General features: G+C 37.5%; 2 protein-coding genes across 3 annotated transcripts; one reads left to right on the top strand and one right to left on the bottom strand.

The window, feature by feature from the left end:
• Positions 1-5,487: 5,487 nt before the first annotated feature.
• On the top strand, positions 5,488-52,659 carry GFM1 (G elongation factor mitochondrial 1). Its single transcript, XM_054481502.2, has 18 exons — positions 5,488-5,753; positions 6,661-6,813; positions 7,197-7,329; positions 7,773-7,977; positions 10,059-10,175; positions 13,103-13,253; positions 14,317-14,474; positions 15,540-15,624; positions 19,886-20,023; positions 21,840-21,941; positions 23,585-23,641; positions 26,277-26,414; positions 27,244-27,326; positions 42,021-42,183; positions 44,546-44,690; positions 50,251-50,411; positions 51,227-51,280; positions 51,427-52,659. Exons 1-18 carry the CDS (start codon positions 5,673-5,675, stop codon positions 51,556-51,558), a joined length of 2,256 nt encoding a protein of 751 aa, XP_054337477.1. The 5' UTR covers positions 5,488-5,672; the 3' UTR covers positions 51,559-52,659.
• LXN (latexin) lies at positions 27,354-33,653 on the bottom strand. 2 transcript variants are annotated; one of them, XM_054481503.2, is made up of 6 exons: positions 33,305-33,653; positions 31,896-31,958; positions 30,365-30,542; positions 29,929-30,065; positions 27,951-28,013; positions 27,354-27,684 (listed from the first exon to the last, which is right to left on the bottom strand). In XM_054481503.2, exons 1-6 carry the CDS (start codon positions 33,431-33,433, stop codon positions 27,586-27,588), a joined length of 669 nt encoding a protein of 222 aa, XP_054337478.1. In that variant the 5' UTR covers positions 33,434-33,653; the 3' UTR covers positions 27,354-27,585. The 2 variants fall into 2 exon arrangements, with proteins under 2 accessions (XP_054337478.1, XP_054337479.1); XM_054481504.2 differs by lacking the exon at positions 27,951-28,013.
• Positions 52,660-56,795: the final 4,136 nt, after the last annotated feature.

The raw sequence follows: 56,795 nt of genomic DNA on the forward strand, positions 1-56,795 counted from the left end.
AGGACGTTGGAAATGAAAGCAGGCTTTTCAGTGCTTTTTAGGCAATCTCAGGATATTCTGCCTTGACTTTAATCCAGAATGTATGGATATATGAAGTTGTCTCAAACATACTTTTAAGGCCACCGTTGTTTGTGATCTCAAACCTTTGCTCCTCTTCTAACAAGGACAAAGTTGATTCACAAACAATTTATTCACAAATGTATCAGGGGAACCAGCCCCCAATATTTCAACGTAGGTTCTTTGTATTTTCCCTAAGTGTTGGCCAATCTGAGAAATAAAAAGAAAGAGTATAAAGAGAGAAATTTTACAGCTGGGCCTCTGGGGGTGTCATCACATATTGGTAGGACTGTGATGGTGACCTTGAGCCACAAAACCAGCAAGTTTTTATTAGGGATTTTAAAAGGGAAGGGGGTGTATGAACAGGGAGTAGGTCACAGGGATCGCATGCTTCAAAGGGCCATAAAGATCACAAGGCAAGGCAAAATTAGAATTACTGATGAGATTCTATGTCCCGCTGTGCACACATTGTCTTGATAAACATCTTAACAGAAAACGGGGTTCGAGAGCAGACAACCAGTCTGACTAGAATTTACCAGGCTGGAATTTCCCAATCCTAGTAAGCCTAAGGGTACTGCAGGAGACCAGGGTGTGTTTCAGTCCTTATCTCAACTGCATAAGACAGACACTCCCAGAGCAGCTGTCTATAGACCTACCCCCAGGAATGCATTCCTTTCCTAGGGTTTCAATTATTAATATTCCTTGCTGGGAAAAGAATTCAGTGATATTTCTTCTACTCACACGTCTGTCTATAGGCTGTCTGCAAGAAGAAAAATATGGCCTGTTCTGCCTGACCCCTCAGGCAGTGAAACCTTATTGTTATCTTTCCTTGTTCCCTGAAAATCACTGTTATTCTGTTCTTTTCAGGGTGCACTGATTTCATATTGTTCAAACACACGTTTTAGAAATAATTCATACAGTTAACGCAATCATCACAGGGTCCTGAGGTGACATACATCCTCAGCTTATGAAGATGACTGGATTAAAAGATTAAAGTCAGACAGGCATAAAAAATTATAAAAGTATTAATTTTGGGAACTGATAAATGTCCATGAAATCTTCACAATTTATGTTCTTCTGCCTTGGCTCCAGCCGGTTCCTCTGTTCAGGGGGACCATAACACAAATGGGTCACAGATCCATTACTTCCCAGTTCACGGGTCTTTTGTGGTTGGGAAGTAATGCTCAAACTCTTTTGAAAGCTAAGATAGGTGATCATGCACTAGCTGGGAGAGAGAAGGCCCTGGCTTAGTCTCTTTCAAAATCTCTGCTAATGTTCTAAACATGTTAAAAATCCCAGTGTTAACTCATCACCCCCATAATTCCAGTTTGGTTTTGAATGCAGCCACTTTATCTGCCAACTTGAATGCAGTTGTCATTCTCCCCTGAAGTGACAGATGAGTTCACTGAGCAGGTTAAATATGTCATATGACTGAGCAAGTTTTGTGACCCATTCTGTGTCACTGAAATGTGCTGCCAGTGGTGACTGTTTTTCTAAAAGAAATCTGTGGAATGACTCTCATAACTCAGAAACTGGCCAGTGATCCACCTTCAAAAAGCCATCTCATTTCTGTGTATAAGAAGGTGTGTGTGCTCTGTGTGCATCTCCTCACAGAGCTGTGTTAACAGACGTGAGTTAAGGGCACGTACTTTAATGTGGTTGATAATTTTAATCACATCCTGCAAAACGTTAAGTTCATTTGATACTTTTCGGCTAGCTAGCATTTCTCTGTGGATGACTCAGTGTGTAGACTCATGTTCAGAAGTAACTTCTTTGACCCGAGTAGTGAAACCAGAAAGCCATCCAGTCACGGCAGCTGCTCTGTCGGTGCATACACTGACACAAAATAACCAATTCAGTTTTGCTATGTGATCATTCAAAGACTTGACTAGTTCTGCCACTGTGGTGTTGGCTGGCAACAAAAGTGTACATAACATATCCTCATGCACATCCTCCTGAAAAATCACTCAAAAACAAGCATTGTTGCCTTGTTGTCAACCTCGGTAAATTCGTCAACCTGAATTTTGTACCAGAGTGACCTATTAATCCTTTCTTTTCTTTTTTTTTTCTTTTTCTTTTCTTTTCTTTTTTTGAGATGGAGTCTTGCTCTGTCTTCCAGGCTGGAGTCAGTGGCACAACCTCGGCTCACTGCAACCTCCACCTCCTGGGTTCAAGTGATTCTCCTGCCTCAGCCTCCTGACTAGCTGGGATTACAGACGCATGCCAGCATGCCTGGCAAATTTTTGTATTTTTAGTAGAGATGGGGTTTTACCATGTTGGTCAGGCTGGTCTTGAGCTCCTGACCTTGTGATGCACCTGCCTTGGCTTCGCAAAGTGCTAGGATTATAGGCACGAGCCACTGCGCCCAGCTCCATTAATCCTTTCTAACAATTGTGCCTCAATATCCTCTGCTATTTCATCATTTCCTGTAATTATAGTGCTAGCCCAAATAGGCACACGTGCCACCTTTTGAACTGCAGCATCTCCTAAAAGTTCAGGACAAATGTCCTTAGCAGCAGGCAGGTTCAATTCTTCTCCAATAGTAAAGGGCGTCTTAGCTTTAGCAATGCTGTTAGCCACTAAGAATGATGCTGTCAGTGCAGACATATTTGATGCAAGTGGCGGCCTTCAATAATGGCTTCTGTTCTTCGTGTTCATGTTTTTTCTTTTGAAAAACTCCAAAGGCTTCTCTTTTAATGTAAGGTGCTTGGTCTCCATGTGGCAAAGCAGTTTTGAAGGTTTTCATGGGTTTGTTGGATAGCTGCTTGCCACATATTATACAAAGCAGGCTTGGAGAATGTGAATCACCTGTTGCAGTGAACCTGCAATTTAAGTAGGACTCTAGGTATTTTCTTTCACATGCAGCTTTCCTTTTATTGGCAGTCTTAGAGTTTTTCATTGTCTCATCATTGGGTCTTTCCCCATTTTCAAAGAAGCTCTCCAGTGACATTTATTTTTTACTCATTTTGGCTAGAGTTAGCTTGTGGGCTTACCAAAACTGTGACTGAGACAAGTGCTCAGTGTGGGAAGGAAGTGCAGACAGAAGTGGTAAATAAAATAATGGGCTGGCCATGCAAGACTTTAAAGCCTGCCATCAGATGCAGCTGTACAATTGAAATACATCAACTCACTTGCCACTATAAAGCTTGCCACAAGTGCAGCTTTTGTTACTTGCCACTCACTGATAGGGTTTTGTTATGAATCCGCAAGCGATTGATTTATTATGGTCTCTGTGCAGTCAAACCTCCTTGCTAACGTTCATCTGTATTTGCAGCTGTTCCCCAGCACTAGCAGCCCCACCTTAGCTCCACCTCAGGTCATCAGGCATTAGATTCTCATAAGGAGTGTGTAACCTAGACCCCTTGAATGCATAGTTCACAAGAGGGTTCACACTCCCATGAGAATCTAATGCCACTGCTGATCTGACAGGAGGCAGAGCTCAGGTGGTAATACAAGTGATAAGGAGAGGGTGTAAATACAGATGAAGCTTCACTCGCTCGCCCACTGCTTAACTTACCTCCTACTGTGTGGCCTGGTTCCTAACAGGCCATGGACTGATACTGGTGTCTGGCCCAGAGGTTGGGGACCCCTGTGTTAGAACATGTAGATGCTGAGTACTTGTGCCAACCACAGGTCCACCTTTGCATACTTGACCTTACCAATATTTTATGAATATATATGTACAGCTCCCATGTTACCAGTGAAGGGTCTTGACTATGAGTCATACAGGTTCTTGGCATTTGAACAAAGAATTGGACAAAACACATAAGCAAAGCAATGAAGGAATGGAGCAATGAAGGCACAGATGTGTTAAAACAAAAGTACACTCCACAGCTCAAGAGCACCTGTTACAGAATTTTCTGGGATTTAAATACCTTCTAGAGCGTTCCCATTGGTTACTTGGTTACACCCTATGTAAATGAAGGAGTGGCCCACAACCAGCCTGCTTGGTTGCAGGAGGTGACCAATCAGAGGCTGAAGTGAAGTTACAAAGTTACACATGAGGACTTGGCCTGCTACCAGTCTGATTATTTGCCAGAGGGGACCAGTCAGAGGTACTTTCCATTTTTTCATCTGCAATGCAGTGCATTGGAAGTAGCCTCCGATCCTTTTGTTACTTGGGCATGGAGAGGTGGGGTTTTCCTTTTGATTCAGCTCTAGGAAGTCAGCAGGGCCTTCGGTTCCCTGCCTGCAGACCCTGTTCTCCTGCCTCACCCATAAAGGGAATTCCCTAGCGACACTAAAGGCTGTCTGTTTCTCTTCTGAGCAGCCCACTCTGCCTCTCAGAGTGTACTTTCGGTTTACAATAAACTTTTTCGCCTACTCTTACTTTGTACTTGCTTTCAAATTCCTTTGTGTGGTGAAGTCAAGCACCTGAACCGGCCCACTGACAACAGCAAGGATAGAAGCAGTGAGATCGGTTACAAGGCTATTATTACAATAGTTCCCTCCAGAAATGGCAGTACTGAGAGGTGGGGAGAAGTTCTGGATTTTTTTTTTTTTTTTTTTTTTGAGACTCGCTCTGTCACTCGGGATGGAGTGCAGTGGCGTGATCTCGGCTCACTGCAAGCTCCGCCTCCCGGGTTCACGCCATTCTCCTGCCTCAGCCTCCCAAGTAGCTGGGACTACAGGTGCCCGCCACCAGGCCCGGCTAATTTTTTTGTATTTTTAGTAGAGACGGGGTTTCACCGTGTTAGCCAGGATGGTTTCCATCTCATGACCTCGTGATCCGCCCGCCTCAGCCCCCGAAAGTGCTGGGACTACAGGTGTGAGCCACCGCGCCCGGCCCTGGATTTTTTTTTGAAAGTAGAGCTTACAGGATATGCTGACTGATTAGACCGGAGATGTCACAGCATGGTGTCAAAGCGACTAATATTTTTGGCTAGAGTCACTAAAGTTTACATTTATGAGATGGAGAAGACTGTAGAAGGTTTGGGGAAGAAGATCCGAAGCTCAGTTTTGGACCTGTTAAGTTCAACATGCCTCTTAACACATCCAAGCAGAATGGTCAAGGATGCAGTCTTCCATATGGAATGGACATGAAACGTCTGACATCAAACAAAAACAGAGAACATTTTGAAATGAGGAAAAGTATTTGTAATTGTAATTGATAGTTCATTCACTATAATTTGTCCACGTTCTTTTTCAGGCCATGTCATATATATACATATTAATATTTGTAATAGACAATTTTGCTTTTTTTCTACTTAAATTCTGTTATATACATTTCTCCACATTGCTTTATAGGCCTAAAAACCAAGTTTAAAGGCTGTATCTTCATACAGAGGTAATATTTAAAAAAGAAGACGAAGACCAAAGGACTCCCTTCCCCCACCCATACACCTGTGTCGTCTTACTGGGAGCAAACACTTAGCTCCGCAAAGCGATTGCACTTTCTCTTCCAGTCGGCAGACGGCGCGCGAGCAGCGTAGGCACTGCTCCGCCTCCAGTCCAGTTGCTCTGCTTTCTTTTCCTCTCTTTTTCCTCGTGTCCTTTGCCCCGGAAGTGCTCTTACAACATTGGCTGCGGGCGTGACTTTGACCGCTTCCCCGTGCGTTACCGGCAGCTGAACCCACCCGGAGCCACGGGAGTTTGACGCGTGCTCTGTGCTTGCCATGAGACTCCTGGGAGCCGCAGCCGTCGCGGCTCTGGGGCGCGGAAGGGCCCCCGCCTCCCTAGGTTGGCAGAGGAAGCAGGTACCGGAGCACAGAGAGGCTGAATCGGGACCATTCCCGGAACCTTGTGATCCCTTCTGGGCAATGGAAGGCCGTGACACCCCCTGAGTCCTCCTGACTGACAGCTCCGAATACTGGCGGTCGCTCGTCAGTGCTGAAAAGCACCTCGGTGCCTGCACATTAGCTCGTTAACTCGTTTGTTTTGCTCTCTGGTATCCCTGGGGTTTAATCAACTAAAAGTGCCTGTCACTCAGATATTTTGATATTTTATCCACCTTTTCTAAGGTGTTTTTTTTTTGGCCTCTCTTTTCCCATGAATAATTGTGCATTTTGGATGTGCAGTCCTACAGGGAAAGGTTTATATTGTATCTTCATTCCATTTACTAGGGATCCCCATCCCCTGCCACCAGAGTAAAGTTAAAACAAACTTCATGAATTGTTTTTGTTTCGAGGGAATTGGAAATCTTTGGGGGCTGTCTTGGAGCTATTAGCATCACTGCATAGAGCATATAAGTTCTCAAACATATTTGTTATCTGTGAACTACAATAAAGGAGAAAGAGAAAAAAATTAAGTTAAATTTAAGCTAAAATTTGTATTTTCTATTAAAGTAGTTTTTGGAGCTGTCTTTGTGATTTTATCTGCCCCAGTGTGTATTTTTAAATCTGTAGTAAAAAGTATCTCCCATTTTAATTAAATTTAATTTATTCATTAATCAATTTAAAAGAATATGTCTTTTCTGTCTTGTTTTGAAGTCTGTCCTCTGATTACAAGAGTTCCAGGCTTAAACGTTTCCCCTGGTGCCTTTCTCAAGCTATCTCATATCCAGTGAGATTTCTTGCAGGAATAATGTCCACCATAATCCTTTTAATAGTCTGTTGTTCTCTCTTATAAAAGGTGCATAGAATTGAGCTCTCGTATTTTTTTCAGGTTAATTGGAAGGCCTGCCGATGGTCTTCATCAGGGGTGATTCCTAATGAAAAAATACGAAATATTGGAATCTCAGCTCACATTGATTCTGGGAAAACTACATTAACAGAACGAGTCCTTTACTACACTGGCAGAATTGCAAAGATGCATGAGGTATATATTCATGGTTGATTCCTGATTAATTAGAACCTGATTTTAATTGTTTTGTTGCTATTGTTTAATAAAGCTTATAAACCTGAAAGATTAAAACAATGGTAACAGCGGACTTTTGACAGTTAGGCTTATCTGAAAGTTGGTTAAGTAAAGTATCTGTGTTCTGGTTTTCTTTTTATTTTTTGTAGACGAGGTCTCACTTTGTTGCTCAGGCTGGTCTCAAACTCCTGGGCTCAAATTATCCTCCTGCCTTAGTCTCCCACAGTGCTGGGATTACAGGCATGAGCCACTGCACCTGGCAACTGTTTGCATTTCAGTTAAGATTTGTTTCTTTCTTGGAATGCAGGGACAGAGAAAGTCTGAATTGCTGTGCTTGTGTTTAGGTGAAAGGTAAAGATGGAGTTGGTGCTGTCATGGATTCCATGGAACTAGAGAGACAAAGAGGAATCACTATTCAGTCAGCAGCCACTTACACCATGTGGAAAGATGTCAATATTAACATTATAGATACTCCTGGTGAGTTGGATTCTCGGTTTTATTGCAGCTTCTTTTGGCAAAAGCACGTTTGGTTCTTTCTCTTGCTATGACCCAATTAGTTTTTGAGTGTCAAATACTCAAAAGTATAACACTGAATTCCTATTAAAGAAGACTAACTTAGGACCTAGAGCACTTCATCCTTATGTAGTTTTGAAAATTTGTGCAAGTAAATTGTGAGTAGGCAGATTCTTGCCTTTTACATATTCTAGCTGATTCTAAAGGTGCCTGTGCCCTAGTATTTTCTTGAAGTGATCTTGCCAGGCCCTGCACCTAAGGGTTGGTGAATAGTATTGGTGAGCTCAGGAATCTACATTCTAATTAGAAGACTTATGTGATGAGCAGAGATACAAAAACTTCTAATAGTGCATATATTAAAAATTCAGATTGCTCTTTAAGACCCTCTCATACTTCATCTTATTCAGGGCATGTGGACTTCACAATAGAAGTTGAAAGGGCCCTGAGAGTGTTGGATGGTGCAGTCCTTGTTCTCTGTGCTGTTGGAGGGGTACAGTGCCAGACCATGACTGTCAATCGTCAGATGAAGCGCTACAACGTTCCGTTTCTAACTTTTATTAACAAATTGGACCGAATGGGCTCCAACCCAGCCAGGGCTCTGCAGCAAATGAGGTAATTAGCCTTAGCATGAACAAAGAGGATGTGATGATCTAGACAGCAAACCTTATATCCAAAAAGATGATTAATTCACTGTCATTAAACTTTATTCTTAAATTTAGTTTTTTAAATGTATTTATGTGAGTTACTTAGTAAGTGGAACACTGATTTTAGTAAATTGGCTTGTGGTATGATCTCATCAACTACCTTCTCTGTAAAATGGGGACAATATTACTTAAATTCTAAGGAGGTTGAAGATGAATTCAGAAAACAGTCTGACCGTTTATACTGTTTTGCTATTATTAGAGAAGTTATAATCTAGATTCTAAAAATACCTTGTGTTTTATTTGGACAAAAGATCATCTTTGGTTTTGATTTTTCCTTGAAGCATTTTAATTAATGCCCTTAAGTAGTTTGCCATAGAGATGAGATTTTCTTGTTTTCAGATGGAAACATATTTTCTAGGACAACAGTAACACTTCCTTTCTGTACCAGATAGAACCAGTAGTATTTATAGCATTTTAAATTTTATACAATACTATATATTTCACAAAGCCTTTAAAAAGAGTCAGAATTTCACTTTTCACCTTTTGTAGATGTGCACGTGTAGCTGTAGAGCTCATACTTATGTTTCACATGGCATAGTTGATGGATATGTAGGTGTAAAGTTTATGGTAGTGGACAGGCTGAGAATGGTGTATCTGATGACAAAAAATCTGATGGAAGTGATATATTTGATATGAAAGTGGACATTTTCTTAGTTGGGTGTTTATAACTTTTTTTTGGTAAAATGTTTTTAGTTTTTGTCCTTATTTTACTTGTGCTTGGCAATAGATGGTCTTTTTCCCCCAAATCTTCTTCTGAATTCCAAGGAAACACTGTTTTAGCATTTATTTGATTACTTTGGTTCATTCTTTTCTCCACTCCCATTTATTTGTTTTCCATTTTGTAACTTCTATAAAGCAGATAAAAATCTGGAACTTCTAGATCTGACCTTCATGTCTTATCTTTTCTATGGTACTTATTCTTTCTGTCTCCTTATTTTGGATTGGGCTTATGAGAGAATTCTTGGGGTTGATCTTCTGGCTCACTAATTTGATACTCATTTGTGTCTCTTCAGTTATTTAGCTTGCCTTAAAACTTTTTTTTTCAGCAATTATGTACTTAATTTTCATAAACTTTCTCTTTCATTGCAACGTTTTTATCAGTAGAGGTAATCGTTTCTCAAATCTTTACATTTTATTTTCTTTCCTCTAGTAACTCTCTTCTTGGAGGTAAGTGCTATTAAGTTCACATTTCTCTTTCAAGCTTTTGGTTTCCTTCAAATATTTGGTGATTCTTAGATCTTTAACCATAGTTATAGATGGGAGTCTAGAGTCTAGACTAAACAGTGATAGCTAGAGCATATTCTTTTCCAGTGAGGATTCTTGCCAGTGAATGCAGTTTCTATTCAGTTTTGAGCCTGGGCCGGGTGTGGTGGCTCACGCCTATAATCCCAGCACTTTGGGAGGCCGAGGCGGGTGGATCACCAGGTTAGGATTTCAAGACCAGCCTGGCCAACATAGTGAAACCCCGTCTTTACTAAAAATACAAAAAATTAGCCAGGCGTGGTGGCGGGCGCCTGTAATCCCAGCTACTCGGGAGGCTGAGGCAGGAGAATTGCTTGAACCCGGGAGGCGGAGGTTGCAGTGAGCGGAAATCACACAATCACACTCCAGCCTTGGCGACAGAGCGAGACTCTGTCTCAAAAAAAAAAAGAGGTGGGCTTAGCTATCCTACTATTTAATTTCGTGGCTAGCCCCCCATTATCTGTTCTTCCCCCTTCTGCTTTTGATCCAGTGTATCTGGGGATCTGATGGTAAAACAGTTATTCTGGAGTTCTTTTTGTTACTTAAATGGGGTTGTGGCTTCCTGAGCTCCTTGAGCTATGTTGTCAGTCTGTTCCCAGCTGCTTTATATTTTCTGTTCTGACCTGATGATAACACCCTTCTCAGTTCTCCAGTGTCTGCCACTGATTTTTTAAAATATTCATTTTGTCATTTCAAAGGGATTAGGGGAGAAGAAAAAAGGTAAACAAGTGTATTTTTATTTTTCAGGTCTAAACTAAATCATAATGCAGCGTTTATGCAGATACCCATTGGTTTGGAGGGTGATTTTAAAGGTATTATAGATCTTATTGAGGAACGAGCCATCTATTTTGATGGAGACTTTGGGTAAGTGCTAAAAATACATTATTAAAATTTTAAATTTTAAAAAGCATTAAAAAGAAGGAAAGGATAAGTTCATCAAACCCAGAGTAACTATCTTTTTGAAATGCGACTGCAAGAATACTCTGAGATGGTTTTGTTTTAATGCCTTTAATCCTAGTTGCTCCCCATTTTATTTAGTATTTATTCTGTGAGAGACTCTGTTACTTTTTGGGTAATACACCCATATCACATTATGGCATGCATGGTGTGGTGGAAGGAGGCCTTCAGTTTGGGTTAGTAAATTTGGGTTAGTAAATGTATTGTATCTTTTTGCACTTGTTGATTTATTCATTCATTCTGTGGACTTTTACAGAGCAGCTGCCAGGTCTGGGGTATTGTGATAAAAATTAGGAAGAAAATAGGGATCATAAATATTTGCTCTTCCTGCTTTATAATTACATGGACAAAAAAGATTAATAAATTAAAACAGTTAAAATTGTACAAATGTGGTTTGGGAAATGCAAAAAATAAATTGGTAACTTTTTGATGTGGTATTTGGTCCATCAGCTTTTGAGTGACCTTTACCTACAAAGTACTGTAATTGCCTGGTGGTTATCAAACCTTAGCATTCATAACAGTCCCCTGGAGACTTTGTTAAAAGACATAGTCCTGGCTCTACCTCCAGAGATTCTGATCAGTAGATTGGGGTGGGGCCCGTAGTTTGCATTTCTGGAAGGTTTCCAGTTGATGCTGCTCTTACAGGTCTGCAGACCACACTTTGAGTGACACTGATCTAGACAATGTGAGGAGTCATAAATGATCCTTTGTTCTGAGGACTGACCTCTGTAGCCTGGTAGCTTCTCCACAGGCACTTCCTGAGGGATTTCCTTCCTCTGCTATGGAATCGGGATTGCAGGTCTGGCAGGTGGGCGAATGGCATTGTGACCAGTGAACTATAGAATTTATCTTCCTCAGCCATCTTGTAAGCAGGAAAAGGATGGAGTCTGTCCAGTGGATAAGGTGTTTCTCTCACTTTTTATGTAACAACTGAGTAATGACAACAAAGTTTACCTACCACTCCTTAGGATATAAGGCCCAATAAGGCAGAGTTTTTCTTTTTATTTTTTCCTACTTTATTCACTGCTATGTCCCAGCCCCTAGGACAACTAGTTACAACTAGGCAGTTGTAACTGCCTAGTACATAATAGGGACTCAAAACTATTTGTAAATGAATGAATAAATCCACTTTCCCAGAATTACCAAGGCACATATTTCTGTTGTCAGAAGTAGAGACTCTTAAACTTTGTTGTACATCAGAACCACAGATGCAGCTTCTTAATGTACATGTACCCTTTTCCAGCCCTAGTTTACTGTATGTATATTTGGAAAGGAATCCACAGATGATTCTGACATGTGAAAGGCTAAGAAGCAGGGAGCTTGCCAGGAAGGTTGAAATTAAGATCTGAAAGTTGTGGGGAGTCTTAGAATATTAAGTGTTACTTTTTGTTGGAAATGGCTTCTTCTGTCTTTATTAAAGTTAGGAATGTGTTTTCTGAAAAGCTTATTTTTTGATATTAATTTCCATTTTTAAAGAAATAACTTGAGGCCAGGCGCAGTGGCTCACGCCTGTAATCCCAGCAATTCGGGAGGCCGAGTTGGGCGGATCACGAGGTCAGGAGATCGCGACCATCCTGGCTAACACGGTGAAACCTGTCTCCATTAAAAATACAAAAAATTAGCCGGGCGTGGTGGTGGGCCTGTAGTTCCAGCTACTCGGGAGGCTGAGGCAGGAGAATCTCTTGAACCTGGGAGGCGGAGCTTGCAAGTGAGCCGAGATGGCACCACTGCACTCCAGCCTGGGCGACAGAGCGAGACTCCATCTCAAAAAAAAAAAAAAAAAAAAAAGAAATACCTTGAAAAATTTTCAGACTGCTTTTAAATATCATGTCAAGTATATCCATTTTGGCTTTGAACATTTTATTTGTAATTTTACCTGTTCAACCTCTGGAGGAATGGAGAACTGATGTCACAGTTTGAAGAGTCTGTCATATTTAGTCACCCTTTTTTTAAACTACAAATTGGGATATTCTTTGTTAAAAAGTGTATGATCAGGTGTGTTATTAATGGAAAGGAATAGAGTAAGGTCTTCCTAGTACTGCTTACTAGAGATTGTTATGTCGTGATTAATAAGAATATGATTAATAGAATTTCAAAGAACTCAGATGGGCTCCAGACGGGTTGACTTTGAATCTTACCTCTTCTGTTTACTAGTAGGACAGCCTTGGGCAAATTACTTTGCCTGTGTAAGTTAGTTTCCTGATCTGAAAACGCAGATAATAGAAGCTACTTCATATGTGAAGATCAAATAAATAACTTGTCAGATATTTAGTTTAGCGCTTACTGCATTATAAGTATTCAGTAAATGGATGCTGTTATTACTTTGCATGCTTGCCAGTTTTAAAATAATTAGAATACAGTAAAAACTATACTGAAGAGTTTAAACTTTGATTTAGTTGATACTTTGTCAAGTCATTGTTTTGAACTTGTATTTTACTGTATATTGAGTAAGGATAAACCAGGTTGCATTAAATTGGGAAGATTTCGTATTATATATTTTATCATTATCTTCTGTAAAACTTGATATGCAGAAAAGTAGAATGTGATGTCTATTATAAAACCAGAGATTTTTTTTTCTCATTATAGTGGACTGTTTTAGCTCTTCCAGCTAGTAGTACAACCTTGACCTTAAACTTGCCTGTTTCAGTTTATTTATCTACTATTCTGTGTACATTTTAAAGGTATACATTAGTCTTATTTGCCATTTGAATGCAAATGTATCAGAGCTGTTTCTTACCTAAAAAAATGTTTTAACCATTAATCATGTATTTTTCATTAGTCCTTCATATATCAAGTTGAATATCCTTAAAGCATCAAAATATTTGTTTTCTTAGTCAGATTGTTCAATATGGTGAGATTCCAGCTGAATTAAGGGCGGCGGCCGCTGACCACCGACAGGAGCTAATTGAATGTGTTGCCAATTCAGATGAACAGCTTGGTGAGATGTTTCTGGAAGAAAAAATCCCCTCGATTTCTGATTTAAAGGCAAGTGCTTTCAAAATAAGTCTTATATTAACAACAAAAAGAAGTTGTTTGTTTTTTGTAGTGAGGGGAGATGATGCTTTTATGTATGGGCTTTGTTAATGAAATCTCAGTACATTTATTTAACATAATTGGCTTCCTCAAAAACTGCTTGACATGGTATATTACTTTTTTTTAAGTGAGTTACATAATAACTTCAAATGAGAAAAATTATTGAGGACCCTTAAATTATTGGGGACCTGATTTTAGTCTCTATTAGAGCCAGCACTCCAAAGAGTGTCAGTTCATTTTATTCATTTGTTGGTTGTGGCCACAGCACTATTGTTGGCCTCTTCCAGCTGCTAGAGCTAAAGCTCCACTACCTATTCTCTAAGGCCTGCTCAGCCAGCAGAACACATTGATGGTGTTTGCACTAAGGGTTGGGGCAGGACCTGGATGCTACTGTCATGACCTATAATTTATGAGAGATTTGTACTGTTTGGTTTCCTGTGTGTATGTTCTTTACAAAAAGAAAAAGATAAGTTAAATGTTTCTTAATAGAGCATATATTCATATGATTTAAATATTTAAAAGGTATACAAAGGTAAACAGTAAACACCCTTTTATTTTTTTCTTCCATCTGCCCAGTTCTCTTCCCCGTCCCTGAAACAGGTTACCAGTTAATAGCTTCTGGTGTACCTTTCCATAGGCTTTTGGTTTTGCATATATATTACTTTTTCCTCTATTTTACACAATTGTAGCATACTGTTTGCAGTGTTCTATTAGTGTGTCTGTTTTCTATGTGTATATGTATTTTTTTAAGCAAATTGAAAATTAGTGAGAATTAGTGATTCCAAGAGTGTTGAAAGCAGTTGTATAGTACATCACTTCCCAGCCCCGAAGAAGAAAGTGATTTTTTTCTTTGTATTTTGACCTTAAGTTCATTGGGGACCTGATTTTGGTCTCTATTAGAGTCAGCACTCCAAAGAGTAGAGTATCAGTTCATTTTATTCGTTTGTTTGTAATTGAATTGAAGCACAACGTGTAATTTTAACATTAACTACCATTAAATTGTTTTCTTTTGTAGCTAGCAATTCGAAGAGCTACTCTGAAAAGATCATTTACTCCTGTATTTTTGGGAAGCGCCTTGAAGAACAAAGGAGTTCAGCCTCTTTTAGATGCTGTTTTAGAATACCTCCCAAATCCATCTGAAGTCCAGAACTATGCTATTCTCAATAAGGAGGAGTAAGTCTTTAAAATTGAATCTTAGTTTATGCAGAAATACTTTCGTATTTATGCACTGTGAAGGAATTTAAGGATAGTTCTTCTAGTTACGTCTGTGATTTTTTTTTTCATAATTTACAAACACGGTTTTTATTTGGGTAACAATTTTGACATATAGAAAAATATTTATTATACCAGTTCCTATATCATATTCTGTTTTGAGTTAAAAGTATGATTGTTTTACTGTCTCCCAAGGTTTACATCATTAGAAAATTTTCTCATTTGGGACTAGCTGTTTTCAGACATGCTGTTAAAAAAAAAAAGCTTTAAGAAACAAACCTTTGCCAGGCGCAGTGGCTCACGCTTGTAATCCCAGCACTTTGGGAGGCTGAGGCGGGCGGATCACTTGAGGTCGGGAGTTTGAGACAAGCCTGACCAACATGGAGAAACCCCGCCTCTACTAAAAAGACAAAAATTAGCCGGGCATGGTGGTATGTGCCTATAATCCCAGCTACCCAGGAGGCTGAGGCAGGAGAATCGCTGGAACCCGGGGGGCAGAGGCTACAGTGAGCCAGGATTGCACCACTGCACTCCAGCCTGCCTGGACGACAGAGCAAGACTCCAAAAAAAAGAAACAAACTTAAAAAAAAAAACTCATTGCTTTTGTTTCTTTTCTTTCCCTATGAGACCATTTCTGTGTTTTTTAGTCTACTATTGTCTTATCACTATGTAGTAAATAAGCTAAGCTCTAAAGACCTTTTTTTGTTTTTTGAGACAAAGTCTTCCTTGGTTGTCTAGGCTGGAGTGCAGTGGTGCAGTAATAGCTCACCACAGCCTCAAACTCCTGAGCTCAAGTGATCCTCTCACTTCGGTTTCCCAAAGTGTGGGGATTATAGGCATGAGCCACTGTGCCCAGCTGAGAACTTATTTCTGTTGATCTCTTTCAGTGAAATTTTACTTATGTGTGACACCAGTAATATGCCACACACGTGCTTTTTCTCAGATAATACTTCCTGTTGAAATAAATTGATGTAAAAGAAATATCAAATATTACATCTCATAGATTTATATTTCTTTTATTTTAAGTGACTCAAAAGAGAAAACCAAAATCCTAATGAACTCCAATAGAGACAATTCCCACCCATTTGTAGGCTTGGCTTTTAAACTGGAGGTAAGTTGCTTTCTAATGTATTTAACTGCTATCTGTAGAATGTTTTTACTTCTAGGCTTTATTCCTGTTACAGGATGACTCTGACCTTCATGAAAGATTTGGAAAATAGGAAAAGTAGAAAGAGCAGGTAGAGAATTTCCAAAGCTCTGACATGATAGTTCTTTTGTTATTAGGTGCATTTCTTTCTAGTCTCTTCTCTTTGCCTGAAGAGTGTAAATTTTTACCTAAATCATACTACCTGTATAGTTTTGTCTTGCTCTTTTTATTTAATGTCACAGTAGATAATGGTCCATGTTTCTATAAATAGTTTAAGCATTTTAAGTAGTAGCATAACAGTGCATCAAGTAGATATACCAAAATTTGCTTAAAATTTCCTAATTGTTAGATGTTTATATTGTTTCCAGGTTTTTACTGTTATAAATAACATTGGGTCCATTTCTAGAAATATGTCCTAAGGAACCAATGAAGGGTAGCAGATTAATGTTAGCTTCAGCTCACCTTATAAAACCAAATGCCCAGCCAGTTGCGGTGGTTCACACCTGTTATCCAGCACTTTGGGAGGCCAAGGCGGGCAGATCAGAAGGTCAGGAGTAGGAGGCCGAGGTGGGTAGATCACAAGGTCAGGAGTTCAAGACCAGCCTAGCCAACATGGCAAAACCCTGTCTATACTAAAAATACAAAAATTAGCCGAGTGTGGTGGTGGACACCTGTAATCCCAGCTACTCAGGAGGCTGAGGCAGGAGAATTGCTTGAACCCGGGAGGCGGAGGTTGCAGTGAGCCGAGATCGCACCACTGCACTCCAGCCTGGGTGACAGAGCAAGACTCCATCTCGGGAAAAAAAAAAAAAGAAAATGCCCAGTAATTACAATTTGATAAATAAACTGAGGTACATTCTTATAGTACAACATCATTCAGACTTTAAAAAATTATGTCGAAATGCCTATTTTTGACACGAAAAGATGTTTGTGATTTAAAAAGAAACAAACTTACTTATTTTAGAATATTTTAAAGAAAAGTTATGAAGATAGTCCAGAGAATTCCTGTATATCCTGCACCCAGTTTCCTCTATTGTTAATACACACTGTCACAACTAATTGGCCAATACTGATATATTATTATTAACTAAAATCCGTACTTCATTTGAATTTCTTTAGTTTTTGTCTAGGTCCTTTTTCCGTCTCACTAGACAGAAGGAACACAGAAGGTCTATCCAGAGGACCACATTATATTTGATTGTATGTCTCCTTACGCTCTCCTAGGCTGTAATAGTTTTTTAGACTTTCCTTGTTTCTCACGAGATTGGCATTTTTGAGAAGTATTGGTCAGCTCTTTTGAGAGTGTCCCTCAATTTGGGTTTATTATTTGATGCTTTTCACATGATTAGATTGGAGTCATGTGTTTTTAGGAGGACTACCATCGAGGTGAAGTGTTATTCTTGTCACATCATATCCAAGGTACAGACTTGCAGCATGATTTATCATTGTTTTTGTTTTTATTTATTTTTTTTTTGAGATGGAATTTCGCTCTTGTTGCCCAGCTGGAATGCAATGGCACAATCTCGGCTCACTGCAACCTCCGCCTCCCAGGTTCAAGCGAGTCTCCTGCCTCAGCCTCCCGAGTAGCTGGGATTACAGGCATGCATCACCACGCCCGGCTAATTTTGTATTTTTAGTAGAGATGTGGTTTCTCCCTGTTGGTCAGGCCAGTCTCGAACTCCCGACCTCAGGTGATCCGCACGTCTCAGCCTCCCAAAGTGCTGGGATTACAGGCATGAGCCACCGCGCCGGGCTGATTCATCATTGTTAGTGCTAACCTCAGTCACCACACCTGGCTGAGATAGTGTTTGACAGGTTTCTCTGCTATAAAGTTACTGTACTCTTTTTATTCTTCTTTTCATAGTGTACTTTTTAAAAGGAAGTCACTTGGCTCAGCCAACACTTAAGGGTTGGGGAATTATGTTCCACCCCCTTGAGGGGGCACTATCTACATAAGTTATTTGGAATTCTTCTGAAAGGGAGATTTATCTTTCTTCCCTGCTTGTTTATTTGGACAATCACTTATTTAGTGTCAGTATGGACTCGTGTATATGTATTTTGAACTTTGAGTTATAATCATGACTGTGACTTTGAGTATGTCATTTGTTGTTCAGATTGGCTGAGTTTGGCGATTGGGAACTCTCAGTTGGCTCCTGTGTTCCTTTAACATCTTCCAGTGTTTTGCCTTTTTGAATACTTCCTTACTTGCCGGCACTACAAGATGCCCCTGGCTTATCTTGTATATTCCATGCCCTAACCCTAGAATCAGCCATTTTCCAAGGAGCACTGGTTCCTTTTTAAGTAAAGTGGTATTAGAAACCAAGATTTGGGGACTGGATGGGCTTTTTGTTGAAATGCTGTTGCTTCTATACATAATATTTTAAATGGGAAAAAATGGTAGATAAGTTGGAAGTGTTAAGAGTGGTTATTTCTGGGATGGGATTATATTTTGGGGGCTTTTTCTTACTTTAAAAATATTTTACAGTGTATTTATTACCTCCAAAATGAGGGGAAAATTTTTTTAATTAAAAAGTAGAAATAACATTACAGTAAAAATTTTTACAGATAAAGCTTTTAAAAATACATATATAAGAATATTTTCTTAGGATTCCCAGAATAGTGATTATTGAGTTAAAGGCATAGAATGTTTTCATAGTTAATGGTTTATATTGCCAGATTGCGTTCATACTCTCCAAATTAATAAATTGGATTATTTCAATGAATATCATCATTGAGTATTATTTAAAAATCATTACTGATTTAACAAATGAAAAATTTTATTGTAATCTTTTATCTTGATGAAATAAATTTTGATTTTTAAAAGCAATCAGTGCTTTAAAGTTTGTATAGTCGAATATGTCTTTCTGTTTAGTCATTCTTTAGTTTTTAACCTTAGCAACCTTTTATTTGTATATATTTTGTTAATATTTACTTTCGTTCCTTCTACTTTTTTATGTTTTTTTTCTTTCCCCATCATTAATTCAACTGGAATTTGTTTTGCTGGGTAGGATCTAAATGTATCTCCTCTGCCTCCAAATAGAGTATCAATTGTCCAGTTAGTACTTTATGCACAATCCTTTCTTCCTTTTCCATTGATTTGTCATGTTTCTTTATCATCTATTGACAAATATATTTTATACTTTAGATTTTTATACTGTACTCTGTGGGGTGTTTAGTCTAATTTGTGCTGGTTCTGAATTTTCTGAGTTTCAAGCATTTTAATATGTTTTTATATCTGTCAGAGTTAGTTTTATCTTATTACCATAGTTTTTGAAAAATTTCTGTTTTTACCTATTTATTCCTCTGAATGAATTTTAAAATCACTAATCACATGTTTAAAATTTCCTGTTGGGATTTCGATTGCTATTTTGTTAAGCCTATAATTAACATGGTAAGAACTGGGAACTTTTAAATATATGTTAATTGGTCACTGCTAGTATATTCAGTCACTTCACAGAACTCTTTTTTTTTTTTTTTTTTTTTTTTGAGACAGAGTCTCACCTATTCTGTTGCCCAGGTTGGAGTGCAGTGGTGCGATCTCGGCTCACTGCAACTTCCACCTCCCGGGTTTAAGCAATTTTCCTGCCTCAGCTTCCCGAGTAGCTGGGATTATAGGTGCACCACCACACCCGGCTGATTTTTGTATTTTTAGTAGAGGTGGGGTTTTGCCATGTTGGCCAGGCTGGTCTTGAACTCCTGACCTCAGGTGATCTGCCCACCTCGGCCTCCCAGAGTGCTGGGATTACAGGCCTGAGCAACTAGCCCAGCCACAGAACTCTTACTCGCATAATTTTCCACGTGATTGTCAGAGATTGTGTTTTAGATGTATAGCACACACCTACTGTTTCTAATAGTATCTTTGTTGTTTTTCCAATTATACCTTTTTGTTTTATATCTTATTGTATTAAACTTATGAAATAATGTTAGAAGGCCAAAGATACTTCCTTATGTAAACAATTTAAAAATTTTGTTCTAATACTAATAGCTTATTTCAAAGGAAACAGAAATGTCTTAGATTGTGATACCAAAAAGATTGATGAATAACAGCCATTTATCTTATCTGTGTTCAAAGCTAGTATTAGTTTATGACAATAAACTGAAATATGTAAGATAGATTACTAAAATTGGTAGAGAATACTTGTAGGGAGTTATGAAGCTTTCCTCAATACTTCGATTATTATGTTTCTTTTTATTCTTCCTGCCCTTACCCAATCTTGACTTCTAGGTAGGTCGATTTGGACAATTAACTTATGTTCGCAGTTATCAGGGAGAGCTAAAGAAGGGTGACACCATCTATAACACAAGGACAGGAAAGAAAGTACGGTTGCAACGGCTAGCTCGCATGCATGCCGACATGATGGAGGCAAGTACAGAGTCATTGTGAGATTAGAAATTCCTCTAATATGGGTGAAATAGACCCTTCTTGGTATCCTGAGCCCCACTAGAAAATTAATTCTGGTTAAATGTATGTTTCTAGTTTCTTCCTTTTTACTTAAATGTGTTGCAGCTCTGATCTAGCACTTTGCTATAGGATAAATTGGCAGATGTTAACTCATTTTTTTTTAATACCACTAGTTGTGAATTAGCTATGTTTTCTCAAGGGCCAAGGTTAAGGAAAAGAGACAGTTCCTTAACACTCAGAATACAAGATTCAGCACTTTCCTCAAAAACTATCATTACAAAGAATGTAATAGGCATTTAAGACTGTGGAACTGTGATTCTTAAAGATAAGAAAATAATAAATTTACACAGTTTTCCACATTGTTTTATTTACCTTCTGAAATATGGCAGGCACAAAAGCCCTGTTTAACCCTAGAGCTTTTATTCCTGTTGTAGAACCCACTGCAGGACCATATTGGGGCCAGAATCCACCTGAAGATTTAAAAGCTTCAAGGGCTGATCTGGGAGATAAACTTTGACTTATGCCTTGAATTCTTGAGTTGGCTCGGAATCTGCTATAGCCTTCTGTAGTCCTTATGGTTAGGCCTTGGAAGGAATACTGAGTGCATGAGTTTGTCCCCTACCCCCACCCTTTCCCAATCCAGCTATGTTTTCCTGGAGAAATTTATCAGTCTAAGCAAAATCTTAACAAATTTTTTGGTAGCCATAACTTTTGTTTCTTCTAGAAGAGGAATTGTCAGTCTCAGAACCCGACAGCATTGCTGTTTTGTGAGATAGGCAGCAGGGGGCAGGCTAAGTGATTGTCATAGCTGTTTCATGGACCAGAAGCTGGAAGATTTGTACAGCTGTGTCACCATTAAAGAAAGACACACTTACTCACAGCCACAGCTGTTGTGAATGAACTGTCAATGTAAAAGGACAAAAACTAGGAAGCTTGGAGGCACCAATGCCTTGTTCTTAGATTTCCTGTGTTTTCTCGACTGCTTGCATCTGTGAGAAATTAAAATTATTTTTAGCACAGTGGGCTCCATTCTCCTAGCTTTGTTTTCAAAACTTCCTTTACAGGTTTCCTGTAAAGGAAGAGTATGTATGACAGAATAGATCTCTGTCATACACAATCTCATTGCCTAACTGCGGCAACATATATAGTACATGCCTTTTTTTTTTTTTGAGATGGAGTTTTGCTCTTGTCTCCCAGGCTGGAGTGCAGTGGCGCGATCTCGGTTCACTGCAACCTCTGCCTCCTGGGTTCAAGCGACTCTCCTGCCTCAGCCTCCCTTGTAGCTGGGATTACAGGCACCCGCCACCATCCCTGGCTAATTTTTTGTATTTTCAGTAGAGACAGGGTTTCACCATGTTGTCAGGCTGGTCTTGAACTCCTGACCTCAGGTGATCCACTCACCTTGGCCTCCCAAAGTGCTGGGATTACAGGCGTGAGCCTCCATGCCCCGCCAGTACATGCCTTTTAATTCCATAGAAATAACTTTAGAATTTTGAGGCACTGTGTTGTTAGTACTGCAGCTACTTCAAGTAATGAGTTTTCTGTTTAAAGTAAAATCTTGTCTATTGATATATGGTTTAAATGAAGGCCTTTTAAAAATACATCTTAGCATGGTTGATTATTGTATTGGTTCTAGCTAATTCACTATAGAATTCAAGCTGAGAGATTCTGCCAAGCTTATTTATATACAATGTGTGTACTGTACAGTTACTTTTTAGTTACCACATCTTTATTTGTATTACTTGCAAATATCATTTTGTGTTATTTGTTTTCTTAGGATGTTGAGAAAGTATATGCTGGAGACATCTGTGCGTTGTTTGGCATTGACTGTGCTAGTGGAGACACATTCACAGACAAAGCCAACAGTGGCCTTTCTATGGTAAGCCATTTAATTTCAAAGCTACTTATCACTAGAATTTTAAAAGTCTGTGTTTTTATGTAGTGCATTTAATACTTCAGAAAAACAACCACAGAAGTTTTCGTTGAGTACCACAGTCATCAAGTTAGTTGTGGCTCTTTGAATGTTGGTTATAGCTCTTTGAATGTCAGTTAGACAGGTGCTCTGTAAGCTAACTTACCTGGTTTTTCATAGTAAAAAGGAAAACTTGGAGGATCCACAATCCTCCCAAGTTTAGCAAGAAGGAAATATCTCCACCAGATGGTACCTGGACAGCGTGGCTCTGATTCCTCCACCCTGAGACCTGCTTCCACACTTGGGGTGCATTTCTAATTGTTACCACTAACATCAAGCTAGTTTCAGTGGAGTGCTACTTCCTTATTAACTCAGTAGCCAGAAAGTATACTGTTCCCTCAATCCCTTGTGAGACCAGACTGTAACATTTAGACTAGACGTGGGATAACAGAACATAACCAGGCTCAGAGGGCAGTATGCAACTACACAGCCTGACTTATATAAATAGCCTGCCCTTTGGAACTCAGAAGTCCCTTTTTATCATTGAGGGATTCTGAGGGAAGAGCATGCACAGGTAGTTCCTGCCTTTGAATTCCCTTCACTCACTCACCTTTTTTGCCTCTGTAGGAGAGCAAACTCTCTTACATTATGACCATCTGTTTATGAGAGTGATCTCTTTGATGAATTCAGTAAAGAAAGAGTATGATGAGTACATAGGGTGACAGGTAATTTGCAGTGGGTCATTTACATAAGTACTGACCCAACTCTAACAGAGTAGCACTTTAATACTTCCTGCTATCTAATGATGAATTCATGATTTTATAGTTTAGTTTTTTTGTCTGTAATATCCTCTAATTTGTATAGTATTACCTGTTGATTTAAGACACTACAAAAAAAACATAAATCTATACAATTTTTGTTTGAGATCTAGATAAAAGGAATGTTTTCTAAGTATTATTGATAAGGCCTTCTCTAGTACTGGTCATTAGCAACATGAAGTGATTGGTAGTTGTGGGAAGTGCTTACCAAGGCTTTGAAACAAACAGGCCTTGGTTAGAGTCTCACCTTTGCCCTATACTACCTACTGGCCCTTAGCCAATTTGTTTTACCTTATTTCCAAGCCTTTAGTGACTGTATTCGTAAAATGGGGATAATACCTGCTTCTCAGAGTTGTAATTCATTAAATGAGGTGTCATGGGTATGAAGAATTTGGTGCCCTTTCTCTGTTTGCCTTATCAGTAATTGTATTATATTTTGATTAATAAAATAACTTAGAAGATTGCAACAGTCACCAAGCAATAAGAATTTCACATCTCAGTATTTGGATTAATTGTAGTAATTGTGTTAAACAGGTAAATAAATACATTCATTAATTTTATTTTGGGAAGGAGGAACTTATATAAGTAGATAGCTTTATTTATTTATTAATATGTTGTATTAATGTACTTATTTAATGCAAAACAGATCAAGATATATATTGTCTAGCCTAAAGACATTGGCTACTATTTATCCTTTGTTCTGTTGTAAAGTGGCACATTAAAATTAATCTATCCCTGACTCATATGGGTCTGTTTTTGAATTCTTCTGTTTTCTTTTAAAAAATATTTTAGGAGTCAATTCATGTTCCTGATCCTGTCATTTCAATAGCAATGAAGCCTTCTAACAAGGTAGGAGTTTGATTTAAAGCTCAGTATATCACAATTAAAACTTGAGCTCTTTTTCATCTATCTCTACAATGCACTTGATATCTTATAATAACTAGCAGTCTTATGATCTCTATTTCCTCTGTTGGTATTGAGATCTTCTTTTTAAATTTACCAGTCTGTTCCTAATGATAACTCCTCAGTATATTTGAAGAAATGGATGGTATTAAAATATTCACCTGACTGTACTTTATAACTTTACTATATTGTTGGCGTCAGAGTGTTAAGTGTAACTTCCTGTATTCAGATCATACACAATTGGAAAAGGGGAATCAGGGGCATTTCTCCTAAGGTGTAGTAAAACCCCACTATAAAGTACTTTAGAATGTTGAACTGATTAATTGACTCATGGGTTATAATATAGCTCTAGGTTTTCTGGTAGTTATGAGTAAATGTCTGAGTATTGCATGGAAAGCCTGTAAATAAGACTTTTTTCCACTTTGAAATATTTTTTAAGATAATTTTATACTTTATAGTTTTATAATTGGGTTTGATGTAATTTAGCTTTTAATAAATCCAAAATTGCATGATTAGGTTTTGCATTTTCATTCTTTGCCATGGGAATTAGTCTGATCTCAAACCATAATTTTTTAGTTCTTCAGTTGCCTTGGCATTCATAACAATCATGTTAATGTGGTATATTGAAATTCACTTATTCATGCATTGAGTGAACTTTTTATGATTTGTTATACAGAACTTATTACAAAACATACTCTGATGAATTGTCATGTGATAATATCACTAACAGCTGCTACTACTACATCTATTTTGAGGAACCTTGAGATTTTCCAGACCTTTTCTCAATATAGAAAAGAGAAAATTGAGGTGGCAGGAAATATTAAATTACTCCATTTTCTCAGGAATTTGAGAAAAGGTGAACCTTACATCTTAACCTCAGTAGGATTCCATAGTTTATTCCAAGTACATTGTTAAAATTGCTTGCTTTTCTCTTTGGAAATATGAAAGGTTAGAACTTATGCTTATGTATTATGCTTCTTCTTTCCTAAATTCAGAGTTTATTTAAGACATTTAACTGTTGATAATTTACAATAAGGAGGGAAATCAATGCTTCAATATCCAGAAGGTTTTTTGGTGTTTTGGGGTTATGTATGCATTGAAAAGTTTAAAGATGGCTGCTTGCTGGAGTAAGTTAATTTAAATCAAATAATAAAGTCTCCATGAGTCTCAATAGTGGGGGCAGGCATGATGTTTCTAATTTGAGAGTATCTGGCTTGTGCAGGAGAAAGGCAAAAGACCTAGAAAGACTGAACTGGGATTCAGTCCTAGCTTTGCCATGCAATAGCTGTGTGGCCTTGAACAAGTCACTTAACCTCTCTACACCTCATTTCCTCACCTGTAAAATGTGGATAATTCTGCCTTGCAGCATTGTGGTTGGGATTTGAGAAAACATAGACAAAACACATACCACAGCTCCAGGTATGTGGTAAATGATAGCTGTTAATATTGGTTGTACTGGGTGTGTTAGTTTTCTATTGCTGACATAAGAAGTTACCACAAACGTAGTGGCTTAAAACAACACAAATATATACTTTTATAGTTCTGTGGATCATAGGCTGATAACTGTTCTCAAAGGGCTAAATTAATCAAGATATTGGCAATGCTCTTTTCCTTTGTGGAGGCTCTTTGGGAGAATTTCTCTCCTTCTTACTCAGGTTATTGGCAGTATTCAATTCCTTGTGGTTGTAGGATGGGGGTCCCCATTTCTTTGAAGACTGTTACCTGAGGGCTGTTCCTAGCTTCCAGAGGCTACCCACCTTCCTTGGCTTGTGGCCCCCTGCCTCCATCTTCAGTGCCGGCAACAGCTGGTTAAGTCCCTTTCTTGCTTCAGATATCTCCTGCCACTTCTTCCTTCATGGAATCCCTCTGACCCACCCTTCTGGCTTCCTCCTCCATGTTTTAAAGGCACACATGATTATGTTGTATCCACCTAGATAATTGATAACAATCTCCCCATCTCCAGTGTAACCTTAGTTAATTTGCAAAGTCCCCTTTACTATGTAAGGCAGCATATTGTCAGATTAGGGTATCTTTGGAGGGCCATTACTCTGCTTACCACGCGGGATTACATGGCATCTAAGGAGGAAAAAAGGTGCATCATACCACATCCAAGCAGATTGTTTTGAAAGGGAGAAGTCTCATCGTGGTATTTGCCTATTTGTTGGTCTTAAGTATCCTGCTTGAATCTATAGTAATGTCTTGGTAAACATGCTGATTCCTTTGATTATGTATAGGATTTCTAAAATGTAACACAGATTCCAATTTCTGCTTTATGGGCAATTTTCACAAAAGGACAGTGTGTCAATGTAAGAGGAAAGGGCATAGAGTTAAGTCTTCGACTCTTGTTTTCTATCTTGGTATGGAAAGAAAATTCTGTTTAGTGAGCTATTCCCTGCTCTCTTGGCTGTGCGGTATCCAAGCTCAGATTGTTTTTAAAAATGGTGTGGAGTAGAACTAGATACGTATCATTTTTATTTCTTAACCGCTGATGTATTTTATTTCATTCAGTAAAGTTTTTTCTAAAATCCCATTGCTGATCATGCTCAGTAAAACATATAGTGACTTTCTTCTTCTTTTAAAGAACGATCTGGAAAAATTTTCAAAAGGTATTGGCAGGTTTACAAGAGAAGATCCCACATTTAAAGTACACTTTGACACTGAGAACAAAGAGACAATTATATCTGGAATGGGAGAATTACACCTGGAAATCTATGCTCAGGTAATGAATAATAAGGAAGTTAAGTTGAAATCAATTTATTACTGTCTGTTTCATTAAAAGTCAATAATTCTCAATCTAATGTCTGTAACTAACTCTGGTTCTTCATGCATCACTCTGGTTTGTATCCAGATGTGGTCTACTGCTTCCTCTACTATGTGTTACAAAATAATTATTTTTGATCTCTAAATCTTTTTATTTGTAAAACGTTCTGGACTCCTAGAATCAAGGCTCAGGGGATTTGCAGCAAGAATATCTGTCCATCCCCAGGTCATGGGTAACTGGGTCAAGTAAATCCTGGTCCAAGCCTTAGGGAGACAACCTGCGGTTTTACCAACTCTTCAGGCCATTTCTTGTCAAGTCAATACTTGAAGATCATTATAATATACATAAAAGAAAGGGAAGATGGGGCCTATACCTTCCCAGGAAAGGTCTTGTATGTATTGATATATAAGTAAAAACCAAAGATATGTGATTAGAAATTTTGGTGAGATCGTATCTTTGAAGTTGAGATAGAAAATCCTGACAACAGATTTATATATTATTCCAGTGACTATGTAATAATATGAAACAATGGTGACGTTTTAGTGGGTAGATTAATTGGAGGTAAATATAAATTAACCAGTGTAACTTAGAATTCATTTATATAAAATCTGTAAAAGCAGTTTGTATTAAGTATCACATATCTAATCCTTATAAGATACTAAAATGATTTAAGATTTGTTTATCTATTATATTTAAATGAATGCTACTAAGATATATAAGATGCTTAGGAGGTTTTCTTTCAGTTTATTTTTTTAAATTTAAATAATATTTTCCCCATTCTTTTTAGAGGCTGGAAAGAGAGTATGGCTGTCCTTGTATCACAGGAAAGCCAAAAGTTGCCTTTCGAGAGACCATTACTGCCCCTGTCCCGTAAGTATGCAACGTAATTAAACATTATGAGGCTGAAATTGAAGCTTTTTATTTTGGATATATATACCACTATTACTGTTATGAAGACATTTTTATATAGTGATACTTTGTATTGTGGACTCTATAAAGTTCTATACTGTAATCAAGACATTTATATAAAGTGACACTTTGGGATTATTTGGCCTCATAAGCTAGATGCCAGTGAAATTGGCATACACATCAATAGATATGTTTACACTTCCAGTGTTAGGGTTTTTGTTTATTCCAGTTGTACTTCCTTTGGCAGACGGCTATTATGTTTTACTTTAGTGCCATATTGTGGATGCCAGAGAACTTGCATTTGCCAGGGAATAATCTCCTGCAAGTGAAGAAAATTAATGCCATGATAAAATTCAAAAACATTTAGGAAAACGTAGTTGGGTTTATATTTTGTTAGAGATAAAACAGTCTTCACAAAGAATAGTACTTTTGTTAAATTGCTACCATTATAATATACTTAAATCTGGTGCTTATCTAGATTTACATGAATTCTGATTTAGAGTCAAAATTAATAAAGCATACTGTGGCTATACAAGGAGTCTCAGTTTTCAGAATGGCATCAAATAAAGGTAAATTATACTTCACCTGAGATGCTATATTATGAAGTAGAATGGTGTAGTCTAATTCAATAAAGTCATCATTTCTTCGCTATGACAAAAAATAAAAATGTGTTGTTTAAAACTTAGTATCTTTGGCAAAAATTACATTTAATTTTGAAAATCATCTTTGATTAGTAGATGAATATAATATTTCCATTTAGGTAAAAATAAAAATTGAACGTCATAATTTCAATTTAATGTGACAAAATCTATTCTCTTACACTCAATAAAGTGTTCTTTCAAGATGCATTTTAAAATCATGATCTTATATTTGTTCCCCAAAAAATGTTTACCTGTTTTTAGTTTCCAAGTTGTGGTGGCTACTTAAGAGAATTACCAAGTGTAGCTTGATTTAAGAACCCTTTGTATTTCCATTGTACAGAAAAGCATAATTTATGGGATAAGCTATAGCAATGGGTGTTTGCATTGAAAGAATCCAATTTTATAACAGAAATTCTCTTTTTGAAAACTGAAAATAAGACCGAGCACAGTGGCTCACATCTATAATCCCAGCACTTTGGGGGGCCGAGGTAGGCAACTTGCCTGAGCCTAGGAGTTCAAGACCAGTCTGGGCAACACAGTGAAACCACGTCTCTATGAGAATAAACAAAAAATTAGCCAGGCATGGCTGTGTGCGCCTGTACTCCCAGCCACCTGGGAGGCTGAGGTGGGAGGACCACCTGAGCCTGGGAGGTTGAGGCTGCAGCGAGCCATGATCACATTAATGCACTCCAGCCTGAGCGACAGAGTGAAGCTCTGTCTCAAAAACAGGCAAACAAACAAAAAAACCATAACACCTGAGAATAGTAAAATGTAGTGAGTATAGTTGTGTGATTGTGTTAATTAAAGCTTTTTTCTGTACTGTACAGTAGAGGGAAAAAACAGATAGTTTCAGTATAGCATGACTATAGTAATTTGAACACAAAACTTAGATTGCTAAGGGAAATAATCTATATTAAGCTGAGCACAAAAGCTAAATGTTGGATTATAACTCAAGACTTCACTCTTTTGAAAGCACAGCTTTGCTTGTGACTGCCATAAAAAGTGGCCTTGAGGATCTCTATAGAGCAGATTAAAGGTGAGGAGAGTCATTACAATTGTCCCTTAGTATCCATGGAGGATTGGTTCCAAGATTCCCCTCAGATACCAAAATTCATGGATGCTCAAGTCTCTAACATAAAACAGTGTAGTATTTGCATATAACCTATGCATACCCTCTCATATACTTTAAATCATCTCTAGATTACTTATAATACCGAATACAATCTAAATGTTATGTAAATAGTTGTTATATTACTTAGGGAATCATGACAAAAAAATCTGTGCATGTTCAGTACAGATGCTACCATCCATTTTTTTCCCCCAAATATTTTTGATTCTCGGTTGTTTGTATCCATGGATGCAGAACCCATGGAGAGGCCTGACTGTATATTGTACGCCTGGGATTTTGTCTTGCTGCTACTAATAAAACTCTCTCAACCTTTTTGTTCTAGAAGAGGGTTTGAGTAAAGTATCATATCTGACTTGACTAACCTGAAAGATTAAGAGCTACGATTACCATGATGCTTTTTGAAAGCGCAGTCTAGATATTGTGTATTAACAGAAAGTGTTTCATTGAAATCCTTGGCTTGGCCTTGCTTTTATTATGCTTCCTAGTCTGTATGTTCCCAGAGAATGCAACTAACGAAGCACAGTTAATTAGGCAAGTTTGAGGCAAAGGAGGCCTGTGGTTTGCATCTCTCAGCCAAATCAAAGAACTTTTTAGACCAGTTACTGTTGCTTTGGACTCTTCCTACGATTCTTCACCTTCTCTAATCTTGATTGTACCTGACCTCCCCTTTGAAATCCCAGGTTTGCTATTAAATACAAAATGACTATAGGGATACTGCTTATCCAATTATGAATTACAATACTTTCGATAAATATTAACCTCATTAATAGTGTATTTTATAGAAACTACTTACCACTTGCTTGACAGTTTGAATTTTTACCATTTTATACCATGTGTCTTCAGTAGAATTTTGCCATATTATATAACCACAGGCAACCCAGGCTAAATGTAGAATGAGCGTCATTTCTGGAGATACATTTCCAAAATTGTCTGGTAGGAGAAACATTTATATGATAATTATATATATAGTATTAACCTTTTAAAACAAAATCTAAATTCTAAATCATGTCTTAGTTTCCTTCAAATGTTTGCAGAAAATAATTTAATTAAGCTATGGATCTATAAAATTTCTGAGGCCTCTTTTTTGTTGGATTAGATTAGAAATGAGTATTTTTGCAAAAGCCTGTAAGTTTCTAACATACTTAGCAACTAACAATTTTAAGCATAGATAATTGAGATTGATTTTAAGTTTGAATCAAACAAATGGTTTTCATGCCATATTTATATACCTGGAATATTTTGTGCTTCTAGCGGTTCCTTCATGGACTTAAGTCTTTGATAAAATGTGTTGTCTTCTTCATCTGGATTCTTTCCAGTTTCTCCTTCAAATGTGAAGTTGACTTCTGGTGCAGTTTCTTGTCCCGTTGAAGGGTAAAGTACTTCAGCTGTGCAGTTCACCTTAACTTGCTGTTTGAAATTTAGCAAAATATCCTTATATACAGAAGGCTATTCATTATTAATTATCATCTTTGAGATATGATTTAAAGCATAGGCCCCTAATGGTGTTGTTTTAGACTAGACTTCAAAGTGCTTGTTTTCAGAGGTATCTAATTGGGCCTGGCCTATTAAATTCTAGACTTATCATGTGAATACCCTAAAATAGATAACTTACTTTATAAATGATGTGGTGTCATAATCTTATAAATTCTAGTCTTAAAACTTTCAATATATTTCAGTATTAACGGGGTGTCCATTTGCAAGGCCAGATTTTAATCTGACTTTATATACCAACTCAAGACTGGTTACTTTAAAGTTTTTCCATTACTCTTACTCTTTGCTCCTGAAATAACAGAAAGTTTTTGAAATGCAGATGCAGCAGCCTGTGTCTGGATATAAAATTAGAAGATTATGGCATTGGGTTATGCTTTATAAAGATGGCTGTCTAGCAGCTCAGATGCCTTTTAATGAATCTCTTTATGAATTACGCTCAACAGAAAGGCAAGCTTTTTAAAATTTCAAGATGCCTGTGGTACAGATTGCAGTTCCTTTCTTTTAAGTTTGTCTCATTAATAATTTGACAGTTGTGTATAATCTTTAAAATTTCCCTTCCCCATTACTGAAAGATCTTCATCTGAATGGTGGTATCAGCTGGCATTCTGTTGCTTGTGAATATCTAAGAGCACCTTCTTTCTCTAAAAACCCAATGAAAAATAGAATGAGAAAAGCAGACGTAAGAAGATGATTGATTGGGGAATAAATTACTTCACTCATTTATATTAGGCATAAGTTCAGACTGCCCTAAGAGTATGTAACTTCTTAAGAAACTCATTTGAACTGAAGTGTATAGTCTTTTTCTGTGTAGTTTGGTAGAAATAATTCATATACCTAGGAATACCCAAAGATAGTAAAGAACTGATGCTTGTAAACTTTGCCCACATGGTCAGTATTTTTTAGAGGCAGGGATTTCACAACAACTTTTTAAAAAGAGGTAAAACTAATCAGTCTTATGGATTTGATCAGCAAACATGATCTGGAATATTTAGAATTAAATTTGTTTAATAAGAACATTTTGGCTGGGCATGGTAGCTCATGCTTGTAATCCTAGCACTTTGGGAGGCAGAGGCAGGAGGATCTCAAAAATTAGCCAGGTTTAGTGGCATGCACCTGTGGTCCCAGCTACTTGGGGAGACTGAGGTGGGAGGATGGCCTGAGCCTGGGAAGTTGAGGCTGCAGTGAGCCATGTTCCGCCACTGCACTTCAGCCTGGGTGACAGAGTGAGACCCTGTCTCAAAGAAAAAAGAAAAAAAAAATTTAACTTACTTTTTGTATAATTTCTTCAACAGCAAATTTAAGGCGATACTTATGTCCTCTTCCTGGAATATCCTAAAATTAAGAAAATGTAATGGAGACAAGAAAATATTATAACAACATCATACTTGCATTGTTAGAAGCATCCATCTCATTTGGTTGGAGGGACTGGCTGAAGGGGAATGGTGAAAGCCTTAGGTCTTGAAAAAGGCATGTCACCATGAATGTAACATCTAATTTAGCAAGTCCCCTATCAAGTTTATTTTGGATGAAAACAAAAGAGTAGGATAAAAGCATACAAATTGGATAAAAGCATACAAATTGGGCACAACTCACTTTCAATCATCAAAAGACTTTATTTAACCCCTGGATCTGTGATCTTAAAGTCTCTACAGTATAAGAAAGTTTGAAACAGTGTTCAATTCTAAAGATGACAAATAATATCACCTTTGAAAAGATTTTTTCATAAAGCTCAGTGTACCCTCCAAATAATGTTCAATGAATGTGAATTTCATTTTGAGGCAGATTACTGCAAAGCAATTGGAGACTTAATACAATTAAGTATTGTTTTTACTTGTACATTAGTGGAACTGCAAAATGATTAACAAATTTTATAAGACTAAGAAATGGTGTTTCACTTTTAAATTGAGATACAGATTGAAAATTTATACCTAATTATGTTATCTGGTACAGTTTCAAAATAAGATCTACTGTCTGTCACCTCTAAAAGACTGTTAGCAGTTACAATTCTGTCAGATAAATAAGGGATAATCTCAAATCCAGTAGATTTTAGTAAAATGAAAACAAACTTCGTTAGTGATTGCTGAGGCCTTAAACATTTAATTCAAGTCTTTAGCAGGTGCACATCATTTAAGGCAGTCATGTGGTAGCGGTGTTTGGGTGGCTAAAGGCCAGCGTCAGCCCACAGTGCTTTTATTCTTTGTCAGTTTCTCTTGCTGTTTGCTTCCCCTTTTATTTTGGTCAAAGGGTCTGATAAGGATTTGTCTTAAAATGCAGGCAATAGAGTCATTTGGAAGATGGGAGCTTTTGTTGGTCCAGATCAGAGTAGCAGATGAGAAACGTGGCAGCCTTAGTAGCCTTTGAATGGTTCCTACAGGTTACACTTAAGGAAAGTGCTGCCCCTTACTTAAAGCGTGTTCCCATTTTCTTGTAACCGTGTGCGTAAAAACTTTGTCTCTGCCTTAAGATGAAAACAGTCCCGGGCTGTCTCCAGAGACTGGAGTATAGGCATTCCCCTAGAAACCTTAATATCTCAAGACCAGATACCAGCAGTGTGTCCTAAAACAGAAGGTGGGTAGGGGGTGGCACGGAGTGTCTGCACCCAAAGGCTGAGACCGCGGGTGAGTGGAGGGAGCGCAATCCTGAAGCCTCCGCTGCCCACCACCCCCTGCTAAACTCACCTCCATGCTGGCTTGTTTGACCTTCTGCACCTCAAACACCCTGTGGGGGGTCCCCTGCTGGTAGTTGATGTAGTTCTGTGCCACCAAGGCCGCCCTGGAGGCTGGGTAGTTGGTCGGCGGGATTTCCATTCCGGATGAGCAGTGACTTCAGGGCTTGGGCTACTCAGGCTTAACGGGACCAGTAGCAGAGCGCCGCCCGTCCTGCTTGCTGCTGGGTCCGGTTGCCGAGGCGGAAAAGTCGCAAGCTCCTTCAGTCTGTCTTCTTCCTCAGCTCCTTCCGACTCCGGAAGCTGCTGTTTGGGCCCAGGCTCTCTGCGTCCGAGCGCCCTGGGCTGACTGCTTCTGAGGCCCCGCCCCGCTACTGCCTGCAGCCGGCTTCCTTACTCCGCCTGCCGATTCCTACTGGAGGAGAGGCCAGCATGCTGTCAGGCACCAGCAGGTGGAGGTGTGGGGAGGGAGTCAGTGGGCTAGGTTCGCTGGGATTGCATCTTTCGTTTCATTAACCTTTATAGAAGTGCAGGGTGGGTCTTTCTGGCCTTCGCTTATATAGGACATCTCTGAAGCCTCCAGTTTCCTGTCCATGGGAAAAAAGTCTGGTTGCTTCGCTTGCATACTGGAGCACAACTTCCTTATACACCGTACGCAGCGTCCCTGGCAGGGCAAGGTACACAGTACTCCAGGTAGTGATTCGATTCCTTCATTTCCCTCCCCCTTATGAGGGTCCAGGAAGAGGCTTGCTCATCCTCAGCTTTTTGTGGGTTTGGACCAGTTCTGCCCAAATCAAAGTATGAGAATCTGCAAACTATAGTATTAAATTGGGAGATTATGTAATTTGGATCAGGAGAAATAAAAAAATGCACCTGTACCCCTCTCCTTTACTAATCTTAAAATGATAAGTTTTGATGTAACGCCATACTTCCAACTTGAGTCATTTTGAATATTTTACTTCAAGGATTAAAATAAACTTAAAAACTGAACTTATACAAAGCACTATCTCTGGTATGTGGTCTGCCTCATTGGAATGGGCCTATAAACCTGACTTTGTAGAAGTACAGGTTTATCCTTGGTGGTCTTAGGATAACTTGGAGATTCTACCAAAGTTTGGCCAAGGTCTTCGCTGCCTGGATTGAGACCTTTTTTTCTTTTCTTTTTTCTTTTTTTTTTTTTTTGAGACGGAGTTTCACTCTTGTTGCCTAGGCTGGAGTGCAGTGGTGCTATCTCGGCTCACTGCAACGTCCGCCTCCTGGGTTCAAGCAGTTCTCCTGCCTCAGCCTCCAGAGTAGCTGGGATTACAGGTGCCCACCACAATGCCCGGCTAGTTTTTTGTATTTTTAGTAGAGACAGGTTTAGGCTAGGCTGGTCTCGAACTCCTGACCTCAGGTGATCCACCTACCTTAGCCTCCCAAAGTGCTGGGATTACAGGCATGAGCCACCGTGCCTGGCCAGGATCTTTAACTTGGTAGTAATGCACACACTGAAGACTGTTGAGGTGTCTCTCTTTCTGATTATGTAGATTATGCAGTAAATCTGGATTCTGGACTTTGGCCCCAGTTTCATGCTTATTATTGTCTCCTGGGATTTGGGGGTTCTGATTGACTTCGCCTTTAAATACCATCTGTCTGCTTGCCCATCATCTTATATCAAATGTCAGTGAAACTTTTCTCAGTCTTGTCCGTGTATGAGAAATTTGCTTTGGGAGACACTGTCTTTCACACATGACCTTTTTTTTTTTTTTTTTTGGAGACGGAGTTTCACTCAGTTGCCTAGGCTGGAGTGCAGTGGTGTGATCTCGGCTCACTGCAACCTCCGCCTCCCGGGTTCAAGCATTTCTCCTGCCTCAGCCTCCCTAGTATCTGGGACTACAGGTACACTCCACCACACCTGGCTAATTTTTATGTATTTTAGTAGAGATGGGGTTTCACCATGTTAAGTTCGGGCAGTCCTCCCTCCTCTGCCTCCCAAAGTGTTAGGATTACAGGCATGAGCCACTGTGCCTGGCCTCTCCACGTTTCTTAGTTCAGCATTCGTTAAACCGTGACCCACCCATGGCAATATTTTTGCAAATACAGAATATCAGCCAATTTTCGATGGGGTTGTCAGAGATGAACTTACACTGTCTCCTGGGATAAATTTACCAAAGAATTGGTGAAATTTGGGGAACTTTGACATGAAGAAGACTGTTCATTTGAGAGACACTTTAGAAGAACACCAGAAATAAAAAAAATAAGACTTTCGGAGAACAGTGTTTGTCTTATTTGTCTAAGATCATTTTAAGTAGAAGACTGCCCATATTTTATTTCCATACTTCAAGATTTTTTATTAATAACATGGCTTATATTTAAGCTTTTTCCTCTCTCCTTGAAAAGGAAAGATAATTAGCGTTTTACAGTGATAATTTCATATTTGTCTAAAACTGGCTTTAGCTTACCTTTTCCTGTTTCTCATTTTCTTCCATTAAAAATTTGAAGATGATTCATGAGACTAAGTCATTCTGTCATTATATGTGGAGTCCAGGAATATGTAGTCCAAATAAACAGCCAAAAATGTCTAAGAAAAAAATCATTGTGCTTTAAAAAATGTGTAAAAATTAATGTGGTCAAGTGAACTTAAATGGCCTTTATTATTATGTTTATAAGGAGCAAGTTTACGGCCGGGCGCAGTGGCTCACGCCTGTAATTCTAGCACTTTGGGAGGCCAAGGCAGGTGGGTCACGAGGTCAAGAGTTCAAGACCAGCCTGGCCAATATGGCGAAACCTCGTCTCTACTAAAAATAGAAAAATTAGCTGGGCGTGGCGGTGGGCGCCTGTAATCCCAGCTACTCAGGAGGCTGAGGCAGAGAACTGCTTGAACCTGGGAGGCGGAGGTTGCAGTGAGCGGAGATCATGCCACTGCACTCCAGCCTGGGTGACAGAGTGAGACTCCATCTCAAAAAAAAAAAGAGGCAAGTTTTCAAGATAAAAGAAGAGCTCTTAAATATGATTTAATGATTTTTAAATATAAAGTTTATAAATTATATTTTTAAAAATGTATAAAATATTTCTGATTAATAGATGAATTTGGGTGAGCTGTAACAAAATAATATTTATTTAAAGTTGATTATATGTCTTCCAGGTTTTATTACATAAAATTAATGCTGATAAAATATTCCAAGTTTATATAAAACTGAATTTGATCTTTTCATGATCTAAACTTTCTAAATTTTATATATTGATCAAATGGGCCAAATAAGTTACTGGTTCGATCAGTTGTATAAGATTACAAAATATAAAATGGTGTTTAAATAAAATTGTAATACAGATGTCTTTTAAGGGAGTTTTGATCTTATAAAATTATGCTTCTATTATAAAGACCAAATGTGTTAACTAAAATTATAATTTTTCAGATCTTCAGTTAACTTTCAGGCCCTTACATAATGTTAAATTAGTCCTGGGATAATTGGACAATTTCTGACTAATACATGATACAGAGCTTTGGTTACTAAAGAGAGTTTCAATTTACCTTTATTCTTACACATTATAAAATGACTATGAATTAACACAATGTGCAGATACTTTGGTTGTTATATATATGTTGTTTTGCCACCTTAAAATTATAGAAGTAATCTAAAATTTGTATTTATAAATATTTAGCTAACCAGGTGCAGTGGCTCACACCTGTAATCCTAGCACTTTGTGAGGCTGAGGTGGGAAGATCGCTTGGGCCCAGGAGGTTGAGACTAGTCTGAGCAACATGGTGAAGCCCTGTCTGTAAACTACACAAATTAGCCAGATGTGATGGCATGTCCCTGTAGTTCCAGCTACTCGGGAGGCTAAGGTGGGTGGATCACTTGAGCACAGGGAGGAGGTTGCAATGAGCCAAGATTGCGCCAGTGCACTCTAGCTTGGGTGAAAGAACCAGACCCTGTCTCAAAAAAAAATTTTAGCTTGACATTTTTTGGTTTTCTGTCTTCTGGTTTTCTCTTTGGGAAAGCAAAAGTTGATTACTTTGGTTAAAAGTGGTGAATAATAAGAATAAGAATATACTTGGTATAATAACTACAGAAAAACATGAAAATATATATTTATATATATACACACAAGATATGAATTTTATTAGTTTGTTAGAATGGTAATTTCAATGTGATATATACACTGTTTTATTTAATATACTGATAAAGTGAGTTGTCAGAATATTACATTAAATATAAAATTTAAAATTAAAAACCTTAATTATATTTTCCATTTACATAATTATATATTATGTATTTGTAAACAGACATACCTCATTTTATTCAACTTTATTGTGTTTCACAGATAGTATGTTTTTTACAAATTGAGTGTTTGTGATAACCCCATGTGGAACAAGTCCATCAGCTCCATTTTTCTTTTTTTTTGAGACATCGAGTGTCACTCTTGTCACCCAGGCTAGAGTGCAGTGGTGCAATCTCAGCTAACTGCAACCTCTGCCTCCTGGGTTCAAGCAATTCTCCTGCCTCAGCCTCCTGATTAGCTAGGATTACAGGTGCCCGCCAACATGCCCGGCTAATTTTTGTATTTTTAGTAGAGACAGGGTTTCACCATATTGGCCAGGCTGGTCTCGAACTTCTGACCTCAAATGATCCACCCGCCTCGGCTTCCCAAAGTGCAGGGATTACAGGCATGAGCCACCATGCCCGACCTCACCTCCATTTTTCTAATAGTGTATTCTAACTTCACATCTCTGTGTCACATTTTGGTAATTCTTGTAATATTTCAAACTTTTTCATTATTATTATATCTGTTATGGTGATCTGTGATTGGTGATTTCTGATGTTATTGTAATTTATTTTGAGGTGCCATGAAACCTGCCCATATAAGATAGCAAACTTCATCCATATAATTGTATGTATTCTGACTGCTCTACCTACACATTCTCTCTCTCTCTCTCTCTCTCTGTCAAAGCTTAATCCAGAGCAAGGCTCTAACTCTGTTCAATTTTATGAAGGCTGAGAGAGGTGAGAAAGTTGCAGAAGAAAAGTGTGAAGCTAGCAGATGTTGGTTCATGAGGTTTAAGGAAAGAAGCCATTTCTAATGTAAAAGTGAAAGATGAAGCAGCAAGTGCTGATGTGGAAGCTGCAGCGATGATCAGTGGTCTCCTAAGATCGTTGATGACGTTGGCTACACGAAACAACAGATTTTCTTTTTTTTTTTTTGAGATGGAGTTTCACTCTGTTGCCCAGGCTGGAGTGCAGTGGCACGATCTCGGCTCACTGCAGTGAGCCTCTGCCTCCTGGCTTCAACAGTTCTCCTGCCTCAGCCTCCCAAGTAGCTGGGATTACAGGCATCCGCCACCATGCCTGACTAAGGTTTGTATTTTTAGTAGAAACAGAGTTTCACATGTTGGTCAGGCTGGTCTCAAACTCCTGACCTTGTGATCCACCTGCCTCGGCCTCCCAAAGTGCTGGGATTACAGGCATGAGCCACCACGCCCCGCCAAACAACAGAGATTTTCAATGTAGATGAAACATCCTTCTTTTGGAAGAAGATGCCATCTGTGACTTTCATAGCTGGAGAGAAGTCAGTGCCTGGCTTCAAATCTTCAAAGGACAGGCTGTGACTCTCTTGTTAGGGGCTAATGCAGCTGGTGACTAAGTTTGAAGACAGTGCCCCTTTCTTATTGTCAAAATCCTAGGGCCTATAATAATTATGCTAAATCTACTCTGCGTGTATTCTGCAAATGGAATAACAAAGCCTGGATGACAGCACGTCTGTTTACAGCATGGCTTACTGAATGTTTAAAATCCATTGCTTAGAAAAAAATGATTCTTTCAAAAGATTACTGCTCATTGACAATTCACCTGTCACACAAGAGCTCTGATGGAGATGTACAAAGAGATTAATGTTGTTTCCATGCCCGCCAATACAACATTCATTCTGCAATCCCTGGATCAAAGAGTAATTTTGACTTTCAAGTCTTATTATTTAAGAAATACATTTTGTAAGGCGATCGCTGCCATAAGTTGATTCCTCTGATGGAACTGGGCAAAATAAGTTGAAAACCTTCTAGAAAGGGTTCACCATTCTAGATGCCGTTAAGAACATTTGTGATTCTTGGGAGGAGATCAAAATAACATTACCAGGAGTTTGGAAGAAGTTGATTCCAACCCTCATGGATGACTTTGAGGGGTTTAAGACTTCAGTGGATGAAGTAACAGTGAATGTATTGGAAATAGCAGGAGAATTAGAAGTGGAGCCTGAAGATGTGACTGAGGTCCTACAATTTCATGTTCAAACTTGAACAGATGAGGAGTTCCTTCTTCTATGGATGAGCAAAGAAAGTAGTTTCTTGAGATGGGATCTACTCCTGTTGAAGATACTGCAAACATTGTTAAAATTACAACACAGGGTAAACCTGGTTGATAAAGCAGTGGCAAGGTTTGAGAGGACTGACTCCAGTTTTGAAAGAAGTTCTACTGTGGATATAATGCTATCAAACAGCATCACATGCAACAAAGAAGTCTTGTGAAAGGGAAAGTCAATTGATGTGGCCAACTTCATTGTTGTCTTGTCTTAAGAAATTGTCATGTGACTGGGTGAAGTGGTTCACACCTTTAATTCCAGCTACTTGGGAGGCTGAGGCAGGAAGATCACTTGAGGCCAGGATTTTGAGACCAGCCCTGGGCAACATAGTGAGACCCATCTCTAAAAAACATTTTAAAAGAAATTGCCACAGCCACCTCAACCTTCAGCAGCCACCACCTTGATCAGTCAGTAGCCATCAGCATCAAGCTAAGACCCTCTAGGCTCCTAGACCTTCAGTCTCCCCTTCTAATTCTGATGCTGATGTTTCAGCTGATTGTTAGCATGTTTTAGCAATAAAGTATTTTTTAATTAAGGTATGTATGATGGGATTTTTGTTTAGACATAATGCTATTGCATACTTAATAGACTACAGTATCGTGTAAACATATAGCTTTTATAAGCACTAGGAAAACAATTTGTGTGACTTGCTTTATTGCGATATTAGCTTCATTGTGGTGGTCTGTTACTGAACCCACAATGCCTCCAAGGTATGCCTGTATGTTGTGATGCTCTGAAAAAGAAAATGAACAAAAATGTATTTGTAATGTACTATCTTCCTCATAAACTGTTTTAATTTATTTATAAATACAGTGTTTCTTTGGACTAAGTAGCTTTTAAAAAATTAATAGCAATACAGCATTTCTCATCTTTTCTGGTTATATTAGCCAGCAACTATAAAGTAACTAAAGGATGAAATGGTTAGTTCTCCTCTTAAGGCTTTTTCTAAGAAGTTGGAAGAATTTTTTCTCTTAATTTTTTTTTTCTTTTGATGAGTCATTTATCTGTGAGCCAGCCTCTTAGATTGTCGTTGTGTATGTGAGTTTTTTGAATAGGTCCTCCGTTGATAGTGTCCAGGAAAGTGGCTGAGTAACATTCTGATAACTCAGAGCTTTTTGCTGATAATGAAATTTTAAGTTTCACAAATTGCTAGTTAATACCTCCTGTGTTACCACCAGTAGTGAGAAATACAATATGTGAGCTTCCTCAAATCACCATTTTGAAGCCTTGTGAATGCAGTCACCATCTCTGTATATTAAAGCTAGTAATATAGGTTATGAGATAATAGACATTTAAAAGTACACATACCAATTTAGACTGTCTTAAAAACATAATTAGTAGAAATGTCCATTGCTTGCAACTTTGTTGTGACTCTAAAGTCAAAACAAATCTGCAAATTTGAGGTAAACAACAAAGCCAACACAATTCTTACATATATATATATTTTTTCGTTGTTGAAAACAATGTGGCCCTGACATAATTTTTCTTTTTCAATTAAAAAAAAATAGATTTAGTGGGTACAGGTGTAGTTTTGTTACATGGATATATTGGGTAGTGGTGAAGTCTGGGCTTTTAGTGTAACCATCTGCCAAATAGTATTCATTGTACCCAATAGGTAATTTCTCATCCCTCAACCCCTCCCCATCCAACAATTCTAATGAATGTTCATTTTACTGTGACAGACGTTTTGCCAAAATGAAATTGTCTTTCATAATGTGACATTTCTTTCACCTTCAGCATTTCTATTTAGCTGCCTGTCAAGCAGTCTTAGTTCTTCTACCTTTTCTTTTTCTAAACTACTGCAAAATCTGTCTGCTTGTAGCACCTTCTGTTAGCTTTTGAAGTGAATAAACTAACCCCAGCATTTGTAAGTTAGTTTATCCTTTTTGTATTAGCCTTCTAGAAGAATGTTTAAGATCCTTTTTCTTGTATTGCCTGAGTCTATAATGCCCAAGGAATAAAATCAAATAGGAACTATCTGAATAAATTAACTGTAGCCATCAAAGGTCCTATTTTCAAGTAGTTGTCTTTGGTTACAGAGATGTAAGGAAAGAACACTGTGTTCCAGGGAAATGGGCAAGGTTTTCGAAATATAGGTTATTAGAACAAGAACCGTAGACTGACCTTTTTCTTTTAATTACTCGACTTTTACTTTTTTATTTGTGAAATTTATCTGTGTATTACCTTGGGTAGTATATTCCACCCTCACTTCAAGTAAGAACAGAAAATAGACGGTTCTTTTTAAAATAAATTCTACAATAAACTTTTATAGCAAGACCATCATATTCAAATGAAAAAGTAAAAATAATCAAATGTGTTCTTTTAAATTAATGGGAGTTATTTTATTTTGTAATTACATAATGCTCTATTTTTTTTTTTTTTTCCTAAATCACTTTCAGATTTGACTTTACACATAAAAGACAATCAGGTGGTGCAGGCCAGTATGGAAAAGTAATAGGTGTCCTGGAGCCTCTGGACCCAGAGGACTACACTAAATTGGAGTTTTCAGATGAAACATTCGGATCAAATATTCCAAAGCAGTTTGTGCCTGCTGTAGAAAAGGTAAATTTTTAAAAAAGTGTTTTTGCATTTTTACTTACTAAAAACATTTTATCAGGTATTAAATCATACTTTATCTTCCATCATGTTGTCTATCACAGTTTGTTTTGGTTACAGTCCTGTTTCTCTGATTGTTAAGCTTTCCATCTGATTTAGAATCTCTAATTCATTAAGTAGAAGAGCTATAAATCCATGCTGTGGCAATGATGGGAAATTATTATGTTTCTGAATCATAGTTTTTTTTTTTAATAAATTGAAACTACTGTATTGATTGTAATCAGCAATTTGTAGTAGTTCTTAGGGATTTATAAGAGTTTTATGTGTACTATTGTAGCAGAATAATCATTCTTTAGATTCCCAGCACCTGGGTGCTACTGTCCCATTTCTACTACTGATTAATATGCTTTGTTAAATCAGTATTCCGAACAGTTTCTTCATTTGTAAACTGAGAGAAAATACTTAAACCTGCACCCCTCACAAAATTGAGGATCAGATAAGACTATGTGACATTTCCTTGGAGAAGTGCTTTGCACATATGAGGGGTTAGTGTTTTGTTCGCTTTCCAGTCATTTGCTTTATGACTGTTGTAGGCCGGGCACGATGGTTCACGCCTGTAATCCTAACATTTTGGGAGGCTGAGGCAGGCAGATCACTTGAGCCCAGGAGTTTGAGACCAGCCTGGGCAACATGCTGAAGCCCTGTCTCTACAGAGAAATAAAAACAGAAAAAAAATTAGCCCAGTGTAGTGGCACACACCTGTAGTCCCAGCTGCTCTGGAGGCTGAGATGGGAGGATTGCTTGAGCCCAGAAGATGGAGACTGTGGTGAGCTGTGCACCACTGCCCTCCAGCCTGGGCGACAGTAAGACCCTGTCTCCAAAATGGGGAAAAAAAAAAAAAACTGTTGTAAACCCTTAATTAATTCATATAGACTGTGGTTTTTGTTTTTAACCTTTTAACTTAGAAGATCTTATTAACAGGTTATAATTTTGGTTTCAGTGGTGGAGCCTTTTTTTGTCATTAATGTATTCTATTTCAAGACACTATTTTGTCATTCACACACTTTAAATTCTTATATCCACTAAGATTAATGTGGATGAAGGAGAACTTAGACATTTTACAGCATATATAACTTACAGTTTTGAAATGTCAAGAAATATTTTGTGCTATCTGTGCAGCCATGTTATTGTGTTGCCAAGAAAAACTAACTTAAGTGGTAGGAGCTCTACAAGTATTTGTTAAGTGACTGAATTAATAAAAATTGCAAGCTCATCAAATGGTACTCTTTAAATATGTGCAGTTTATTGTATATCAGTTATACTTCAACGAAGCTATTCTTTTAAAATAATTAGATTTGAAAAAATGATGAATTACTCTTTAATTCTAGTTCTTACTGACATTTTGTAACACCAGAGCTATAATGTAGTGATCTGCCAATGAGGCAAAGCAGTTAGAGGTATGCAGTAGGGGCTCAAGACACAGCTAGTGAATAAACACCAATTTTGGTGAGGGTTTTCTTTTAAGGAGTTTCTTAGTTTTGCCTTTCCATCGTTTCCTCATTGTAAAATTAAGATCATGCTGTCTCTGTGATGGGTTATGAGTAATTGAGTTGAGTTAATTCCTGAAGATGAGGTTATGAGAAAGTGATTGTTAGCACTCTAAGCATTGCTTTCAAACCAGCTTACGCCCTTAACTAATATGCTTTTCCAAGGAATTGTTCATCTAAATGCCACGATAATAAAACTTAAATAGTAAAGTTGTACTATTTACAATAGCAAAGATATGGAATCAACCTAAATGCTCATCAATGATAGACTGGATAAATAAAATGTGGTACATACACACCAATACTATGCAGCCATAAAAAAGAACAATATCATGTCCTTTGCAGGGAGGGACATGGATGGAGCTAGAGGCCATTATCTTTAGCAAACTAACACAGGAATAAAAAACCAAATACCACATGTTCTCGCTTATAAATGAGAGCTAAATTGTGAGAACATATGAACACATAGAGGGGAACAACACACACTGGGGCCTATTAGAGGGTGAAGGATGAGAAGGAGAGGATCAGGAAACAATAACTAATGGGTACCAGGCTTAGTACCTGAGAGAGAAAATAATCTATACAACAAACCCCCATGACACAAGTTTACCTATGTAACAAAACTATACATGTACCCCTGAACTTAAAAGTTAAAAAAAAAATAGTAAAGTTGTTAAACATTTTTAAAAAATTCTTTTTGAGGGGTGAAATACAGCACACATAAAAACGTACACTTCTGAACACAAATATTTTGGGGTTCTTGATAATGTATCTGCAAGTAAAATCCACTCACTCCAGAAGTTGCGTTCATTCATTAACAGGGGTTTTTAGATGCCTGCGAGAAGGGCCCTCTTTCTGGTCACAAGCTCTCTGGGCTCCGGTTTGTCCTGCAAGATGGAGCGCACCACATGGTTGATTCTAATGAAATCTCTTTCATCCGAGCAGGAGAAGGTGCTCTTAAACAAGGTATGCTGGGTCTGGGCACCTTAGCGTGTCTATTTTCCTGATAGATCATCATAGCCTGAGAAGGCAACACTGTTTTCAGTCTTCTTCACCCAGAGCACTAGGCACTACAGGGAATATTGTAGGTAGTGGGCAAATCTTTATGGACTTGAGATCAAGTTAGATTATTATGTTCTCTTTCTTGCAAAATTAAAAGACTACTGTATTCTCCTACATTCTCTGGGGTTTTCTTTCATGTATTTGAATTCATAGATAATTTATAAGTTCTGTTTTTAATAGGGAAGACTGAAATGTTCAGAATTCTAAGAAATTTTTAAAAGGTATCTTAACTACAGTCTTGTTATTTCTAGTGACTTATTGAAATGTCAAGAAATCCATAAATTTGTAAGTAATCTCTTCATTGTGACATTGTATGCTTTTAGGCATTTTGAGGATGGCAAAGTATTTTGAAAGAATTTGGTAAACCTTATTCACAATGCAGATTTCTTGCAAAACTGCTAAAATTGTCAACATTTCTCACAGAGCAATATTTGTATTTAAATGCTGATGAACTAGAACCTTATGCAGTTGCAAACATACCTGATTCTTTGCTTTTAAGAGAAAAAAAGCTAGTGACAATGTAGCGGTTTCACATCAGGATTATTCAAGAAAGGAACTTCAAAGCCATTTCCTGAAGCCAGAAAATTCCATTCTCTTTGTCATCTTTTCCATGTCCTTTATGTGAAAATACATTAGTAATGTCCACCGGTGTCTTTACACAGTAGAATTATGATTCACAAAACATTTCAGAAATATCTTTATCAAAGCGGACTAAAGTGGACAGTAGAAATTTTAATCATAATATTTCCTAAACATTCGGTAGATCAGGATTTATTGATTCTGTATGAATTTGAACTTTGTGGTGTTTTTGGTCACACTTCGCATCTGTGATCAGGTGTGGGGCAGTGGTTAGGGAGGGTTGCTCATTCCTTATTTTACTTATGTTTCAGTTTCTCAGTTATGATAGGGAGATTTCCTTTATATCAGCTCTCTATTAAAAATGCAGTTGAAATTTATGATGTAGAAATCTTTTCACAGTCTGAAGATTGTATAAATAGGAAACAGGTAAATAAAATGACAAAGAAAATGAGACTTTATTAGGCATCACTCACATTAAAATACTTGTCTTTTTACCTCTGTGTGTTTACCACTTTAGTATGTCTTAAACTGACAAATTAGTTATAATCACTTTATATACTTTTAGAAGTACAGTTAAAACAAATTAGAAAGTACTGATTGTTCTGTGCTGGTTCTTTACTGGAAATTGGTAGCTTTCCTGGAAATAGGGGTTACATAAAGCCAGATAATTGATATGGTTATCAATTAACAAGGAGCTTCATCCCTTTTAACTGCTCCTACATTTAAATGTAAGTAAATACAGATCTATGTGGCCATATATATACATGGATAAATAAAGTGGCCATATACATTTTCCCACAGGATATATATAATATGTTATATATTATATATGCATATATATATTTATAGATGTATTTGTATAAAATACATACATAAAGTATATATGCATATATATTATATATGTGTATTATATAATATGTAAGATATATAAAGTATAAAATATGTGTAAACCATATAAAGTATATATATAAATGTATAATATGTATAATATACTGTGGGAAAAAGATATATATATAAAATATATAAATATGTTCTGTGGAAAAAATGTATGTGGCCACTTTGTATATAAACAAATAAAATATGTATATATATAATATATCTTTTAGGACTTGGATGCAATGCACCATCCAAAAATGGCAGGATAAGTTAGGTTTGGAGCTTTGTCTCATGGTCTAGGGTTAGAGGAAGGCATGTGTAATGGTAAGATTCATTTGGAGCTAATATATTAATATATGTTTTCTGTGGAAAAAATGTATATGAATATTAACTAAACAGTTGAATATGTACCATTTAGTTTTTTATTATTTAGGTATAGTATATATATTATTAAGTATGATTAATTGCCTATTAGATATACAGGGGAAAAACACTAGATTATAATTGAATTGAGGTGGTGTTTTTTTTTGTTTTTTTTTTTTTGAGACAGAGTCTGACTCTGTTACCCAGGTACCCAGGCTGGAGCTGGAGTGCAGTGGTGCAATCTTGGCTCACTGCAACCTCCACCTCACGGTTTCAAGCAATTCTTATGCCTCAGCCTCCCAAGTAGCTGAGATTATAGGCATGCACCACTATGCCCAGCTAATTTTTGTATTTTTAGTAGAGACAAGGTTTCACCATGTTGGCCAGGGTAGTCTTGAACTCTTGACCTCAAGTAATCCACCCACCTTGGCCTTCCAAAGTGCTGGGATTACTTTTCTATTTTTGAGACAGGGTCTTGCTCTGTCACCCAGGCCGGAGTGCAGTGTTACGATCTTGACTTACTGCAACCTCGAATTCCTGGGCTCAAGTGATTCTCCATCTCAGCCTCCTGAGTAGCTGGGAGTACAGGGGCGTGCTACCATGCCTGGCTAATTTATTATTATTATTATTTTTTGTAGAGATGGAGTATTGCTTTGTTGCCCAGGCTGGTCTCAAACTCCTGGGCTCAAGTGATCCTCCTGTCTCAGCTTCCCAAAGTGTTGGGATTATAGGTGTGAGGCACCATGGCTGGTTGAGTAGTTTTATTTTTTACAAAATATACTATGCAAACAAGCAGGATGCTAGCATGAGAAATAAGTTATGTTGCTGTTTCTTCATCTGATTTTTATTTCTCCATGACTGAAAGACAGAAATCTTCAAAACATCACACTGTATCCCCCAAATATATACTATTATTATTATTATTATTATTATTATTATTATTATTATTATTATTATTTGAGATGGAGTCTCACTCTGTTGCTCAGGTTGGAGTGCAGTTGCATGAGCTCAGCTCACTGCAACCTCCACCTCCTGGGTTCAAGCAATTCTCCTGCTTCAGCCTCCCAAGTAGCTGAGATTACAGGTGCATGCCACCACACCCAGCTAATTTTTGTATTTTTAGTAGAGACAGGGTCTTACCATGTTGGCCAAGCTGGTCTTGAACTCCTGACTTCAAATGATCCACCTGCCTCTGCCTCCCAAAGTGCTGGGATTACAGGCGTGAGCCACCACTGCGCCTGGCCTATATAATTATTATTTGTCAATTAAAAATTAAAACTTTTTAAAAAACATTAGATTTGAAGTAAAAATAAAAATTAGCTTTTTCTATCCTGATAAAAAAAAGACAAAAATATAAAAGTCAGGTGAAAGGAAGTTCTTGCCACACTCAGCAAGAAAATCAACTTTTTTTTTTTTACATACACCTCTGTTGAATGCCACATTAGAGTTTTACAGTGAAAATGTGGTAAATGAGCTTAGTATAAGAATAGCTTATAACTGTAAGGTATTATAGTTATTATAATAGTATACTATTATTATATGTTATATCTTGTCAAAATTGGAAGAACAATAGTTCAAATTCTCCTGTATTCTTGATTTAAAAAATGAACACTAGAATTCATTTGAACCAAATTTTAAATGTTGTTCATGATACTGATCAGTGAAGTAACCTAAAACTGAAAGGTGAAATTGACTACAGATCTGTTGGAGGAAAAATTTCTTTTAGGACTTGGATGCAATGTGGCTATTGAAAAATGGCAGGCGAGTTGGCTTGGGAATCTTATCTCATGGTATAGGATTAGAGGAAGGTATGTGTAAGGGTAAGATTCATTTGGAACTAAATCAGGGAGTAGATTTAGTGAGTTACAAGGAAGAGAGCAGTGTAAGGGGATGTGAAACAGAACCAGAAAGGCTGTCCTCAATAATTGAGTGATGGACACCATATACTTGCCTCTTTCCTTGCCTTTACCCTTTCACAATCTAGATGTTTTACATTACTGTCCTATTGAGAACATTAGATAATGTGTAACTAAATCTAGCTATATCTGCTCACGTCTCTCCTTCTGGGTGCTTTTTTTCATATTAATTACATTTCTTTAGAGCCAAGGAAGCTCTCCTGTTGTAAAGAAGTTATGCGAGGAATAGAACTGTTTCTACACTCTAAAATTGTTAGTTTGATTTCGATGTCCATGTAGGTTTCTGCAGGGCTTAGCCAGTGAAGCATAGGAGTCTGCAGTATCTCTTTGAGTTCAGTTATTTCTCTTTCAGAACAAAATTCACTCATTAGAACTAATTGGTCGAGGGTAGGTGTGAGCTAGGATATGATTTAAATTTAAAAATATTTCTAATTACATTCCTGTTGTCATAATTATTGCACTTAAGCTATACTGTCTCTAGATGAAGCACTGAGTAAATATATAAAAAAAATTGTTAGTTTTGGTTTGTTATAAACAAATTGATGCTTCTGGAAAACCTGTGATTACATTTAAACAAAATATTACCCTTGTCTTCATTTCTGTGTTTTGCTGAAAGCCTTTATTTGGAGATAATTTAACAAACCTGAGGTGGAAGTATTTGTCACTATCACAACTTCCAAATTAAGTGTAAATGTTTGACGTTTTGTTATATTCTCTCCATATTGTTACATTTAAACATTAGCACTTTAACAGAAAGAAGTGTTTTGGTTGTGTATTAAATGGGAGAAAAATAAATACAAACACACTGAGTTTTAGTGTTTAAATGGCCCAATCTAGTCCAGAATCCTTATTTTGTAGATGAAAAAATTTGAGACCTGGACAAATTGTGTTTTTCCAGAAGGCATATAACTTCTTTGAGGTAGAGCAAAAACTAGAAACTTGATCTTCTCATTCTCAATCAGGTGTTGAAATTGTTCAGACTAGAAAAGGAAAGACAGATCGTAGGCGTGGCTTGATTCTTGCTTCTGACTATAGGAAGGGTACCCTCCACGTCCCCTCCTGCCCTGTGACAAAAGTTGTTTTCTTATAATTAAAAATAACTGTCTGCCAGGGACCACAAGAAAGAATGGGTTTATCCAGCCTGGCCAACATGTCGAAAGCCTGTGTCTACTAAAAATACAAAAATTAGCGGTAGCAGATACTTGTAATCCCAGCTATTCGGAGGCTGAGGCAGGAGAATTGCTTGAACCTGGGAGATGGAGGTTGCAGTGAGCCAAGATTGCCCCATTGTAATCTAGCTTGGGTGACAAAAAAAAAAAAAAAAAAGAAAGAAAGAATGGGTTTACCTTGGTCAAATTTGTAACAGTTATTATCTTTACCCCTGACGATTTTCAGAGAGAATAAATAACTCAGCTGGATAATTTAGATGGTAAAGGACTTGATCAGATGTTGTTTTAAGACCCTTTTGTATTATTCTCTGCTATTTAATGAGTTTTAAGGATAAAAATATGATAATGGAAATACCAATATTAAAATTAAATGTTGGAATTTCCATTTAGAAGAGTGACTGTTATTACTACAGGAAAAATGAGTCTAGGTCAAATATTTTAACCTTGCCATTTGTGTTTGTACCTTTGGGAAAGCATCATTTTTCTCCCTTTTTTATATCTGGACAGAAGAGTTGTAGTTTGTATGAAGACTAATGAACTTTTTTTTTTTTTTTAACCCAGCCTTGGCAAATGCAACATTATGTATTCTTGAACCTATTATGGCTGTGGAAGTTGTAGCTCCAAATGAATTTCAGGGACAAGTAATTGCAGGAATTAACCGACGCCATGGGGTAATCACTGGGCAAGATGGAGTTGAGGACTATTTTACACTGTATGCAGATGTAAGTACTCTTGGTCATTGACAGTCCTGCTTTTATTAACCATAGAAGGAAATCCAGATTAGCTTTTGTTTTTGCAAATGGACACATTTCCTTGCTGAATTTGTGGCTTTATACATGTGGCATTTTCTGTAATTTGCTATTAGAGCAACTCCTAAGTGCAGAAGTTAAAAATAAGGTTTATTTTATCTTGACCTTTTGTGCGTGTGTCATTTTCGTAGATGTATATTATCTCTCTTTCTTGGATAAGCACAGATGGACAAATTAAAAAGAAAAGGAAAAATAAAATAAGATGTATATTATCTCTCTCATTTTAGCTTTATTTGCATAGTTACTTTATTGTTATCTTTAATTTATCCCTTTTAATTACCTTGCCTCTACCTTTCTTGACTTAAATCTCAAGGGAGAAGGTGTTTATTACATTTCATAAGGCCTCCTGGAAAACACTACTCTCAGCATATCATTAAGGTGTCCAAAGGAAAGTCGTATTCACATTTTCTCAGAAGAAACACTTCTGAGTGCTTGAGCTGGGGCTACAGAGCGGAGTGGGGATGAGGAGGGAAGGCTGTCAATGGTATTCACTCCATGAAATGGAAAGATTTGGTTTCTGGTTGCGACTGTCAAATGAAATAATTTTCAAATAGGATTTCGACTTGGAATAAAACAAAAATGTTTCTCTTTGGCTTTTAATTATTTTAAACTAAGAGTAGTGAGCAGAACTCTTAATCTAAAGGAATTAAATGGCTAAAATGCATCTGTATTTTTCTCAAATATTTTCCAGTAAGCAATGCTAAAATATCTACCGTGTTTGTTTTCAGGTCCCTCTAAATGATATGTTTGGTTATTCCACTGAACTTAGGTCATGCACAGAGGTAGGCAAGTTTAAACTTACCCTTCAAAAGACCACCCTACAGAATGATGATATTATAAAATCTTGACCTTGCATGACTTTTACTTGATAGTTTAAAAAAACAAACAAACAAGCAAACGAAACCCTCTCTTTTTTTTAAATCCCTAGGGAAAGGGAGAATACACAATGGAGTACGGCAGGTATCAGCCATGTTTACCATCCACACAAGAAGACGTCATTAATAAGTATTTGGAAGCTACAGGTCAACTTCCTGTTAAAAAAGGAAAAGCCAAGAACTAACTTTGCTTACTGTGAGTTGACTGACTTTAATTGAATCTGCGTGGTTTCAATACTTTGATGGATTCCAGTGGAATAAATTCAGGCTGCTGAAACAAGAAATTCTGAGCCCAGGAAGCGGGCTCTTCTTTCTTCAAAAGAAGCCCTTCTTGTTCATATTCAGGAGCTTCTGTTATATTCAAAGGTAATTCTATGTCTATCTCAATTCTATTGATTGGTTTTATAGTTTATTGAAAATCCTCAAATAAAATATAATTATACTGAAATATGTTTAATATTTAAGGGGAGAAGAGACTAATTTTGGTTATACTTTTAAGCTTAGAATGTATGTTCATTTCCAAATTTTGCATCATAAGAGTTTTCAACATAGAGAAAAGCTGAAAAAATGCAAAGAACAACCACATACTTTCCATCTACCTTCCTTTGTTAACAGGTTATCATATAATAATTTGTTTTTGTCATATTTGCTTTCACTGTCTATTATCTGTTTAAGTCTCATAACTGTATTTTTAGTTTGCTGAAGACTTGAAAGTGAATCGCATACATCATGACACTTCTTGGAGTGTCATTAACGGGCAGGCTTTTCTGTTGAAGAGTGGATTCCTTATGATCTTCGTGGAGAGTGTTTTTCAAATTCTTCATTGGGATATTAAAATATTAGCCAAATTTCTCTCTGTTTTATATATGTCTGATTATTTCAGTTTGTGGTTTCTGCAAATTTGTAACTGCCTCTGTTTTAGGAGTATAAGTATTACTTCCTTGTGGTCTATTGTGAAGTAGAAAGTAGACCCTTGCATATACTATTCTTGTTTGTGTTCATCTTAATGTTTTTGTACAGCTAAATCAAATGTAATTTATAGAGTTAGTTTCATCAACCTAATGAATGCTAGTTAAATTTGAATTCCTTGGAATTTATCGTATATTTTATGCACTGAAATTGTGAAGGGACAAATGTTAATCTTTTGTTTCCAGAAAAAGTTGGGCTTTCCCAAGCAGTTCTATTACCCGGTTCAGAATTGCTTCATCCAAAAATCATCTGATGGTATAGATGGATCCTAGTCCTTTCCATTACCTGATGGTGGAAATAAAATAATTGATTTTAAATTCCTTTGCTTTTCTTGACTTATAGATCTGGCTTTATACTTTAAGGTTTCTAGGGAAAAAAGATCTTTAAAAAGTATTGAGCACATGTTTTCAAGGCATTTGCTAAATACTTTTTTTTTTAATTTTTATTTTTCTGTGGCAGGGTCTCACTCTATCCCCCAGGCTGGAATGCAGAGGGACTGTCTCTGCTCACTACAACCTCTGCTTCCTGGGTTCAAGAAATTATCCCATCTCAGCTGCCCAAGTAGCTGGGACTACAGGTGTGCGCCACCACTCCCTGCTAATTTTTGCATTTTTTGAAGAGATGGGGTTTTGCCATATTGCCCTGGCTGGTCTCAAACTCCTGGGCTCAAGCTCTCTGCCTGCCCTAGCCTCCCAAAGTGCTGGGATGATGGGCATGAACCACCATGCCTGGCTGCTAAATACTTTAAATACATTGTATAATTTCATTGTCACAACCCTGAGAGTAAGTACTATTATTATGTCCATTTTGTAATAGAGGAAGCACAGATAAGGTAAATAACTTTAATGAGACCACGAAACCTAAATTTTTAAATTGATACTTTCATTACAATTATTCACCAAGTGCATTTCCCCCATGAACGTCTGTTGCTACAGTAGCATCAGGTCTGAAAAAATGTGGTTGCTTTGGCATTTCATCAGCATTTTGTGCCATTCACAATAACTTTGAATATTGTTCCTAATGAGGAAATACATTCTGTGTACCTTCATGGAATTTAGCATGATTCCTATGGCTATTGAGAATAGTCACAACTACTGGAACTAAACTGGATAAATAAGTAAAAAATTTACTTATTTTTAATTTGTAAAACATCCTGGTTATAATGTTACAGTGTTAGAAAAGGTCCTAGATATTTAATCCAACACCAGTATTTCATAGGTAATGATTCAGGCCTAGCTGGTGGGAGTAATTAGAATAGGTTCACAAATGGACAGATCAGGACTAGAACCCACATCTCTTTCTAAATCATTAGTTATAGTTGGCAAAGATCACATACCAACCAAAGTCTGTAGCATGGAAAAAAATTAATGAGAATATTCATAGGTGAGGGTTGTTTATACTAGTATCAAGAAGGATAATTGTTGGCTAATTCAAATATTACATACTTGTATTGGACAACAGTAGCAGCACTAGGTAGTATTGTACTGATTCCCAACCCTCACTGTACTTTAAAAATCACTGGGGGAGCCTTAAAAAGAAATACCTAGGCCTACACCCAGATATTTAGATTATTTGGCTGGATCAAGATAAAAACTTTTTTGGGTGATTCTAATATGCAGACACAGTTAAAGACCGCTGAAATATTGCCTGCACTGCACTTAAGCCCAAGACATGAAATGAAAAATCTGTGAAATTCGTAAGTGTCATATTGTAGTCTTTTGTGTGATATTAGAGTTTGGTTTTTTTAACAACTGTTTTTTTTTTTAAGAAATGGGGTCTTCTAAGACAAAAACCATCTGACTCAGCAATACCATTACTATATACCCAAAGGAACGTAAATCATTCTATTATAAAGACACATGCATGCACACATTCATTGCAGAACTGTTCATAATGGCAAAGATATGGAATCAGCCTAAATGCCTATCACTGATAGACTGGATAAAGAAAATGTGGTACATACACATTGTGGAATACTATGCAGCCATAAAAAAGAATGAGATCAAGTCCTTTGCAGGGACATAGATGGAGCTGGAAGCCATTATCCTCATCAAACTAACATAGGAAAAGAAAACCAAATACTGCATGTTCTCATTTATAAGTGGGAGCTAAATAATGAGAACACATGTACACACAGAGGGGAACAACACACACTGGGGCCTATTGGAGGGTGGAGGGTGGGTGAAGGGAGAGGATCAGGAAAAATAACTAATGGGTACTAGGCTTAATACCTCGATGATGAAATAATCTGTACAACAAACCCCCACAACACAAGTTTAGCTATGTAACAAGCTTGCACATCAACCCCTGAACTTAAAGAGATGGGGTCTTGCTATGTTGCCCAGGCTGCTCACAAATTCATGAGCTCAAGCAATCTCTGGCCTCAGCCTCTGGAGTAGCTGAGACAAGAGGCACACACTACCATGCCTGGCTTGATAACTTTACCTTAAAAAAAAAAGTGTTCTTGTTTTTTGTTATTTCTTTCCTCTGCTCACTCTTAGATTGTGTAGTTGTAAAATCACTAAAATTTAATCAACTCCAAAGTTTAGGATTTTTCATATTTTAATGTTTTTGAAATCTGGGTGAGTCTCAAAATTGATAGCCAACCCAGCAGGAGTAAATCGTGACATGTTGGAATGTATCCTTTTGCACGTGATAGCTATTTGCATTGCTAAAACTGTAAATTGTTGAACTGGAGCTCTAACTGCCACTGAAAGTGTCTTCAAGTAACATTGTAGTGCATCATTGAAATAAGTTAATTGTATTCAAGGAAAATTTATTGTGAGCATTCATTCATTTATCCATTCCAGTAAGTCTTAGGCAGCATGTTAGGTGACTATAGTACTTTGAAAACTAAGAAAGATCACAGAACAGGTCAGAATTTTCTAATTTGAGAGAAATTGATGTAATAAACTAAGATGTCATGAATGACTAACATTCAAGTGCAAATATATAAGCTTCCAACTGACTTTCAAAAGAACTTGTTTAACTTCTAAAAATTCGTAATTCAGGTAGGAAGAAAATGAAAGTATGAATAAAATAAAATGGAATGTAGACAAAATCCCTGGTATTATTTTATATGTCTTGAGAAAGTTCTAAAGGGATTAGGAAAATGAATGTCATGCTATATGTAATTGTAATTAGCTAAGAGTGATTCAGAATAATTTAGACGCTTAATGAAAAGAGGACATAGGGAATAGTTTTTTATTTTATGCCAAGTGATTTTTCTGTTGTTTATTAGCTAGTGAAACCAATGTTGGTAAAATTAAGTTAACAATTTTAGAGTTTGTGCTAGAAAAGATGTTCTGAGGCTGGGCGGTGGCTCACTCGTGTAATTCCAGCACTTTGGGAGGCCGAGGTGGGTGGATCGCCTGAGGTCAGGAGTTCGAGACCACCCTGGCCAACACGGTGAAACCCTGTCTCTACTATAAATACAAAAATTGTCCAGGCGGGGTGGCTCACGCCTGTAGCCCCAGCTGCTCAGGAGGCTGAGGCAGGAGGGTCACTTGAACCTGGAAGGCGGAGGCTGTAGTGAGCTGAGATGGCACCACTGCACTCCAGCACTCCAGCACTCCAGCCTAGGCAACAGAGTGAGACTCTGTCTCAAAAAAAAAAAAAAAAAAAAAGAAAAGAAAAGATGTTCTGATGGTAATACTGATAAATTTTTAGTTGGTTTAACTTTTTGGGTTTTGTAAATTAATAAATTAGGTAATTGTGTTTGTATATTATTTGTATGTATAGAATTCCCCTTCATAATCTATTGTACTGTAATAAATCTGCTAAAGGGTTACCTTAGAATCATTACCTGGTTGGATTATGGATGCGTTTGTGAGCCTAATCTCAGTAATGAAAAATGCCTTTAGTGGCTCATGCCTGTAATTCCAACACTTTGGGAGGCCGAGGTGGGAGGATCCCTTGAGCCTAGGAGTTTGAGACCAGCCTGGGCAACATAACCAGCTGGTGTGGGACATCCTGGGATAGATAACCATTTCCTTCCAAAGTCAAGATAGCTACCCAATGAAGATCAAACAAACAAAAAAAAAGGAAAAAAGAAAAATGCATTTATGGGGATGAGGACTTTGAGAAAGCTCCGACTCTAGAAAGCTGAAACACCAAGTAAATGCCCTTTTCTAGTCCTTAATGTGACACTAAAAGATTGATTAAATATCATAGGACATTGAATATACTGTTGTAATGCTCTTAGGACTTTTTTTGAAGATCATATGGGGAACTTCAGTTAAGGAAATGTATCACTTGATTTTGGCATAATTTAATCATTGTGGATTATTTCTGATAATTTAGAAGAAGTATCTCTTCATTATCACATAGGTGGGAGAGCTGATGTGTCTTTTAAATGATTGTTTGCAATGCTTCCAAATACTTACAACTCTTTATTTTATATATATATATGTATTTTTTTAAATTAAGACTGGATTTCACTATGCTGCCCAGG

The sequence above is a fragment of the Pongo pygmaeus genome, chromosome 2 (assembly GCF_028885625.2).
Source record: "Pongo pygmaeus isolate AG05252 chromosome 2, NHGRI_mPonPyg2-v2.0_pri, whole genome shotgun sequence".
NCBI classification, from domain to species: Eukaryota; Metazoa; Chordata; class Mammalia; order Primates; family Hominidae; genus Pongo; species Pongo pygmaeus.

What these genes read in the sequence shown, in the direction of transcription:
- GFM1 (XM_054481502.2), top strand. Translation starts at nt 5,673, where the DNA reads ATGAGACTCCTGGGAGCCGCAGCCGTCGCGGCTCTGGGGCGCGGAAGG. An exon ending in AGGGCTCTGCAGCAAATGAG is followed by an intron (nt 7,978 to 10,058) that starts GTAATTAGCCTT and finishes TTTATTTTTCAG; the next exon opens with GTCTAAACTAAATCATAATG. An exon ending in GCTATTCTCAATAAGGAGGA is followed by an intron (nt 14,475 to 15,539) that starts GTAAGTCTTTAA and finishes TTTTATTTTAAG; the next exon opens with TGACTCAAAAGAGAAAACCA.
- LXN (XM_054481503.2), bottom strand. Translation starts at nt 33,433, where the DNA reads ATGGAAATCCCGCCGACCAACTACCCAGCCTCCAGGGCGGCCTTGGTG. An exon ending in TCAAACAAGCCAGCATGGAG is followed by an intron (nt 31,959 to 33,304) that starts GTGAGTTTAGCA and finishes TCTTAATTTTAG; the next exon opens with GATATTCCAGGAAGAGGACA. An exon ending in TTGAAGAAATTATACAAAAA is followed by an intron (nt 30,543 to 31,895) that starts GTAAGTTAAATT and finishes AATTTCAAACAG; the next exon opens with CAAGTTAAGGTGAACTGCAC.